At 34.1% G+C, this 72,089-nt stretch overlaps 4 long non-coding RNA genes across 5 annotated transcripts; 2 read left to right on the top strand and 2 right to left on the bottom strand.

The window, feature by feature from the left end:
• Positions 1 to 22,968: 22,968 nt before the first annotated feature.
• Positions 22,969 to 23,648, bottom strand: LOC141677484 (uncharacterized). The gene is made up of 3 exons (XR_012557441.1): positions 23,549 to 23,648; positions 23,244 to 23,369; positions 22,969 to 23,128 (listed from the first exon to the last, which is right to left on the bottom strand). It is a non-coding gene; the product is annotated as an uncharacterized LOC141677484 (long non-coding RNA).
• A 4,964-nt stretch (positions 23,649 to 28,612) lies between these two features.
• Positions 28,613 to 36,713, top strand: LOC141676786 (uncharacterized). Its single transcript, XR_012557139.1, has 3 exons — positions 28,613 to 28,889; positions 35,898 to 36,287; positions 36,377 to 36,713. It is a non-coding gene; the product is annotated as an uncharacterized LOC141676786 (long non-coding RNA).
• A 7,928-nt stretch (positions 36,714 to 44,641) lies between these two features.
• Positions 44,642 to 45,294, bottom strand: LOC141677334 (uncharacterized). Its single transcript, XR_012557384.1, has 3 exons — positions 45,232 to 45,294; positions 44,927 to 45,052; positions 44,642 to 44,811 (listed from the first exon to the last, which is right to left on the bottom strand). It is a non-coding gene; the product is annotated as an uncharacterized LOC141677334 (long non-coding RNA).
• Positions 45,295 to 58,734: 13,440 nt separating this feature from the next.
• LOC141677091 (uncharacterized) lies at positions 58,735 to 60,431 on the top strand. Of its 2 annotated transcripts, none has more exons than XR_012557327.1 (4): positions 58,735 to 58,849; positions 59,470 to 59,561; positions 59,947 to 60,094; positions 60,231 to 60,431. It is a non-coding gene; the product is annotated as an uncharacterized LOC141677091 (long non-coding RNA). The 2 variants fall into 2 exon arrangements; XR_012557328.1 differs by having other exon boundaries at positions 60,193 to 60,431.
• The last annotated feature ends 11,658 nt before the right edge of the window (positions 60,432 to 72,089 follow it).

Genomic DNA, 72,089 nt, shown 5'->3' with positions numbered 1-72,089 from the left:
AATATGGTAATGATCGATCCGGATATTTCACCTCTACCACATAGGGAATGTATATCTTGCAGAAAGATCACCTGCTTCTTTGTGACAACAAATGCTTGTTCATATAACTGAAAACTTACGGTTCTTCCATCGCTTAAAGCATCCTTAGCCCACATCCACAACCGTTTTAAAGATGATGGATAATTTACACCCATCTCTACATGAAGCTCATCCTCCACATCATCAGTTTCTATCACTACATGCTTCTTTGTTTTCTTGGAACCAACTTTCTTCGCACCACGCTTTTTGATATTCTGAAAATAAAAACATGCACGTCAACACAGTAAAAACATAACAAAATATATCAATTACACACACACTATCATCAATCTTTACCTTTGGAGTAGACAAAACTTGGGTACTGCTTGTGTTCCCCACCACGAGATCCCTTGGCCATGCAATAAAAGAACCTATTGCTTGTTTCACAGTTACAATTTCATCTCCTACGGGAAATGAGATCTTAGCATCCTCTTGAATTGCATAAGAAATGGACACTCTTGCATTTTCCTTTGAAAGGCATATTCCGTGAAGAGTCGGCTCACATCCTTCAGCAAGAGGGATTTCATCAACCCGGCCATATGCTACGATGTTGCTTACTGATCCTATTGCCAGTTGACAAACACCGGATAAACCATCCAACTTCAACCCTTTAGGATGATTCTCAATTTCAACAAACTCATTATCAGCGTCAACCATAAAGGCCTCCTCACCATTGAAAAAAACATTATGCTCATTCTCCTCTTCAATATTTTTATATCCAATATTGTCCTTAGAAAAACATTCTACATTCTCCTCATCACCATGATCTGAACCTTCATCCCCAGATTCCACGTTCAGCTTTTTCCTCACAATATCATTCCTATCATTCTCGTTTACGAACTGAGGCACGCCCTTTAAATCTGAGCAGCTTCCTTGTTGGGAAGTAATGATTGGGCTACCCTTTTGACCAATACCTTTAGCCATTTTCAATTCTGCTCTGATCTTTTCAATTTCAGCAGTCCAAAATGCATCTCTCTGTTTTATAATTTTCGGAGTCTCCTCAGCCATAAAGTTTTTAACCCCCTTATGTATCCTCTCCTCAATAGTCCTTGATTTTTTCTGTCTCGGCATATCAAAATAGATAGACTGTTTCACGTGGCTCCCCTGCCCACGTACTCTGCCTCCATGCTCAGGCTTACCGAGTGCCATGGTTAACACATCATTTCTACCATCTTCTACCAATTCCCCTTCTTTAACCTTCTTCTTGAGCAACTCCTAAAAACACCACAATATAGAAGAAGTTATATATCAAATTAGAACTATGATGAATATTCTCGGTTGAAATATAAATAAATAACTTACTATTTTCTCAGCTTTTTCTTTAACATTCTCATTTTTAAAATTACCATCTTTGTCTTTCCTTGCAAGGACCCAAGCATCCGATCGATCTATCGGTTCTTCTGGATGTTTTTTCAACTGCATGTACGACATATTTTATTAATGATTCAAAGATACAAATTCATATTGACCACACAAAGTATATAAAAAGACTAAGTAGATTTAGGCTGTCATCACTAACCCATTCCATTTCTAGGTTGGCATAACCTTTTCGAGACATTAGATGATGATACTCATTCATCCGGCTTCTTTTCACCTGTTCTTCATGAATTTTCTGTAGAAAAAAGCACCAACAAGGTTAAAACATCACGCTAAATACCTATCCAATTATTGAAATTGATAAATAAATAAAAATAATAAAAAGTTTACCTTAAAATCATCTCCGAGACGATCAGCAACAAACATCTCCCAGTGCGACTTTTCTATGAACGTGTAGTCAACCGGAGGAAAAGTGAGCTTTTCTGGTTGATTCCGGTGTGGAAGGATGTACTCTGTCGTGAGCCGGGATTTGAACTCTCTCCACTTTTGACAAGCGGATTCCCATACCAGTTTCCTTGCTGTCGGAGGTACAATAAAGGCCATCTACGTACATAAGAAACAAAAAAATTCAAATATGCAAGTTAACGAATGAACAAAATCTATAGAAAGAAAAGAAAAAAACCAATATCAAAGAGAAAGATAGGCATGTGTGTGTAGACAATTTACTATACCTGCACACAGTCCCAAATTTTATTCTTTGTCTGCTCAGGAACTTGCTTCCAACTATCATGCCAAATGGGGACTTTGGTCCTTGCCAAAACTCCAATGTACGACTGCATCTCTCCAGCTTCATCACCATACGGCTCCCCTTTTGCATTGAAGGTCACAGTAAGCTTTTGATTCATTATCTTTCGTCTCAGAATTCTGTGCATCGTGACACAACCACGTTTCAATAGTTTTAGTCCTTCCGGTATTTCTGGATTTTTCTTAGAATCCACTTGCTTTTTCTTAGAATCCACTTGTTTTTTCTTCTTTGACAACTTCTTCTTTAAATTTTCAGATATCGGATTCTTCTTGACAGATATAGGAGAAGAACAAGAGGGGTTAACTTTGTTCAATGATTGTGTTTTCCTTATAGCCTTCACAACTCTCATCGCTGTTCTGTTTGGAGAAGACTTTGCTTTTTTATGAGAAGCTTGTGTCTTCTTCTTTGGAGGAGCCATAATCTGTGTACCACAAACCATTATAAAGAAGGATTTGCCAAGCTAAGAAATTATATGGGTTTTATGAGAAACAAAATCTAACCAGCAAAAAATCTCTAATAATGTGGGTTTTATGAGAAACAAAATCTAATAACTAACCAAGACATCATCAAAGTGAACCATTTAAATCAGTAGCGAGTAACAACAATTAAAAAAATACCAAAGAAACAAGTCATATGAGAGTTTTATAAAAATCCAACAAGAACTACATAACATACGAGGGTTTCACAAGAATCAAACCAAAATATAAAAGAATCACAGCAGAAGAGCATAAGAATCAAAACAAACAAGTAAAAACATTACAAATCAAGAACAAGCAAGAATTGAACATAACCAATAAAGAACAAGCAAGAGCAAACAAGAACTGAACATAACAAGCTTAATCAAGTAACATGCAACAACAAGCAAGAACTGAACAGATTAAAACATGCAAGTACATTTCTTAGATTTGCTTCGATTAGAAATTGAGAAAAGAAAATGGAAGAGAAATAGGAGGGGAATGAAGTGTTATCGGGTAAGAAAAGAGAAATCACAAAGGGGGGAACAAAAGGGGGGAATGAAAATGAAAAGAATAGCATAAGAATCAAAACAAACAAGTAAAAACATTACAAATCAAGAACAAGCAAGAACTGAACATAACCAATGAAGAACAAGCAAGAGCAAACAAGAACTGAACAGAACAAGCTTAATCAAGTAACATGCAACAACAACCAAGAACTGAACAGATTAAAACATGCAAGTACCTTTCTTAGATTTGCTTCGATTAGAAATTGAGAAAAGAAAATGGAAGAGAAATAAAAGAGGGGAATGAAGTATTATCGGGTAAGAAAAGAGAAATCACAAAGGGGGGAACAAAAGGGGGAATGAAAATGAAAAGAGGGGGAAGTGAAATAATTTTGGGTAATAAACCAACGGCTTGGATTGTTAGTATTTTACCAAACCAACGGTGTATTTTAATTGATTGATGAGTGAATTATTCATAATTTTTAGAAATTAATTGAAAAGAAGAGAATATTAAATATTTTTTAAACAACGGTTACTATTAAATCTATCCTTAATCTAAGATTGGGAAAATTTTGAAGTAACATTTTGATTTTTTTTCTAAATAATTTCGATATTAATTAATTCATAATTTTGAATTTTCTCAGTTGTGTATCTCGTGTCGTGTACCTTATTGTGTCGTCCTTATCATGTCGTGTACTCAAAATCCAAACTCAAATACTAAATTATCGTGTTGAGTTAAAAATTGTCGGGTGTAGCTTATATAAACAGCTTTTTAGATATACTTAATTTATACATGACCTCGTTTACTTACTAATTCATTGCCTTTTTCTAATTTTTGGAAAATTACTTTCGGGCATGATACTCAAGAATCCTGGTGTGTTATGAAATATTCTCCTGGTATGTTGGCAAAATTTAGGGAATATTTCATAACATACCAGGAATCTTGAGTATCATGCCCGAAGGTAATTTTCCAAAAATTAGAAAAAGGCAATGAATTAGTAAGTAAACGAAGTCATGTATAAATTAAGTGTATCTAAAAAGTTGTTTATATAAGCTACACCCGATAATTTTTAACACACCACGATAATTTAGTATTTGTGTTTGGATTTTGAATACACGACATGATAAGGACGACACAATAATTTACAAGTTCTTACAATGGGAAATTGCAAAAACCGTTGTCTTATGTAAGAAAAAATTATTCCACCAAACCCTAAACCCTAAACCCTAAACCCTATAACCCTAGATCAAACAAAAATTAACAAAAATTAAAGGTGAAATATTCAAATTTGTCGACATTAAAATGACTCGTTTCGCTTTTGTAACGGATATAGTGTCTATTTAAAAACTTAACAAATCCCGAATTTTTTATATAGAGTTATCGACTATATAGTTCGAAAGTAACCACTGAATGCACATATAGTATATGATTACAATGTAACAAATTAAAAGAAGACACTTGTAATTTATTTCATAAACAATTAGTGATATTTAAATATATATTTAATAATGTAAGTTTTAACATGTCAATTGTTCCTCTTGTTGCATGTCTTCGAAGCCTACAAAATCATTTATAGTCCTTGTGTTTGTCGAAAAAGTTGATATAATACGACAATGGTGTATTGAAAAAACACTTGTTTGTAGGTGTTACTACAATGATAAATTGTTGAAACCGTTGTCCAAGATTTTAAATAAACTATGCTACAAACCATTGTGTTTACATTTTTTTACAATGCAATATTGTTGAAACGATTGTCCTGAGTTTTAAATAAACCAAGAAACGAAATTCTTTTACTTTAAGAAAATTTCTATTTTTTTCAAAAAAAATATAAGTGGGAACACTGGGGAAAGAGGGGGAAAGTGTAAATAATTTTGACTAGCAATAAAGTAGTTTGACTAGCATTATTATACGTGATCATTGTCTGTCTGAAGTATCTATGTTTTATTATGCCTCTTTTACTGTCTCCTTCATACACCATTTCTTAACCATATATTTGTCTCAGTTCTTTGATGTCTGAAGTAATCCAGGGGAACTTCACTTTGCTGAACTCAGGTAAGTTTCTGCTGAATTCATATCAATTTGGGGATTTGGTGTTTATATCGATTTGGAGAACTTGAAATTAGGGTTCATATCTATTTGGAGAATTTTAATAAGGGTCCATATCGAGTTTAATGGAATATATATGTTTGTGGAATTTGAGCAAAAGAATGGGTTTAAACTTGGTTGAGTAAAAATGGATAGATCTTGGTTGAAAGCAGATAGAAGAACACAAGAATTTAAACTTGGAGTGGATGAATTGTTAAATTTTGCATTTCTGAATGGGTTTAAACAAAATAAAATTAGTTGTCCATGCTTAAGATGCGCTCATAGTAAATCTTGGAATGCTCAGACTGTTAAGGATCATCTTTATCAATATGGTATTGATCAAACCTATACGTGTTGGATATGGCATGGAGAGTCAAATTATGTACAGAGTCATGTAGTTTCTGAACAGGAATCATCCGTTGATCCTACAAACATGAGAATGGGGCAGGATATTATCGATGATGAGGATATTTCGTTAGATTCTTCTGATTTTATGAATCATGTTCAAGGTGAAAATGAACCACTTTATCCTGGATGCGAGAGTTTTACAAAAATGAGAGCTTTAGTCAAGTTGTATAATTTAAAAGCAAAACATGGTATTTCTGATAAATGCTTTTCCGATGTCCTTCTTTTGCTTGCATCAATGCTTCCGGAAGGCAACAGTATGCCTTCATCTTTAAAACTTGTCGGGTAACATCATTAAAGGATATAATGCTTGTGTAGTTTGTGTTGATAAAACAAAAGCTACCAGGTTGGCTACTTACAAAAAGACGGTGGTTATGAGACATCGTAGATGGCTGCCCAGAAACCATCCATATCGAAGGCAAAAATCAGCCTTTGATAACACCATGGAGAAGTTATCAGAACCTATTCCTTTAACTGGAGAGGAGGTGTTAGAAAGGGTACTACCACTAGCGGACCATGTTTATGGTAAGACACAAAACCAACCTCGGTGGAAAAAAGGGGAACCTCGACCAATTTGGAAAAAGATGTCTATATTTTTTCAGCTTGAGTACTGGAAGTTTTTGCCAGTTCGCCATACTCTCGATGTGATGCATATAGAAAAAAATATATGCGAGGCTTTAACCGGTACATTGCTAAATATTCCCGGGAAGACAAAAGATAGAGAATCTGTTCGTATTGATATGGCTGAAATGGGAATAAGAATGGAGCTGAGACCAAAAAATTCTGGAAAAAAAGAGAAGTTACCGATGGCATCTTGGAACTTATTGCATAAAGAAAAAAAGATTGTCTGCTCGTCCTTGATTGGCATGAAGTTACCTGATGGTTTTTGTTCGAACCTTAAGGGTATAGTATCAATGGACACTCTGCGACTTGTTGGAATGAAATCTCACGACTGTCACACAATGTTGCATCACTTGCTCCCCATCGCACTTCGGTCAGTACTTCAAAAACAAGTCAGGTGCACTATTATCAGGTTTTGCCTTTTTTTCAAGGCAATTTGTAGTAAAATCATTGAGGTCGATAAATTAGAAAAAATGCAGTCTCAATTGGTGGAGACCTTATGCCAGCTAGAGAAGCACTTCCCCCCTTCCTTGTTTGATGTAATGATCCATCTCTCAGTTCATCTTGTAAGAGAAGTTGAGCTTTGTGGTCCTATCTTCCTACGTTGGATGTATCCTTTCGAGAGATATATGAAGACGTTCAAGGGATATGTTCGAAACAGGGCTCATCCGGAAGGTTGCATCGCTGAGGCCTATATTGCAGAAGAGGCGGTTGAGTGTTTAGTTAATTTTGAAGAACCAACAGTTGGGTTACCGGGAAGGGATAAGAACAAGGAGAAATACAGACCCTTATCTGGTGCAACAATGATAAAGCCGAGCATCAAGGATTTGCACCAAGCACATCTGTGTCTTCTTCAAAACAGTAATGAATTGACCCCATATTTCAAGTAAGTTTCTTTATTTAGATTTCTGATTTTTCAGTAATAAATACATCTGTTTTTTGTTCCATGATTTTATGATTTTTTTCAACAAAAGCTGAAATTGATTTACTCACAGTGAACATATGGCCTTCTTGGTGGCAAGATATCCATTACATGAAAATGATGAAGAATGGCTTAAGAACAAGCAAAATGAAACATTCCCTAATTGGTTTCAAAAGAAGGTAATAGCTAGACAATAATTTTTTTCTAATTTAAAGAAATCAAGTAAATGTCTAATTGCTTTAGTATTTTATTTTTTGGACAGATTTCGTCAGAATTGCTTGATGTGAAAAGTATGGTATCTAAGGAGGTAATGTGGCTTGCAGAAGGGCCTAACAAGTATGTCCCTACATTCAGTGGCTACAAAGTCAATGGTGTTACCTACAGCACAAAAGATCGTGATGATACGCGACAAGTTCAATGCAGCGGTGTTTGTGTTCATGCTGATACAATGCTCGTGCAGGATAAGGATAAGAACATTGAGCATATTTCACATACATTTTATGGAGTAATCACAAGTATTTGGGAGTTGGACTATAACCATTTTCGAGTCCCTATCTTTCGGTGCAATTGGGTAGATATGAACAAAGGGGTTAAGATAGATGATTTAGGATACACAGTTGTTAATTTACACAAGTTAGGTTTTCTGAACGACCCTTTTGTGTTAGGTAAACATGTCAAGCAAGTTTGTTACATTGACGACCCTCTTGAAAAATTCTGGTCAGTTGTATTAAAATTACCAAACAAGTTCGATGATCAAAGTGACGATGAAAATGAGGGATCCGTAGAAATTGAACTTGAAAATGAGGTAGATGTCACCATGTTCCCAACTGTTGATGAAGTCGAGGAAGAAAATAGAAGTTACATGCGGGAGGAAGAAGAGATGATTCAACTTCCATAATTATATCAACTGATCAGATGTTGCCTATAAGTGCCTATGTTATCCCCTTTGCTTATAATTTGTACTAAATCAAATTTGGTTGGACAGTTTATTGTAAGATTTGTTTTGGCATTGTTCTTGAAGGATTTGGTTTGATTTTTATCCAAGAATTGTTATATGTAATTTGTACCTTTCAGTTAGGTTGAGAAGTTTTTTGTACATCTGGTTTGACAACTTGTTGGAAGCATTTATTTGACAATGTTCTTAAAGCATTTGGTTTGCTTTTTGTCTAAAGATTTATGTTTTAGGCAATTTTTTTAAAACCCTCTGAAAATTAGACAACGGTTTTTCATAAAAGTTGTTGTAACATATTTTCTAATGCAGGTGATTCAGACAACGAGTAAGACACCATTGTCTGAAACTCTTTTACTCAACAGGGGTGATAAACTATTGTCTGTTATGCTTTGTTTCTAACATTGGTTTTTCTGCACTATTGTCTCAAATAAATAACACATTGGTACCGGAAAACCGTTGTCTAAGTTGCACAACAGTCCTTAAAACCCATTGTGTAAAACCATAGAAAGCACACCGGTTTATTGTGACCTAAACAACACTTGTGCCAATAGATGTCACACAATGAGGATAAATACAACCATTGTCTCATTGGAGCACAGGGGCACCATTTAGACAACAATTTCGAATAAGTTGAATCACCATTGTGTGAAACAGAATGATACAAGGCTTTTTGGTCAACTACCAATTAATCGTTGTCTGATTTTTTGAGACAACAGTTTTATTGGCCACCATTGTGTAATAGGTGTTGTCTGATTCAGTTTCTGGTGTAGTGATATCCCGGATATTACAGAAACAGAATCAGGATTTACATTTCTGTTGTGAGGAATTAAACTTGTAATAGCAGTAGCAGCTTCTAATTGCAGTTGTCTTGATCTTCTAATAAGTTGAGCTTCTGGTTTTTCTTCACTTTGAGGAGTGTATAGATTTGGACTATAAACAGGCCTTGGTAAATGATGAAGAAATGAAGAGTCAACAGACATTCTTGGACCTTGAGACCGAGATATCTTAGGTAATTCCTCAATTATAATACCACTTGACATTGTTCTCCTTTTAGTAGGAACAACCATTTGGATAACTTGAACAACTTTCCTATTAGCAACTTTTCTACCACCCTTACCACCTCTTGCTTTACCTCTTCCTCTAAAAGCACTTTGATTTTGTAGTTGACTAAAAACTTCCTCTTGTTGATTGAGCATTACATTTTGTGTCATATCAGGAAATTCCTCAGCTAGGTGAGTAAGAGCTCTTCTTTCAAACATATCTTCCACTCTCTTATCTTTATGATAGAGAGTGATGCTCTCTCCAGATGGAGTTCTAAATGTCTTTTAGATACTATGTGCATCTTCAGGATTATCATTTATCACATCTACTATGTCAGCAATTACAGATCCTGACTGGTGCTTTTCCATCAGGATTTGAGAGTGAGTAATTGTCTTTGTCTTCACAGTTTTAGATCCATCCTTAGAGACTTGAATTGAATGTGTAGTTTGTGTTTGTGTCTGAATACGAACTCTAGATTTAAATACCACAGCATCAGAGGTCTTCTTTTATTATTTATCACCATCATCATCATCAGGATTGGCATTTTTCCTCAAACTGATTCAGGTTGACATTTTGTCTTTGGTACTATCTCCCACTTTTTTGGCATCTAGACTTTGTAGATGAGAGAAAATATCATCGAATTTTGAATTGGTAGCATTTTGACCAGCTTCAAGAGCTGTCAATTTTTCTGTCATTTGCTCCTATTTAGCTTCCATGCCCAACATCCTCTTGATCAAGCCATTGTGCTTGTTTGTACCTTTAGTAGTCATAGAATGGTCAACAAGCTCTTCTCTAAGATCAACATTGTCCTGCTTGAGTGTAGGGACAAAAGAGTGTAGCCCTTTGACTCATATTGTACCGTCTTTGATAGAGTTCTTCATATCAGGATGTGAGACCAAATTAACAGCATGATGAGCTAGTAACTCTGTAGCTTGCAAAGAATTGTCTCACTTGGTAACCTCCATGAATGATTTCAATCACAAGTTCTATGAGTACCAAGAACAGAAGCATGACAAAATGATGACCCAAAAGTAGACAGTTTGGATGCTTCTAATCCAGCTTTTGGAACAGCATCATCAGGATTGTTATCATCAGAAGAATCACCAATCTCATCATCATCATCAGAAAATATCTTAGGAAAATCAGAAGCAGAGTCATGAACTTTGCCTTTGAGCTTTAAATCAGGATTTGACTTAGAAGTCTTAGTTACCTATGATGAACCTGAAAGAACCAAAATCACCCAAATCTCTCTTTTTTAAGTGGTCTCATCAATTCTCACACATATATTACTGTCAAGAGTAATATTTGACTCACTTTTGTCACTTTTAAAGTGGTCTTAGTTCAGGGGATTGCCTCTCAATACTTATGTTTTTCTCTCGATCTTTTCTCACAATATCACTAGAAAGGCACAACTCAGTATGAAAAGAAGAAATAAGAGGTGGCAATAAGGAGTGGTCTATAGTCATATATAGAGAGAGGTATCCCTATTACTAGGTCTATTTATAATCATGCTAGAAGATAAATTATATGTAGAAATAATTATACCTTGAGTGTTAGAAGCCATTGGTGTTACTTTGAGTGGAGGTACCAAGATGGCTCCAGTGTTGTCCTTAGCAGTGACCAGTACATCAGGATTTGTAGTGACTAAATGATGATAACAAGTATTGATCAGCAAATACTGATGGTAAATGTTGATTATGTCACCTTTGTCAAATACTGATATCAAATGATGATCAATAAACTCTGATAATTTATATACTGATATCATCAATTTCATCTAACACTTTTCGCTAAAATCAAGGTTGCAAAGGTTATTTTTGTGCAAGGATTTTTCTAAACTAATGACATGGCATATTGTGGTAGGACAAAAATAGTGAAAACTAAAAATCCGTTAGATGTTAAGGGTTGGAATATAATTGATACTCAATATCCTGATTTTTCATTTGATGCTTGGAATTTTAGTTTGGAAGTTGCGGTAAACTGATTTAATCCGCACCGTTTAATGAATTTAAGTCACATATCATTGCTAGTCATTTTTGTTAATTACAACCTCCTATTTTGGTTATGTACTAAACAGGGGAATTAAATTCTTTCAAGATTGATATCCGTTCTAGATTCCACCAAAAATAAATTGACGTGCATATGTAACTTTTATTTACGGAGTTGAAAAAGTTATGAGAAGTCGGCGTCAAAAAACATGATTCATTTGTTGATCAGAAGTTCAAATTTAATGCGAGAGTGTTGTGGATAATCAACAATTTTCTAGGATATGCCATGTTGTCAGGTTGGACCATAAGGGCAAACTAAGGTGTCCTGTCTACCATTACGAGACTTCATCAAATGTTTTGCAATATAGAAAAAAAATCTGTTATATGAACCATATTAAGTTTTTGGATCCTATGTACAAGTGAACGCTGGATACAAAATTATTTAAGGCAAAATTGAAGTGGATTTGACTCCCACTATTTTAACAGGATATGATATTGCGAAGTTGTTGGCTGGGTATGTCAATCACTTTAGGGTAAGAAGAAAACGGGTAGAGCTGCTTGCCCTTTCAAAAAGAAGTCAGTTTTTTTCGAGTTGCCATGTTGAAAACACAATCCACTTCGGCATTAACCTTGACGAACTACACATTGAGAAAACCTTTTGTGATAACATATTAGGTACTTTACTTAATATTGGTGATAAATTGAAAGAGAATTTAAATGCTCGTAAAGATCTTAGAAAAATCGGTATTAGAAAACCATTGCATCTTATTTTATCTGATGATAAACATCACCTTGAAATATGCGCAATAATATTTGACTTAACAAATAAGGAGAAGGTTACTTTTTTCTATATTTGAAGTAATACTAAATTATCGTATGGTTGCGCGTTATTGGGGAATATAGCATTTCTTCAAAAAACCAGTGAGATGAATATCTAATCTACTACAAACACAATTTAATATATATATATATATATATGTATGTATGTATATTATAATTAGGAATTTTCTCTTAAATATATCATATAATGAACTCTCTTTTGCAGTTAATAAAATTTTGATTTATTCAATACATAGATATAAACTCATAGATTATGATAATCTACCCTAATAGATTTGGGAATCACTAACTTTATTTCTTCCATTTTTTCTGAGCTTGATATGTCGTCATTATAATCTGGAATTCTACAGCTCGAATTCTTTTCGATTTATGGAATATGTTCGCTTGTGAACTAATCACAAGGAGATCGAGGTTAGATGTTCTATGTACCAAATATATTACAGGATTCAATACGCATGGGATACCATGATACGCGTTCACCTTTATTTATTTAAGATTTTGATTTTTGTGACACATTTGAGGTACTTTTTTGTCATTCTGGTTTGACTGTTGGGTATTGTGCTTGCGTCAGATCAAGGAAACTTCCCGTAAAAGCAAGGTTTACAGTAACACAACATCTCATTGTGGTATTTAAAGGCACATGCAAGTAATGTCTATAATTAATATCATAGCATAAGGATAGATATAATAGAAATTAGGATTATTTAATATATTTAAATTCATTTTCATAGACACTACAAGGATTTTGCGTTCACACAACTGTTTTTTTGTTGTGTGACCTTAAATTTTTCCATAGAGTTCAGTTTTTCTTCAAAACGATTTAGCATATTTCCCATACGATAGAGTTGCTATATTACATCGGTGTTGCTCATAAGAACTGGTGGTGTTCCACTAACTAATAGAGTTTCATGAATATTATAGCATCCATCCTCAAGTTCATGTTGCTGATATCGTCCATCTTTATGTTGATATTGTTTGTAGCGTCCATTTCCATGTTGATCTTGTGTGTAGCGTTCATCTTCATGTTGATCTTGATCAAAGTGTCCATTTTCATGTTGCTTGAAGCGTCCATCTTCATGTTACTTGAAGCGTCAATCTTCATGTTGTTTGAAGCATCCGTCATAATATTGCTTGCAACGTCCATCTTAATATTGCTTGAAGGAACCATCTTCATGTTGCCGGAAGAGTTTATCTTCAACAGAGTTGTAGCCGTTACTGTGAGATCTTCCACCATTGTTAGACATTTTTTCTTCGTAAGATTTGATTTGGTTCAGACCTTCCTTCTAGCACCAATTTGTTAACGGAGGAATTTGGTTAACGAAGATTTGAAGTTCGCGGTCGATATCAAGATCTGTAGCGGTGGTTGGTGATCAGGAAAATCACCAGAGTGCGTTGATTTATGCTTAAAAATGGATGAGATTGCTAGGATTTATGTTTGACTTCACAGAGTTCTCAAACATGTCCCATCATAATGTTCCTACGTACCTTATGGTGAGGACCACCCGATGAATGCAGAGACAGGGCTCCCAAACACTACTAAAAATAGTAGATACGACATCGGTGCTTAGACATCGGTATGTAATGCACCCGATGTTAAATGCATGTTTAACATCAGTTTTAAAAAAAGCGATGTTAAAAGCCTGTTTAACATCAGTTTTATATAGTAGCCGTTGTCTTTGTTCAATTTTAAAATAATAACAAATTAATGTTTTTCAATTTAATATCGGTTATTTATGTTAACCGTTCTCTATAACCATTTCTCAAAAAATAACTAAATAAATGTTTCAGTTCCCCCGCTGAGTACCCAAATTTTCTTCCTTAACAAAATAGTTAAAAAATTATTTATCCCTTCCCCCTTTACTCACACACCCATCCGTCTCTATCTCCATCTTTATCTCTCTCCCTCTCTCCCCCAAACCTCTACTATATCTACATCTTTATCTCTCTCCCTCTCTTCCCCAAACCTCTACTCACACATCAGGGCCCTCTCTCTCAAACTCGCGGCTCTCTCTTTGCTCTCTCTCCCTCTCTCAGACCACGATTGCAATTCTCTCTCAAGCCTCCGCTCTGATCTCAAAAACCCGGATTCTCTCTCTTAAATATCGAACATCATCTCCTTCAGCTCTCTCTCTCCCCCCTCTCTCTTTCTGTCTCTCTCTGTCTCCTTTTTTACCGCTCTTTTCTTCTAAAGCCCAATTTAAACCTAATACGAAATCACTGAATCGAGATCTGTCTCTCTCTTTCTCCACTCTACCTTTGTATTCTCTATTACCATCTCTTTCTCCTCTCTCTTCCGTCCCCCAATCTAGATCTTGGTGGAAGCTTTGATTTATGTAAAATGGATTGGTAAAGGTTAGATTATGGCCATGGTGAAAGCGATTAACGATGGTTTGAAGAAAGGGAAGGAGTTTTCCTTATAAATCGGACTAAAAATGGTGGTCTTATTTAATGTAGTAGCTTAAAATCGAGCCGAAAAAGCAAATGTTTGGTTTGATTATGTATGTAAGTTTAAATTTGTTTCAAAATTTTATATTTTGATTTTAATGAAGCTTTTTGTTTATAGGTCTGAAGCTTTGGAGCTTGAAACCAACCTTCAATCTTTATCATGTCTCTCTCTTTTAGCTTTATTTACATCCATTGTCTATTTATATAGATCTTTCGGTATATATTTATATTTGTATATTCAGTTTTGTTTATTCTAGTATGTTCTGCTATTAAGTTTAGGTGTTAAAACACAAAGAAGGATACAAAGGCATGGATCTTCTTCTAGTTCTGTTGGTTCCTTTAGATTTACAGTTATATTGTGAAGTGGTATTATTGATCTGCTCAGCTTTGAATTAACAGGTATCGTTGCCCAAATCATGTTAATCCTGCTAAATTCGTAGCTGATCTTATATCCGTAGACTATAGTTCTGCTGAAAGTGTCTACTCTTCCCAGAAAAGGATAGATAGCCTAGTGGAAGCATTCTCGCAACAAATGTCGTTGATGTTATATGCTACTCCGATTACTATTTTAGACACCTCTAAAAAGAATGTGGGTGCAATGAAAAAAACTGATGTTCAAAAGAAAAGCAGCTGGTGGCGGCAGTTTTGGTTGCTCCTGAGACGTGCATGGATGCAGGTACCACCTCTTGCCAACCCTTAAATGTTCTTCGTTAACATACAGTGGATATATCAATGTAAAATGTTTATAGCTTTAGAATTTGAAATCTTAGTGAATGCCATTTTTAAAATCAAAATACAGTATGAAAAATGTTTTGTTTTTCACATTATTTCCAAGTTGATATTTTGCCACTCACTCTTTCTTCTTGTTGCTGGCTGCAAAATCGACTGTTAGAGGACAAGACCGAAGATATACACCATATTGTTGAACAAAGTGACCTAGAATTTGACAATACAGAGATCAATTCTGTAGGTGAGCAACTTACTTTTGTTCGAATAATCAACTTATCCTATGTGCTTGATAGCTTCCTCTATCGTTTTAACTTTTAAAAGTGATACAGAGGAAGATGAACAACATGCTGGGAAAATCCAAGGCAGCGTGAAAGATATAGATGAATCAATGAGGTAAAGGTCGTGCAAAAGTTTCTTTCGATATTTACGTTTTTATGTTAATTATTAAATCTAGAATATAGATGAATGATGAAGGTACTGAAGTACTTTTCCCTTCAAAGTAGATGAGTGCGTTAAACATATTTTACGAAATATATAGATTTTACTCGTAAATTTATATTAGGAAATCAAGCATGACTAGTAGAACCAGATGGAGAAAACAATTTAACAACCTAAACATCGTCAAGAAGTTCAACCAGACATCATGGTAATAACACTCACATTTACCGATATACTCGATATTCAATCAACACTGCCAAGTAATTTGTTGTTAATTTTGATTATTTATTTTTCTTGTTCTTGATGATTTATGTATGTACTTTTGCATTTAGTTGTGTGTATATTGTTAAAATGATGATTGTGTTGATGGGTTTTGTGAATTGTTGTGTGGATTATTACTTTTGTTGTTTGGTAGCTTATAGCTTTACTTTTTGGTTTGGAATCTTGTGTATCTACTGTTTATCATTATGCATATACTGTGCTGCAAAAATGAATATATAATATTGACTTGTATATTTTTGTTTAGTTTTTTTTGATAATTTGCATTTATTAGTTTGTAACTTGATCTTGTAAGAATTCAGTTGGTGGGTGAGGTTTGTGATTCAAAAATGTTGGTCTGTTGATAGTTGATGTAAGCTTTATAGATATTGCAGGATGTTATGGTGTGTGTCTCGGTATGTTTTATGTTATTATGTATTGTTTTGTTGCCAATCTAGTATGTTCTTGTTGGTGTAGGAATGTTTACTGATTTTTTAGATTTCTATATGCAAGCTACTGCTTTTAATATGAATTTTTATTGATCATTTCTTAGATAATTGGTGACTTATTTTTAGTCTTTTATTTTTTACTGTACTGATATAACAGCGAAGTGTCTTAGACTTTTAGGCATTTTCATATAATACAGTGGTGAGTTCTTTCAAATAACTTGACTTGATGCTTGAGTAATTATCAACTAATGTCAGGGTTATATTTCATATGCTACTTTTCCTTTCATTAGCGATTACAGGAAGTGGCATCAGATGCTGCAGATGGAGACCCTTTACCTCCAGCATAAAAGAAACACTGGTGAGTGCCTCCAGCGAAAAAACATCGAGGATCTATTATTGGTTTTGCTATTGCTTTGAGTCTTGCTAGTGTCGGTCTGCTACTTGGATGGACTTTAGGCAGGTTCTTTCCTACTATTTTGCTATTGCTTTGAGTCTTGCTAGTGTCGGTCTGCTACTTGGATGGACTTTAGGCAGGTTCTTTCCTACTATGTGAACTAGTTCTGTTTATTTCCTCCTGCACATGTCCAGTTAGCATTATGGTATGGCATTTTAAAACCAGAGTACAATACTAATCTCCATTTGTTTATAGATTTGGTACATGGATATACGCCTATACCTATCTTGTTTAGTGTTTATAATAGGATGTAAAAATTTATATATAGGAAGAATATTTTATGAGCCAGTTACCTTTAAAGATTTTATACAAAGGCTAAATTAAGGGTCGGCTTGGGGTTTTATTAAAACATTAAACTTATGATTTAAAGTTGAAAAGTGACTTATAAGTGATATGACTTTAAGTCAATCTTTCTGGAGGGAACCTTCCATGTCGGGATGGGAGTCCAACTGTCAAATTGATAAAGTTTGTGATGTTTACGATGAAGCAGTTAATTACCTATTCTACATGATATTATTTACATTTTCAAGTATATAGTCCAATTAATCATTGGTTTTAATTGATTATCAGATTATCCATAATGCAAAAGGCACATATCTTTATGATATCTAAGCACTTCTCGGGTGTTCATTAGCCAAAACATAATTAAAATTAAAAGATAAGAATGGGTGGTAGTAGATAGTTTTGGTATAACACCTAATTTATTTTTCTACATATACTTTATAATTAGTTAATGCGTCCCTACTGGGGTCAGACGGTCTGCTACAAACATTTATTATATGGGATGTCGATGAGCTGCAGCTTTTTACGATTCAAGGTTAGTGGTAGTGATTCTCCGCAACACCAGAAATATACTCTAAATTATTAAACATAGATAAAGATAACTTGTTCTAAATTAGAACAAAGATAGTTGTCTTCCAATTTTTTGGACATAATCATGTCATTTCCTAATGATGTTTTTTAACATGTCAAGTAGGGGTTTTATCGGAATCACATAATAGAAGTGATCAGATTTTTTGAAACTCATCACAAGGTAACTCTGTAATCTAGATCTAAAATTACAACCCGGTGAACCCCTTAAGACGGTCTGTAGAGGTAGCAGCCCTCAATGTAGAGGTTGATGATTTTAAACTACACGTTATGTGGCTTGCATCCTCCTATTCATAGTTTTTATTATTGTGGTAATAACATGCAGTGAATATTATAATTGGTGGCGAAGGGCTTACCCTACAACAGGATCATCTGCCTTGTACCTGTTCCTCTACTCCATTTTCTACTTTTTCACAAAGTGGGAGATCGTAAAGCTAGTTTTCGGCATGATGTATTTTTGTTATATGTCAATCGCGTCGTTTACCTTCTTTGTCTTTGACTGGGACGATTGACTTTTATGCTTGGCTTCTATGATTTCCTTTGACATATTTGTTCCAAGTCAAATATGTTTATATTATTGGATGTAATAACTATTGAATTTGGGTTTTATTGTTTGTGGTTGGGATATTTTTTTAGACTTGGAATGTGTCCGAATTGACCATTTGTTAGAATATTGAACGTTAAGAAATTTGGTATTAATGTAGCTTTATGTTTATATTGCATTGTTTGGTATTTTTTTGGTTATAAATGTAATTGGTTCATGTGGATGTGAACAGTATCAGGATGGCATGTAATATACTAAACATTAACATCACATTGGTAAATATAAACTAATGTAAAAAATATAAGTAAGACATCAGGTAAAATAATATTAAATGAAAAAAAACTAAATAATGTGATGTGAAATAGTCATTTGACCTCAGTTCTCAAAGAAACTCAATGTAAAGAAGGCAAATAACGTCGAAAGTTTATAAAAGTTGATGTCTTAAATTTTAAAATAGTAGAGTACACATCGGTTTAAGAAAATAACCGGTGTTAAATAAAATGATTTCATATTGGATACAGAAACAAAACCGATGTATAATCCTACATTTCATATGGGACGTCTAAATGAACCGATGTCTAATCCCACATATCACATCGGGCAAATAAATGAACCGATATTGATTCTCTGTTTTGACATCGGTTTTTTCAGATGAAATTTAATAAATGGCTTCTAGAGCTTGTAAAGTTTCATATTTTAATGGATAAATACCTCATAATATACTCTTATTCAATTAGAAATAGTGTAATATAAGCTGAAATTTGTTGTAAAGACATCATAATTATTCTTAAAACCGATGTATAGCACTATAATAGACATCGGTTGTTAACCAATGCCAAAGGGTGATGACATTTAACATCGCACGCGAAGATATCGGTTCAGATTATTTTTAACATTGATTCTGAACCGATACCTGATGTCATATTTCTAGTAGAGAAAGCACATACTAATTGTTTACGACAGTTACCCTACAAGGAACACTCGCTAGACTACAAAATAAAGCCTTCAATATGTTTTTCAGGATGACAGGCTCCCGGAGGGCCCTTTTCATTCTTCGGGAGTGCCCTGGAAAGAATTGGAGTCCTCTGGAGGCCTCCTATATGCCTACGGCGTGTCTTAGTCATAGAAATCTCCTCCAGGGATCCTTTTATTCTCTTGTATTATTCTTATACTTCGTTTACTTCACAGTTTAGTTGTACGAGCAATCTCCTTGCTAATTCTTCCTAAGCATTTTACTTGCATTGTGGAGTGGCCACCCCATACGGCCACAGCGCACAAGGCGCGCCCAAGAGAAGTCCGAAGGTATTTCTTTGGAGCCCGGATCATTCTTTGTTCATTGATTGCTTCACTCTTTCTCCCTTAGCTTAAAATCATCCTTTATAGACTCCTTATCAATACTTGTTCTTCATCGTCATCTTCTCCTATAGTGACCATCATGGCATCATCATCGTAACGACCTTTGCGTACTTCCTTTTCTATGGTTGTTGTGATCTCCCATTGTGATGGTCGTCGTAAGACTTCATATAAAACTTCACCAATATTCGTTATAACTCTTCATCGCTAATAGTCGCCGTAAGCGACTCCCATATAGCGTGAGCCCTGTAGGGTGCGCCCTAGGCTCGAGAGACGCGTTTTTCGGAGCTCGTCTGTCTTCTTCCTCGGTGGTGATTCAACCCATTTCCTTAAAGATCCGATAAAATACCCTTGACGATTTTATGGTATAACATCTTGTAATTGTTTCAATAAAAAGCAATCAATTGTCTATCCATCTGAATCAATTTTAGTAGTTATAACCTGTCAAATAATTAGAGTATGCAAGGATATCCAACATTGTACCAACATCACTTTTATCATATATTGGCATACCATTTCAACATCTAAAGGTTCATCAAACATTCAAAACCAAAAATCATAAGAACATTTACCGTTCCCTATTTCGTTGTAAATTGAGTGCATATCAATGAGTTCAAAGTTCTTTGATAAACAAATTCAATATTCTTGCAATGAACAATAATATATACTTCCAATTTCTTATAATATTTTCACAGTGATTCATTTTAATGTTATGAACAGAGAGTGATATAAAAGAGTATAGATCACATAAATATATAGATGAAGTGTGCACAAAATAATCATAAAAAATAAGGACCCAAAACCTAACAAATAATGGGTAAAAGAAAAGACTCGAGGACCATACCAATAAATAATAAGACCCCTAATTCTCATACATATAATCATATCATACAATACAACTTATATATTAACATGTGGATCCTGAAATAAAGAAAATTACCCCTGTAATCTAGTATTAGCTTAAACGTGTGTTGTGCACCGGATTGCTTATTAGTTTTATCAAATACATTACCATAACTTTGAAACTTACATTTTTAAACAAATTAAGAGTAGTTTTCTATAATAATTTTCATTTTTTCTCATAATCCATTGGTGTATGATTAGTGTATTATTTGTTCATTATGTGCATATATTATCAAATAAATTACCATAACTTTGAAACTTACATTTTTAAACAAATTAAGAGTAGTTTTTTATAATAATTTTCATTTTTTCTCATAATCCATTGGTGTATGATTAGTGTATTATTTTTTCATTATGTACATATATTTTTCTACTATTTTAAATTTTTAATATATATTTTTAATTATATTGTTGAGAAAGTGTGTTTATTATAATATATTTTTATTATAATATATTTATTATTAGATTATGTGTTCTTATCTATTTATTATTGGGTGTTCGTATCATAATCGAAGTATTTTTAGTTTACTTCTACTTATCACATTTCCAACAAATACCAAATAATCATGACTGTTAATTTTATTTTTAATCTAACGGTTTGTATGCTTTATATGATAGTACGGACAACCAAATATCCTCCTTATACTAATTATGTATATGATATAATTTCAAATGCATCTCATAGTAGGGGCACATCGATCGATGGTTAAGATTTCAGCATTCGGGGCAAACACTTTAGCCACTACTCGGGATTTGGCCTGTCAATGGATCGAGTTTGGATCAGATCGACCTAAATCAATATCCATATCCATTTATTTTTTTGGATTCGGATTCGGATCGAATCGGTCCCGGATTTTTTATAGGGGTCGATTAGTATCACAAATTTCAGATCGCTCCATTTATGTTTAGTTATGTTTTAACATAACTTATTACAAATGTTATTATAAAATGAAAATATATCATTGAATTTTAGAGTATTTGATTCTAAAAATGGAAAAAAATTTGATGTATCGAAATGAAACTATTATTTGAATTGAGATTTGGGGGGTGGGATTGATATACGGTTTTGTAAAGTTAAAAGAATTAGAGTATAATATAGAAATGGAATGGACTGTAGAGACTATATCGATTGAAGTACAGACAATCGACCTTGACTAAAAATAAGAATTCTAAATTGGAAATTGTAAAAAAAAATATTATCATATATATATATATACATAAACATATATTTACATACATATAGTTGCATACATAAATATACACACACACCCATTAATATAAGAACTATATAGGATTTTTCTTATCGGGTCCGATCCGGTATCAAAATTTTAATGGTTCGGTTCATATCCGCTAAAATGGTCTCAGATCAGATTTTCACTCCATTGACGGGCCTACTCGGGATTTGAGTATTCATAGCAAGCATGTCACGCCTTCACTAACTAATATTAGAATTGGTTTTTAACTTTGGTTTATTTAATAATTTAATTTGATTTCAAATAAATATGCTTAGTAATCATGTCATCCCGTTTGTTTTTGTTATCGTAAACGGTCAAAACTAAGAAAAGTTGGGTAACTGGTGCAAAAAGATAGGACAATTAAACATATGTTCACAAAATATAATTGAGAAAGGATTTTAAATAGCTGCCAAATTAAAGTGGTACAATATATTTTTAAAGCTTAGTGATGTGTGTAACTCTTTTTGTTCTTCAACTAAAACTGTCATAATAAATGTGACTTAGGATTGTATTTAATTAACGCATTAATAAAATTATTTAATTTTTAACAATAAATTTAATTTATATTGTTAAAATACCTTTAAATTCAACGATATTGAAATAAAGATTTAAAAATAATATTTTGTAATGCAATCAATTATGAGTTTAAGATAATCATAAAATAGGTGTGATATTCTTTTTAAATTATAAAAAAAATCATTAAAATGTACAAACTGGTATGAAAAGTTCATGAGGTTTTATTATTTAATAACATGTGGATTTTGGTAAATTTATTATTTATTTTAAATCATTGATACACGACTATATATTCCTCCATTTTTTGAATTATTTTTCAAAAACTCTAGTTTAAATCATAGAAGTGTGCGAGTTTTTTATCAACTATTTTAAAAATAAAATTAACAATAATTTTTATTACCTCTAAATGTATATTTACAAATTGAGATGAGATTGTGACATTTGGCTGACTATGTCTTCATTGTGTAGCCATCTAAATTACTTCCGTTATGCATTCTTTTTCCACTTATATGAAAATGGCATAGCAGCAATCCTAGGATTGCTATTACTTTTTTAAATAAGGACCCGCTTAAGATATAAAAAAAAATTGCAATCCAAACATATTTTAGCTTTATTATGATAGTAACTAATATGTAACAAGTGCTCATATATGATGAGAATATAAAACAATTACAAATAATAATCTTTATTACAATCAAGAAGCAATTTATTTGGTTAAAGTAACTGTTAAGGATAACTTGTTGGTCCTAGCTGAAACCTTTAACCATATTAACATAACAAGAAATATATGTCCTTCTCATTCTTCCTTGTAGGATCATGGACCTCACATTCTTCAAAGAATGTTTCAGCCAACAATTCTTTCAACCATGCAGGTTTCTTTTCCATATCTGCCATAGCTCTTCTTGTTGATGCAGCAACCTTTAACCATGAAACATGTTTGAAGTCCTATTAGCTTTCCGAGATTCCTTTCCCGTGGTAAGGTGTAAGACATAACTCAATTAAACTATATCTATATAACTGGTAAATGACTCACGGTTTGGTTTTAGTAACCCCAGAAGAGGAGTTCTTCAGTTGCCTCTTTCCTAGAACAACCTCCTTTATTACCGAGCTGAAAGAATGCTGCTAATTTGATGTATCATGACCAATCCTTTAATCATTCCTATTCATAATATACATCAAAAAAAAAACAGAAATCTGGGATTAAAAACACAAGAATTCGTAAAAATAGGAGCGGCCAATAAGGGCCTGTTTTTCATAATGTATTTGAGCAAAGCTTTTTGTTAAAAATTATAACCTGTAAGTGATTTATATCATCAGTTTTATAAATTAGATACATACCTTTTAGCACCGGAATAATATAATCGTCTTCTCATCCCATCTCCCCTTCTTCTTGGCCGCTCAATTGTTCTGCCATATATATTAAAAAACTAGACTTCTCAACTTGGTATCGGGGGCTGCTGATATATGTGGAGGTGAAAAGAAGTTTCTTTTGGTTAAGGAATGGAAAAGAAGTTTTTTTTTTATTTTTGTAATAGGGAATATATATTTTCATGATTATGAAATATTTTTTTCACAACAATTTTCAAGTTATTTATTAATTAATTAGTACCTTTGTGTATTCATTAATTAGTATTATTTTTATTTCATTTTAGAAAATGGTATAGGGTAGTTTAAAGTGCATGAATTTATTAAGAAAAAAATAAGGTAACATCTTTGTTAAATCAATTTTTATCTTTTCAATTTTTGGTTTGAAATTGATTAAATTTATTTTTTTGTGAAAATGTACTTACTTACTTACTGATAGAGGCCTAGCCACGGCCAAAAATTTTATTAACCATGTATACCGCTTATATGTAAATACTAGCATGTAACCCTTGTGATACATTGATTGCTTTTAACACTTAAATAAAATTTAATAATATATTTTATCTTAAAATTATTAATATATTAATATAAATTTTTAATATTTGAAAAATAAATTGAAGAACATAATAAGTTAGAATAATATATATTTCATGATATTTTGAGACTTGATTGAAAATAAATAATATAATATATAATATGTTATTCACGAAACTCAAACATTAATATAGATTTAAGATAGTTGAAAAAATAATTCAAGAACATAATAAATTATAACTATATATTTTGTATGATAATTTGAGATTGACTAAAATTGAACAATATAATATGTAATATGTTGTTCACGCGACTCGAACCTTAATATAAACTTTTCTTTGTTGAAAAATTAATTGAAAAATATAATAAGTTATAACAATAAATGTTTTATGATAATTTGTGACTTGACTGAAAATAATAATATAATATATGATACATTGTCCACCGGACTCTAACCTTGAACCTCTAGAATTTGTTAAAAATAAACAATATAATAGTTAAAATATAATATGTTATTGACAAGATTCAAACTCCTAACATATGAAGTTTAAATGTTAATATAATATCCAACCGTTGTTATTTTCCATACCAATCAAATGTAATGAACAACCGACTGTTATGCATTAGAAAACTAGGGTGTATTAACTACTGTATTTAATATTAGGATTCGTGAGCTTCGAAACTTGATTTCACTGCTCTTGTATCTCGTGACTCAATCTGCCTTAACAAGATGCCTACGTACCTTGCTGATTGCCAAGGATCAAGTCAAAAAACGTAGTTCTGATTTATGGGGTGAGGCCCCTTATATAGATGTTGGGAGTCCTTACATTGGACTAGGGTTAGGAGACTTGGTGGACAAGTCTCAGAATTAGAATGGATTTTGGAGTCCCGGGAAGTAGGAATTTGACTCCTTATTCTATGAGACCTCTTGAAGGCTAATCCACAAGGTTTCATACCTATATTAGGACTTTTCCCAATAGCTGATTTTACGGTTATTTACCAATTACGAAAATAATAAATATTTAGGTTTATTGGGCCTTCTTTGTTCTATCAGGCCTGATCAATATGTTATCCTTCTTTGGCTTGATCAATGTGTTAAACTTCTTGGTTTGAATGTCATATGCATGGCCTTCTTTAATGGGCCTTGCAGCCCCAGATGAAATTAATGCAATATTAATGACATAATTAAGGTTTATTTTATCCCCTATCATTTGCCCCCCAACTTCTGGGAAAACCGTATAAGATTTTGCAGAAGTTCGGTTCATATGTTCCCTTATAGTGTATCGATTTTGCGTAAAGTGTGAAGCGACCTATAAATTTAAAATGATTTTCCTTGTACGTGGCTTCAAGGTTGTCTTGAAAACCCTTTTATTTTTATTACCTCATTCCTAGTTCTTAGAAGTTTTCTGATATTTTTCCTTAATTTACAGAAATTTTTTCTTAATTTCTGGAATTTTTCCTTAATTTCTTGTGTTTTTCGTTAATTTCTGAAATTTTACCTTAATTCCTAGAATTTGTCCCTAATTTTCAGCCTATTTCGACCAAGTTTATTTCTTAATCAACCAGGATTCCCGAACGATTTCGACCAAGATTTTGGTCGACTTTAGCTTACATTTTCCCCTCTGATCGATGAGAATTTTGACCAGGATTCCTGATCGATTTCGACCAGGATCCTGATCAAATTAATTTGGATTTTGCCAGTGCTCTAAGGAAAATCGAGCAGGATTTCTAATCGATTCGATCGGGACTCTGATTGACTTATACTTATGTTTGACACTAAGGTCTATTTGAAATTCGATCAGGATTACTCTTTCCATCGATGAGGATTCTGATCGACATAAGTGAATTACTACCCCTCTAATCGAATGAAAATTCGATCATAATTGTTTCTTTTTCGATCAGGACTATGATCGACTTAAGTGATTTTTTACCCCTCTAATCAAATAAAAATTCGACCAGGTTCCTTTCACCATTGATTAGGACTCTGATCGATTTAAACACTTTTTTACCACTCGAATCGAATAAAATTTTGACCACGGTGCCCCTTTTTAGCCAAAATTCTGGTCGAAATCTGACCTTTCAGATTCTTTTTCACCTTCTAGATGGTCCCAGAAACATTTTTTCTAGTAGGCTTTACTTGATTGAGCCTTGCCTTCATGGGCTTTTAGTCGATTCATTTTTCGAAAATTTGGCTATATAAGTTTGGTGAGAAATGAGATTTCTCATTTCACCTCTCACTCTCCAAATCTCTCAAATTTCTCTCTAGTTTCTTTCTAAAGAAGGTGATTTCCGTCGTTTATCTACCACCGTAGCTCCACCACCTTCAACTTTTTTCTGGGTTTCAGGCCTCCTTCCCAAGAATATCAATGGCTGATTGCGACCTTCCTAGGTTGCCCAAGATGAATACTTCAAAAAGAGGTACCGCCATTCAGATACCTTCTCCTTATACTTCTCTTATAGACATGATAAACACCAGAGGTGATGAATATCCCTCTTTGTCTGATTTAGATTCTTACAACCATGGTAATACTTTTCAGGAGCAAGATGATAGGATATAAGCCTTTAACACCATGTACAAACTCCCCCCTAACCTTAGGATTACTCCGGCCGCCCCTGGGGATAGGGCCTGGATTTAAAAGGGGGATACAATCTTTATTTATTGAGGACCCTTAATCGCAGTTCTTAGGTTCCCCTTCCATGAATTCATTCCGCGTCTGTTTGCAGATATGCAAATAAACCCATGCTAGCTCCAGTCCTAACGCATGGAGGAATATTATTTGTTTTTGGGTATTATGTCTTATGAATAAATTTCCTCTTTTAGTCACCGTTTTTAGGAAAAAAATTTAGTTCTATAATATTGCTTTAACTCAACCGGATTGGGATTTACTACGTCAAAGGCCCAAAATTTTCCATATTTTTTATGATAACTCCATTGTCGAGAATAACCCAAAATGGAGAGACGAATTTGTTAGGCTGACCAGGGCCGAAAGCGATTGGCCCACTCTTTTCTGTAGGCTCTTTTGCAAAGTAGTTTATGGTAGCCCTTCTAGCATTAGGTTAACTAATGAGGAGGTCAGACTAGTACAAAACCTGCCATATACGTCTCCCAATTTGCATCTAATGTAAGCTGAAAAGACGTATAAAATAATTTTTTGCGCCTGTCTTGACATGCACAGACGCATATAGTACAAGAATATAATTTTATGCGTATGTTATATTTAAACAGATGTATAAGAATTTTTTAAACGTATGTTAGTGAGTCATATACGTCTCTTCTTTAGAAATAGATGCATGAGGATTAATAAATATGTTGGTTTATTGAAACAGGCGTATAAAGTTCATTAAAAAAGGATAAAATATATGTCTAAACATTATCATACAAAATGTATGTATAAAAAATTATTACACAAAACACATGATTCTCTCCCCGCATACACCTCTGACCTCACAAAACCTTACCGTCGATTTCTACTTTCGGAAAAAACTATCCATTTCTCATGAAAACCGATACCGAAGTCGTGTTTTGCGGCATCGATTACACAAATTCCATGGTTTACTTCACTTTAAGAACTCGATCTCTTCACATACTCAAAACCCTAGAAATCGCCTGTGCTAAAACGTAGATCAATTGTTGATTTATAACTGTTTGGTGATGGATTCATGTTGTAGATAAAAAGCCCTTTAGTTGAAGTCCGTAAATATTAAAGATTTATGGGATTTCCGAACTCAGTGAGTCTGACGACTCTACTTAAACGAGTCTTAGGTTTTTTTTTGTTTTTTTCTTAGTACTTGGTTCTTTTTTATTGATACAGATTTGCCATTTGTGTTTCATATATGTCTTCTAGTGTTAAGTTTCCTACAATGACATATGTGTACTTGAACACAGATGCTGGTACAAGGTCTTCTGTCGATTACTCTGTGATTTAGATAGTGTTTTGGGTGTTTGCTTATATACTCTACGACTATCTCTTCCCCTGGTTTTGATATTAAAATTGTCGTCTAGACTTAATTGTAGAGTGATTAGTCTGTGATTTAGATGCTGGTTTTGATGTGTACTAGGAACACATTTGCTGGTTTTGCTTATAGTGTCAAAATTCTGTGTTAAAATGCTTATGTAGGCATTTAAATTGTATTCTTGTGTTTTATATATATATGTGCATTAATATTGTCACTTGCTATATTTTGTTAATCTTTACTTGGTGTCATTTGGTTTTTTCAAGTAAGATTAATTGTATTGGTCTGTAATATGGGTTGTACAGATATTAAAACTCACACACAACACAGAAACATGCTACTAAGCTAGTTCCTATGGTTCTTTATTTAGTCACTTCTGTCACTATATTTTGTTTATCAATTTGGTCAGCAAATGCTTTGTGACATACACATACTAGGTCCAATTGTATTTTCTCTTTGTTTAATTCTTATGTCTCAGAAGGCTTTCCAACATATACCAATATTTTTGGTATTGTCATACTTGATGTGAATGTTGTATTTCAGGTCTTAATAACATTATGTGAACTGCTGGGGGAGTAGTTAAAGACACAGAGAAAGACTCCTTCAGGGAGCCAACGACCATTTAACACCCTGTCCATGGATGATCTTATCACTTTTCTAGATGGACCTTACTCAGAGGGGAACGAATGCTCCATTTGTGTTGTCATTCACAATATTGATGGGCCTGGATTGCTGGACGCTGACAGTAAACAGTATCATGCAAGAATTGCTGCTTGTTCTCATGTTCATATGGTGGCTTCCATTGATAACGTGAATGCACCGCTTTGTAAGTGTTATCCAATCGCTGCAATTTATATATGTGTGCAATAATCTGTCTTTAAGCTCATTTTATTAGTATAGTTCAGTCTTCTTAAAAATTAACAATATAACTATATGGCAGGGGGTAGTGTGTGTCTTGCCTGAATATACTTATTTTGATGGATTGAGGTTAATCAAGTTTGTCTATTATGATGAAACCTAGACAAGGAAAATATAACCTCCTTCTTTTTACTTTCCTGCAAAATATATTATCTTGAGTGACACAAGTCTCAGAAAAGCGTGATGGTTCATATCTAGAGTGTCACAATATGCTTCATATGTATGCTCACACTTTTTGGAACTGTATGTAATAAATATAATCAATTATATATTATATAATATCAAGTTCAGTTCTGATGGCGCTTGTTACTTTGTGGTAGTGTGGTCTCGGCGCTCATACTTGTTACATGTTTGTTGAATTTAAACGTAAAGTTCTGGCCAGTGATGGACAAGGGTTGTCTCGAGGATAAAGAAGTTGAGTCTTATAGTTTCAACCTCCAAACACTAATTTATGTTTTATATATGGTTTCTTCTAATATCAATTTTTATGTGTTTGTATAAATATCTTTTCAAGAAATCTAATAAAGTAAAAGTTTTGAATTATCCGTAATTGTGGATGATTATAAAGAAAACAATCTGATATATATATAGATATAGGTGTTTAATGTAAAACTGAGGAAACAAAGTACACGTGAAAGCTGTGTTTATTAATAATCCATACAATACAATATATAGAAAATTACAGATAAGAGAAAGGCTAAAAACTAGGATCACACACAGTAATCCACTCCTACAATGACTCTAACCAACATCGTGCATGCACCTACAACTTCTCTTCTAACTGATGATCTAAACAGATATGCAAGACTTATTCAAACGTGGAGTATACCACTCAGCTGAATAAAAACAATCAAATAAAACAATGCAAATAAATCAAATAAATATTTCATATTATCCAACAATCACCCCCTCAATATGAAACTTATTTATTTAACTCTTTAACTCCCAGCAGCATCCTCATCTTTTCAAACTTAACCGTGGTGAGTCCCTTTGTCATGATATCTGCACGCTGCAACTCAGAGTTGATATGCCTGATGACTATCTCCTTCCTTTCCACACATTCACGAATAAAATGATACCGTACATCGATGTGTTTGCTCCTGCCATGAAACACTGGGTTTTTTGCTAAATCTATAGCAGACCTATTATCAATATATAATGTAATTGGACCTATTTCTTCCCCTGTGATCTTACTCACCAAATTCTTTAACCAAATCGCCTGACAGGCAGCTGCGGTGGCAGCCATGAACTCTGCCTCGCAAGATGATAATGCAACACACCTTTGTTTCTGAGAGACCCAGGTTATGAGACTATTATTCAAATAAAAAACCATTCCCCCTGTGCTTTTTCTGTCGTCTGTTTGCCCAGCTAAGTCACTGTCTGATTATCCCACGAGCATGTTGTTTGTATTGTGCCTGGAGTACACTAAACCAAAATCTAGAGTTCCTTTAACATACCTGAGGATCCGCTTCACAGCATGTTTGTGCATAATAGTGGGCTTCTCCATAAAACGACTTACTATACCCACTGCGTAGGCAATGTCCGGGCGAGTGTGAACAAGATAACGCAACCCCCCGACCATACTTTTGTACTCCGTTGGATCCACCAGCATGCCACCTTCGTCTTTAGTAATGTGTTCCTTTGGGTCCATAGGATATTTAGTGGGATTACATTCTCCCATTCCTGCCTTCTCCAACACCTTGCGAGCATATCCTGTTTGTTTGAGCTCAATAAAATCATCCCCTTGATTCACTTCTATTCCCAAGTAGTACGTCAGCTTTCCCAGGTTGTTCATCTCGAACTGATCACTCATCTGTTGCTTAAACTCTTCAATGACAGCAATGCTGGTGCCTGTAATCAGTAGGTCGTCTACATATACTCCAATGATGAGTGTATCACTGCCTTTATTTTTAGTATATACCGCATACTCATGTGGGCACTTAGAAAAACCCATGATCTCAAGACTCTTGTTGAGCTTCGCATACCAGGCTCGTGGAGCCTGTCTTAAACCATAGAGTGCTTTTATCAGCTTGTAAACCAAACGTTCTTGTCCCTCCTTGACAAATCCCTGTGGTTGAGTAACATAGACTTCTTCCTCTATCTCGCCATTCAGGAACGCTGTTTTAACATCTAAGTGATGTACCTCCCAACCATACTTTGCTGCCAAAGCCAACAGCAGCCTAACAGTCTCGAGTCTGGTGACAGGAGCGAATATTTCATCGAAATCCACTCCTCGTTCCTGAACGTATCCCTTCGCTACAAGCCTTGCCTTGTATTTTATTATTTTACCATGTGCATCTCGCTTGATCTTGTAGACCCACTTCATCCCAATCACCTTACGATCTGCAGGTAACTCCATTAGTTTCCAGGTATTATTTTGCTCGATGGAATTCATTTCTTGCTGCATTGCTTCCCTCCAGTTCTTCTCCTTGACAGCTTGCTCATAGTTTCTTGGCTCATCCACTCCCATTAATAACAACTCGTCATCTAATTCGATTTCTTCAGTGTTGTTATATATGTCAACAATCGAGGCAAAATGTTTTGGTTCACTGCTAACTTCTATTTCCGAGCTTTGAGTTTTTGATAGTGATGAGCCTCGTGTGCTTGACTGTGATTGAGGTGTACCCATCTCAGCTTCCGAATTAGAACTCAAATGCTGAGATGAACCTTGCGTGCTTGACTGTGATTCTGGTGTACCCATCACAGTTTTCGAATCAGAGCTCAACTGCTGAGAACCGTCATTGTATCGTTCATTATTTGTGAAGCTGTCCACAACAGTGAATGTATGCTCACGACTACAGGTTAGAATACCTTGCTGAGCTTTGTTCCAGTTCCAAGTTTTTCCCTCCTCGAAAATTACATCTCTGCTTACCAGGATACGATCCGTTTCTGGATCATATAAACGATAGGCTTTGGTTCCAGGCTCAGTTCCCAGATGCACCACCTCCTTGCTTCTATCTTCTAATTTCTTTGTGTAGAATCCTGGCACCTTCATGTGACCCAAGCACCCAAATATTTTTACATGTCCAATGTTCGGTTTCTCACCTTTCCATGCCTTGTAAGGTGTTTGTCCGTTCATGGAGCGTGTGGGAAGCCTGTTACGAAGATAGACAGAATGCCTCACAGCTTCTCCCCATAACGTCATCGGCAGCTCCATTTGTTTTAGTAGACTACGAGCCATAGCAACTACAGTGCGGTTTCTACGCTCTACTACTCCGTTCTGCTGAGGGGAGTATGGAGCCGTATATTGCCTTGTGATTCCATTTTCTGCACAAAAGGCCTCGAAATCTTTAGAACAGAATTCCCCTCCACGATCAGTTCTAAGAGTTTTAACCCGCTTCTCTGTTCCGTTCTCCACTCTAGCTTTAAAACTTTTAAACATTGCTAATGCCTCGTCCTTTCCCTTTAACATGTAAACCCACATCCAACGACTATAATCATCTACAAGAAGCAGAAAATACTTATTTCCTCCCTTAGTTGCTGGTGAAATTGGACCACAGAGGTCTCCATGTACTAGCTCCAGTCCTTGCTTTGCGTGAAAATTTGATTGAAAAGGAAATGGCTTCCTTGCCTGTTTTGCCATTAGACAGTCCGTGCAAACACCTTTTGGCTGAGAAAACTTAGGCATACCATGCACCATTTGCATCGAGTGCATCAGCATCAAAGCTTGAAAATTAACGTGGCCTAAACGTGAATGCCATAACCAAGACACTTCTTCACAGCTTGTTTTCAAACATGTACCTTTTGCAGTCTCAATAATGATTTTATACAGTCTGTTAGGAGACCTCTTCACTTTCATAAGTAATTTTCTTTGTGTATCATACACCCATAAGTATTCACCATTTAGGACCACCTTATTCCCAACTTCAGAAAGTTGCCCAAGACTGATTATGTTATTTCGAAGCATGGGAATAAAATATACCTCATCGAGTATACGCTCCTCACCATTTTTGCACGAGAGAATAACAGATCCCTTTCCTTTAATATCCACCGTCGATCCATCCCCGAACCATACTTGACCTGTCACATTTTCGTTTAGCTCCTTAAACTTGGATCTTTGTCCGGTCATATGGTTGTTTGCTCCATTATCCAGATACCATAAATTCGACTCCACTTGTTCACTACTTTGTTTGAGCTTTGGTACCACCTTCCTTTCATTTACCAACATCAGGTCTTCTTTCGTTTCTCTGTGTTCAGTCAGCAATAAAGCAGGCCCATCGTCTTCAACTTGATTCATATTCATTTCATGTTGTTGATCTCGTTCCTTTCGGGGTTTTTTACACTCAGCTGCGTAATGACCGTAAGCACTACAATTATAGCATCGTAGCCTGCTTTTGTCACGTCCAACACGACCACTGTTTCTTCCTCGGAATCTCTGGCTGGGGGAACCGTCAATATCACCTTTGTTGTTGCGTTTAATCCACTCGTCCCTTGTCAGTAACAACTTTCCATCAGCTCCTTCCCGTTTGGACCACTCCTCTTCTGTGAGTAAGAGTTGTCCTCCCCCATCTTCTGTTTGTCCTTTCACACGTTCCTCGTGAGCCTTCAAGGAACCCACAGCTTCCTCAACTGACATGGTGTCTAAATTACCGAACTGTTCGATGGTAGAGACAATGTGGAGAAATTTTGATGGTACAGCACGAAGCAGTTTTTTCACCACATAGCTCTCCTTCATCTCCTCTCCCAGAGCACGTATCTTAGTTACCATTCCGTTCAGCTTTAAATAGAACTCATCTAGCTGATCACTATCCTTCATACTCAAGGATTCAAACTCACTCCTTAGTGTCTGGATCCTGGCTTTTTTCACGCGCTCTGCTCCCTGACACATAGTCTCAATAGCCTCCCAGGCTTCTTTGGCTGTTTCTTTATCAGCCACAGATAACAGAATATCTTCATGTATCCCCTGGTATATGGTAGCCAGGGCGATCTTGTCTTGTCTGTCATCAACTGCAGCTTCCTTTTCTTTGTTCTCGATTGCATTCCACACCCCCTGAGCCTTCATAAACACTTTCATCTTAAGTGCCCATGCTGTGTAGTTACTCCTGGCCAACATCGGATAATTCAACCCTATTGCTCCTTCCTTCAGCTTGCTAGTCTCCGTAGTTGTTATTTTTGGCATATACTTGGGCATACAATAATCCTAAGCTCTAATACCAAATAAAGAAAACAATCTGATATATATATAGATATAGGTGTTTAATGTAAAACTGAGGAAACAAAGTACACGTGAAAGCTGTGTTTATTAATAATCCATACAATACAATATATAGAAAACTACAGATAAGAGAAAGGCTAAAAACTAGGATCACACACAGTAATCCACTCCTACAATGACTCTAACCAACATCGTGCAAGCACCTACAACTTCTCTTCTAACTGATGATCTAAACAGATATGCAAGACTTATTCAAACGTGGAGTATACCACTCAGCTGAATAAAAACAATCAAATAAAACAATGCAAATAAATCAAATAAATGTTTCATATTATCCAACAGATTATGCTTCTCTGTGTTTAAAGAGGAGTAATTGCGGTTGGAATATACAACATGACTCGAAGAAAGATACAAAAATTTTGGTAGCTCTGTATTTCAACTTGTTTATAATGTCAATCCCTAACGAGCAAAGCCATTATTCTAAGCTGTGATAATATGTTAATATCCATTATGTTGTTGTTGAAGAATTTAACACCTATGAGTCATAGTTAAACAATGCAGCCTACACTGTTATCCAGTAATTAGATTATGCAGTGACTATGAAATCAAATTCTCGAAACGTTTAATTTAATTGCTTAGTAAATCTTGTCCAGTAAGTTTACCACTTACCCCTGATCAACATGTCTGTTTTTTTTTTTGCTAGAAAAAAGATTGTAATAAACCAAGAAATTAAGATACAGAATAAAAGGGCTATAATACAGTCAAATAATAAAAGGCAGAGCCTTTTCAAAAAAAGCCAACTTCTCTTTAGTGACCCTTTTTTGAAACTAATGCAAAAGTAATAATACTAAACTGCTCAAATGTTAATCAGCACTTTACAAAAGTAATAATACTAAACTAGTATCTTTAGTGACCCTTTTTTGAAACTAATGCAAGAAAACAACTTCTCTTTGAATATTTGCTTCATTTTATTTGCCACTCGCCTAGCAGTAGAGTACCCATCAAGGTTGTGCATTCTATGGTTCTTGCAATATATGTTTTACATTTCTTGTTCATTCTTGCAAAGATTGCAGACCAAATCAGTGGTCATGCCGAAGTTCTGCATTCGACTTTTATTAAGCAACCTGTTCCTTAGAGCTAACCACATATTAAAAGAGCACTTAGAGATTGAATATGAATTCCATACCAAGTGAGCCCAAGGTTGCAAATGATTCTAGAACCTAAAGAGTTCCAAATAGTGCTAAGAGAGATATTTTTTCATGTAGACCTTCCCAGGTAATAAAAATCATTTATTTATTTAAACCTCAAATTCAATAATCCTACCATCATTCTCTTATACAATTTGTTCAGGTAAGCATCATTTAAAACCTTAAAATTGCAACATACACATTATGTAGTGATGATTAGAAGTTGGTATGCTAGAACATTCTTGTATATATATATTTATTAATCGCCAAATTCAATTTTGGTGGACATGTTTACTTAAACTTCATGGCAGTACTTTCCCACAATTGGATTATGGAGTATGCTAAAAGTTTAATTTATCATGTACTGTTATATCAATTATCTACGTGCTTTCCTAATTTTTAAATAAGTGTAGAATGAATATAAATGAGGTAGTGGGTGGGATTTTAACTTGGAGAATGTGAAAGCTCAAGCTTCCTTGGTATAATAATTTTTTATCTTCTGCTTGTTTTCTTATATGTGTTATGTACATATATATATATATGTATATATATATAATGTTTTACGTTTTATTAGATCCCTGATGAGGACACTATACATGACAAAGGAGGAGAAAGCTGAGGTGCCCATCGTGGGGCCAAAAAGCAAAAGCAAGACAAACAACTTCAATGTTAAAATCTTCTCTTAACTATATGTTTTCGCTGCAGAATCAGTATGTTGATACTCTATTGTTGTTGCCTTGGTGGCATATTAGAAATCATGATTTTGAATCATTTTTCCTGAAAATGCTATGCTCCACGGGAACCATCATGTATGTTGTTCTAATATATTATCTAATTTTGCTATATTATGATGTTCCCATATTATGACAAATACAAAATAAGTATTTATATGTTAGGTTTTGGTAATGATCTTCAGAATGCGTCACCTAGCTTTGACTATAAAAGGAGCAGGAAGTTATCCAAGGTATACTAAATTACTATATACAATTATTATTTATGATGTAGATATTGATCTTGTTCCTTAATATGCCTTTTTTATTACTTTCTTATTAGTCTTTCAAGCAAATAAATGCTAGTTATCTGATCAAAAATCCTTCGATACGGCCTTCTGCAAAAAAATTGGTAAAGCAAAGTAGCAATCTTTTTCAAACAAGATCTTTTAGCACAAAATGTCTTGGAGGGGCTGAGGTGATCGTGTTCAACAACAACAAGGATGAGGTGATCATATTCAACAGCAGTAGAACTTATTTTTATGAAATTACCTAGTAAAGAAGTACATGTCTGATAGGATATATACTATAGATTTTACTAGTTTGTGGCAAAATAATGTTTGAATAAGTTAATGTTAGTTTTATTAATTGAGATTAAAATTCTTCTTCGCCAAGTTTGTAATTTTATTATTTGGGATTAAACTGTATAAGAATTTGCATTAGGTGAGCATAAATGTATGCATGTATGGTCACGTGCTAGCTGAAAATACAATATATATATATATATTTTAAAAACTTTTTACGGCTGTTCTACGACAACATCCATAAAAGGAATATTATACATCTGTTCTTTGACTTTATACGTCTGTTATGGGCAGATGCAAGAAAACCTTTGGCGTCTGGTAAAAGACCCGGGCGTAAAAGTTCATACTTTGTGCAGCTGTTTATGTTTTATGCGTCTCCAAAACAGACACAATAAAACTATACGTGACTGTTCTCTAATAGCCATATATATTCTCTAGCTGATACGTCTCCTCCATACGCGTCTGTTGAGGGCAGACACAAATAACCTTTTTCAACGGACGAGAATGGTTGTTTTTGTACTAGTGATCGTTATCAAGCCCTCATTGCCGATAATGGCCAAACAGACTCCTGGACCCCTTTTAGAGGAGTTTTCCCTGAAAAAAGTTAGTCTCTCTCGGGCCAATGATAAGGGTAACTTTATCTGCATTTTTTTTATTTCTTTCTCTTTATTGAAACTCAATTATTTTCAAATTTTAATGTTTTTCTCCCTTCTTATTTCAGATTGTGAGGCTATTAACAACATTAATAGGCCTAAGGATGGAGAATCAGGCTGCCAAAAAGGGCCAAGCTGAACAGGGACCCCAGGAGCAAACTAGATGGGCCTTCTTTTTTCAAGCCCCTTGTTCCGGTAGTGGAACTGGGAGATGATGTGGATCCCCCTCTGAAAGCACACTCCTTCAGGCCCCATTGGGGCTTTAGGAGAATTGATACGGTGGTTGGATCCACCAAGCACGCCAAGGATTGGTCTTATCATTCCATCACTCCCCACGATTTTACTGATATCGTGACATTGAGTGATATAGAGACCACTGAACTTTTGGGTTCACAAGCCCAAGCAACGGTAATACTTCTGTCTTTTCTTTTAACTTCAACTTCTTTTTTTCTTTTATAAATCTTTGTTAAATCTCATTTCTTTGTGCAGAGCAACACCTACTTCCTGGTGGCCCTTCATCAGGCTAGGTCGTGGAAGGAGAACTCTGATTCCTTCAAGAAGGAAATGAAGAAGTGGAAAGAGAGGGCCGAGGTCTTGCAGAAGAAGTTGAAGTCCAAGACGGATGAGCTGTCCAAGGCCCATGCTGAGTTGGTTAGGCTCCGGAGTGATAAAAAAACCATCATTGATGACTACATGGATTTTGAGAAATTCAAGAATCTCATGGATATTCATGATGAGGGTCTTTATCCTCTTCAGTTTACCCAAGGGTGTGATACGACGGTGAAGGAATTCCGTATCTACACATAATATTCTCCCATACGAACTGAGCGACCTGCTTAGTCGTAATCTTTGCTAGGGGTTTGGCATCAATCCACTTGGTAAAATAATCAATCTCTACGATCTAAAATTTCTTTGAACGGTAACCGGCGGGAAAGGCCCGAGAATATCCATTCTCCACATAGCAAAAGAAATGGGAGAATTAATGGAAGTCAGCATCTCCAGAGGCTGTCATACAACTGGTGCATGTTTCTGACAACGATCACACTTTTTCACATATTCTTTGGCATCAGCCATCTTTAATGGCCAATAAAATCCTAAACGGGTTATCTTATGTACCAGCGCTCTGCCCCCCAAGTGTTGCCACATATACCTTCATGTACTTCCTCGAGAGTCAAATGTGCCTCATCAGGTCTGAGACATTTTAAGTAAGGAACCATATAGGATATTTTAAGTAAGGAACCACATAGGATCTTTTATACAGAATCCCATTGATCAAGGAATATCTCAGTGCACTACACCATATCATGCCTGTAACAACATTTTTTTTGGCGTTACAAGCAAAAATGTTACCTAAACTCACTAAAGTTTGATCTGAGGTAACATTTTTTATTTGTGTTACAGTAGGGAATACTAAATGTTACCATATGTGACGCTCTCAATCTCGGGGTTAGGAAATGAGGACCCACACACCTTAATTCTAATAATTAAATATGCATAAACCCCGATTAAATACTAAATGGATCAAACATGATAAAGTATGGGACAAGATTACAACTACCAATCATAAAATATAACTTACAACCCCAATATATTATTAAATAGACAATATCGATTCCGGCTGGTAACGGACAGATAACCCATTGTATCTTTACAGATTTCCTTCTAGGCGCGTGCTCACTCAAAAATACCACTACCTGCTCTGGCAACCGGAAGCCCTCAACACGGTAGGGACCACTGGGTACGCTCTTACGAGCAGTACGCCTAAGCCTGGCCATCTTCTTGCTTAACTGCCATAGTTATATTAAAACAGAACATATGAGTATGAAACTCCGCAAGTAACTATAAAGCAGTTCTACGATATCAAATTCACAATATACTTTACCAAACTCAGGGCATTCTACTTTATTTTTTCTAGGTGGCCGATTTCCAGTTTTAGGGTCAAGGAAAGGTTATGAAGGAACAATATGGAGCTTTTAAGGAATAAGGCTCAACGTAGCATGAAAGCCGACATTTATCACAAATCATTAAAGGATCAAAATAGATCTTTCAGGAAGAGGAAAACAACAGTATTTCATTATATGGAATCAATCATATGATCAACAGATTAAAAATCAGGGTTCTCAAGCTTTAAGCTTCACATTAACATAATCAACTCTTTTCAAAATAATATAAACCATTTTCATTTTCAAGAATCAATTTACTGAACAGAAAGTTTCAGTTTCCTTTTAAATAATCAATTAGAACCTTTGATTGGATCACTTTATCTTTCCATTTTATTATAATACGGGTGATCAGCCCGTACCGACCTCCATCCGGTCTTTAAGGTACCAATCAGCATAATTTTAGCCTTAAGTTGGACTAGCCCCGCTAGCCTCTTACCATGACTGGACTAGTCCCACTAGCCTCTTACGTCCCAATCCAATCCATCAGGAATTCGTTTGGAAAACCTTGAGTTGAAAAAAAAAACAAATATATTTTCTAAAATCCATTTTATCATTACCAAGAATATGAAATCATTCAGACTCTTTCAAGTCGAAAATCATTCTTAAGTCAAATTTTAAGAAAACAGAGTTCATGGAGTGATTAAAAGATAAGCAAGGAACAATTCTTAAGGATTCTGTAACAAGGATAACAAGGTACTTAAGTTAGAAGGATCAATATTTGTTTAGGGATCAATAGGGTGATTAGAAAATAAGGTATCATTAAATAGGGTTCGCAAGGATAATTATAGGGTTCAATACAGTTCATGGCTTAATAAATAACTTGAACAGAAAGGACAGGCTACCAAAGGGTTGAATCAGTAAGCTTATCAATAACAGTTTATCAAGATCAAACACAGGGTATCTCAAGTCATTAACAGGGGTTCATTAAGTAACAATTCTATACTCTACATGGTATGAACAATAACCTCTCTATAACCATTTTCAAAAGTAAGGAGAGTTACTTGCCTGAATTTATTTTCCTGAAGGTTGAACTACTTCCACCTAGTATACCCTTTCCTTTTCTAGCCTGAATGCCCTCATGCTCCGAATCTACAATAAAAACCAAAATATTAATCAGTTCTCAACTCTCGTTCCCGGAATGATCACTCAATACGATAACTCGATTATATTCTTTACCCGAGTATATGAATATAACTTATACACATAAGCACATAGCACATCACACGACATATAACTTTACTCTTAACCTTTTACACCTTTATAGACTCGATCACCGTCTTATAAACATCTCTATCTCATTCGAAGTCAAATCATACTTTATATTAGTACACATAGCTCTTTTTACTAGAAATTCTTATACTAATAAACAAACGGCAAAACTTGCAGTATCGATCCTAAAGTCATCTTTAAACCGGCATGACAACCATAGATAATACAAATAAATCTTCTCATTTCTTTATACTTTAATTCTTATACTTTAATATCACATGCAATCCTTAATTAATCTCTATGATCAAAACAAACATCTAAATTAGAATTGACCCCTTTTAAGTACTATAGATCATTCGGCCTTAACCACAGTCACAATCAAACCAAAACATGCATTAACAATTCCTCTTTTAAATCAACATGCAATCTCATTACTTTCTAGTTAAACCTTAATTATATCAAAATCAAGTCATAAAATCAATTCTCCTTTTTATTAGCACAAGGTCGGACCAAAACCTTCACCATGCATTCCCAAATTTTGCATCCAATCAAATATACAAGTCCAATTATCATAGAATCATTGTTATCAATTAACATACTTAAATCACAAAAGAACATAACCCTTTTTGGTACATGCATGCAAACATTAAGTAATTTTATCATCCAAACTTTCTAATTAATCACTAATTTACAAGAATGAACATCAACAAGTCATGATCATTACTAAAAATCATTTTTGATCTTCTAAAAACCAAAATCCCATTCGGGTTTTTCAAAAAAAACAACACATGCAAATGATTTTCTTAATCCTTAAATCAAAAATCATCCTAATATCAACCCATAATCAAAATCAAATCAACAACTTCTAAAAACCAAGATCATTCGGGTTTTCAAAATCAACACATGCAATAATCAAAAGAACAAGTTTGATGTAGTAGAGTTCATTGGTTACATCATTACTCACCACCGGTTCACCGGAGTTCATCACCGGTGGCGGTGGCCTCACGGTGGTGCCCTCATTTGAGGGTATCCTACCATAAAACCTCCGATTATTTCTAAAATTACAAAAACAAACACATACAAGACATGATCACCAAAAGTTCACTTCATCTTGATCTTATAAAGCAACAATGCGGCATAGCCGAACCTACACACACACACACAACCCACATGCAAGTATCAAACTATGCATACAATAGGATTAAAGCTCATATATGGAACAAGAATGAATTTCCATGGAAGAATCCATACAAATCAAGTGTAGAAGAGTGATATACCAAGTGGAATAGAGAGAGAGAAGAGATAGCTTCGAGAGTGAGAGAGATGAGAGAAAAAAAGAGAATGAGAGTGTCGCCGGGTGGAAAAGAGAGGAAGGAGGAGGAAAGGAGTTTATATAAGATTAGAGGGCAGGGGCATTTTAGTAATTAACTAATTCCCTCCTTTGTTTGATTAACCCATTTCTTTTTACTTAATTAAGATAAAAATCAAATATAAAATATATCTTTCTCAGAAAGTCCAAAATTATTACAATTGACAATTTTAATACGTAGATCTCGAAATTAGCTTTTCAACCATTACTCATAATAAATTTTTGAGCGAACGGTTGATTTTAAATGATATTCGCAGGTTTGTGCTAATAATAACATTTTTCCACATAAAAATCAATTTAAAATGCAATGTCTACCAAATAAATCCATTCATTATTTTTTAAAAGTCCCTAGGACTATTATGAAGATAACAAAATAAATCCAATGTTTTTATCTTACTCAGATAATTTTATAAAAATGCGCGAAGGTTAAATAAACCTTTATCTAAATCAAATAATTTCTTTTAAATTCATAAAAATGTCACAGAGCACATAGTCATGCACCCAGACAAGCAATCACACATATATGATCACATAACGACTCAGGTCGGATCATAGAATTTATCCTTCTTTAATTCTTTACCCATTTTTACGTGTACCGGGTCAAGTTCATCCTGACAGCCCGACGATCAGCGTTTCGATTACACTTCTCATTATCACTATCGACCGACACGTCACTTAGGACGAAATACTTTATTTAAACATTTATTTCACTGAATCACACACAATTCCCATTTTATATTCTTTATATCCTTATTAGGATGGGTTCCGTTCTACCTGACGGCCCTACACCACAGCTTAACTCCTAAGCTGACTCTTTAAATTGGAACGTTTTACTTATGCTCCTATATTCTAATATACAACAAAGACAATTAATCAACACTTAATCACATAATTATAATCACATCACATAAACATACTTTATTGACTTAATTACATCGAAAAATTCTCAGTCGTCACACCATAGACATGATAAAATTGCTTTTGTAACATAAAAAATAGCGTTAGCTTTCATACTATAGTTATTATTATCATATAACTAAATATATTGGCAGTATTTTAGTCATTGGCCAAATTTTAACCAAAATTTGGGCGGCCGAGAATATAAAATTTGACCCGCTTTTTATCCAAAGTAAAATAAAATACACTCACTTAAAATTACTAAACATGGTCGATCACACTCAAACACTAATCTTGGCACTCATCTTCAACATCTCCCGATGAGTTTAAAATTAGTGCTCTCAGATGGTCAGAGCTTGGAGCTTGGGGTCCTTAGTCGGGTCAGAACCTGGAGCTTAGAACTTGGAGATTAAGGTTTATGTTTGTATAGGTTGGGCGGGTCTAAGCCCTCAATCTTCAACCATGTCAATCACACCGGAAAATTTCAACACTCCGCCGGCGATTCACCTCCGTCAAATTTTAGCTTCCTTCTCTTCTTCAAATTCTAGTATAATATAGAAATGGAATGGAATATAGAGACTATATCGATTGAAGTACAGACAATAGACCTTGCCTAAAGATAAGAATTCTAAATTGGAAATTGTAAAAACAATATTATTATATATATATACATACATAAACATATATTTACATACATATATTTGCATACATATATATATACACGCACACCCATTAATATAAGAACAAGATCGGATTTTTCTTATCGGGTCCGATCCCTTATCTAAATTTTAATGGTTCAGTTCATATCGGCTAAAATGGTCTCGAATCAGATTTTCACGTTATTGACGGGCCAACTCGAGATTTGAGTATTCATAGCAAGCATGTCACGGCATCACTAACTAATATTAGGATCGGTTTTTAATTTTAGTTTATTTAATAATTTAATTTGATCTCAAATAAATATGCTTAGTAATCATGTCACCCCATTTGTTTTTGTTATCGTAAAGTGTCAAAACTAACAAAAGTTGGGTAAGGGGTACAAAAAGATAGGCCAATTAAACATAGTTTCACAAAATATAATTGAGAAAGGATTTTAAATAGCGGCCAAATTAAAGTGGTACAATATGTTTTTAACGCTTGTTTTTGTTCTTTGACTAAAATTGTCATAATAAATGTGACTTAGGATTGTGTTTAATTAACACATTAATAAATTTTTTTAATTTTTAAAGATAATCATAAAATAGTTGTGATATTCTTTTTAAATTATAAAAAAAATCATTAAAATGTACCTACTGGTATGAAAAGTTCATGTGGTTTTATTATTTAATAACATGTGGATTTTGGTAAATTTCTTGTTTATTTTAAATCAATGATACACGACTATATATTCCTCCATTTTTTGAATTATTTTTCGAAAACTCTAGTTTAAATCATAGAAGTTTGCTAGATTTTTTATCAACTATGTTAAAAATAAAATTAACAATAAATTTTATTACCTATCAATGTATATTTACAAATTGAGATGAGATTGTGGTCATTTGGCTGACCATGTCTTCATTGTCTAGCCATCTAAATTACTTCAGTTATTCATTCTTTTTCCATTTATGAAAATGGCATACCACCAATCCTAGGATTGCCATTACTTTTTTAGATAAGGAAGTGCTTAAGATATATAAAAAAAATTACAATCCAAACATTGTTTAGCTTATTATGATAGTACCTTGTTTAGCTTATTATGATAGTACCTAATATGTAACAACTGCTCATATATTATGAGAATATAAAACAATTACAAATTATAATCTTTATTACAATCAAAAAGCAATTTATTTGGTTAAAGTAACTGTTAAGGATAACAACTTACCAAATAAATTATGTTTCAGATTCATACAAGAGAAGGATTTCATGGAACATGTGGATCCTCTTGTTGAATATAATTTAATTCTTGGTCCTAGCTGAAACCTTTAACCATATTAACATAACAAGAAATATATGTCCTTCTCATTCTTCCTTGTAGGATCATGGACCTCACATGCTTTAAAGAATGTTTCAGCCAACAATTCTTTTAACCATGCAGGTTTCTTTTCCATATCTGCCATAGCTCTTCTTGTTGATGCAGCAACCTTTAACCATGAAACATGTTTGAAGTCCTATTAGCTTTCGGAGATTCCTTTCCCATGGTAAGGTGTAAGACATAACTCAATTAATATATATCTATATAACTGGTAAATGACTCACGGTTTGGTTTTAGTAACCCCAGAAGAGGAGTTCTTCAGTTGCCTCTTTCCTAGAACAACCTCCTTTATTACCGAGCTGAAAGAATGCTGCTAATTTGATGTATCATGACCAATCCTTTAATCATTCCTATTCATAATATACAACAAAAAAAACAGAAATCTGGGATTAAAAACACAAGAATTCTCAAAAAGAGGAGCGGCCAATAAGGGCCTGTTTTTCATAATGTATTTGAGCAAAGCTTTTTTTGTTAAAAATTATAACCTGTAAGTGATTTATATCATCAGTTTTATAAATTAGGTACATACCTTTTAGCACAGGAATGATATAATCGTCTTCTGATCCGATCTCCCCTTCTTCTTGGCCGCTCAATTGTTCTGTAATTTATATTAAAAAACTAGACTTCTCAACTTGGTATTTTGGGGTGCTGATATATGTTTCTAATTTAGGATTTGGATGAGATTGTGAAGGTGAAACTGTGTTTATATACCATAAAGACAACCTAGTACGGAATGAGTTTCTTTTGGTTAAGGAATGGAAAAGAAGTTTCCAGAGTATGGCTAGAAATTTCCTATTAAACTTAATGATTTTTTTATTTTTGTAATGGGGAATATATATTTTCATAATTATGAAATATTTTTTTTCACAACAATTTTGAAGTTTTTTATTAATTATTTAGTACCTTTGTGTATTCATTAAGTAGTATTATTTTTATTTCATTTTAGAAAATGGTATAGGGTAGTTTAAAGTGCATGAAATTTATTAAGAAAAAAATGAGGTAACATCTTTGTTAAATCAATTTTTATCTTTTCAATTTTTGGTTTGAAATTTATTAAATTTATTTTTTGTGAAAATGTACTTACTTACCTATATTACGAGATAGAGGGCGAGCCACGTCCAAAATTTTATTAACAATTATACGGCTTATATATAAATACTAGCAGTTAACCCTTGTGATGCATTGATTGCTTTTAACACTTAAATAAAATTTAATAATATATTTTATCTTAAAATTATTAATATATTAATATAAATTTTTAATAGTTGAAAAAAAAATTGAACATAATAAGTTAAAATAATATATATTTCATGATAATTTGAGACTTGATTGAAAATAAATAATATATTATATAATATGTTATTCACGAAACTCGAACATTAATATAGATTTAAGATAGTTGAAAAAATAATTGAAGAGATAATAAATTATAACTATATATGTTTTATGATAATTTGAGATTTGACTAAAATTAAACAATATAATATGTAATATGTTGTTCACGCAACTTGAACCTTAATATAAACTTTCCATTGTTGAAAAATCAATTGAAAAACATAATAAGTTATAAGAATAAATGTTTTATGATAATTTGTGACTGGACTGAAAATAATAATAATGTTTCACCGGACTCGAACCTTGAACCTCTAGAATTTGTTAAAAAAAAATAATATAATAGTTTAAATATAATATGCTGTTGACAAGATTCAAACTCCTAACGTATGAAGTTTAAATGTTAATATAATATTATTTATAATTATATCCAACGGTTCAAATCTATCTGTCTTTACATCCGACCATTAATATTTTTCGTACCAAACAAATGTAATGAACAACCGACTGTTATGGATAGAAAACTAGTGTGTATTAACTGCTGTATTTAATATTAGGATTCGTGAGCTTCGAAACTTGATTTCACTGCTCTTGTGTCTCGTGACTCGATCTGTCTTAACAAGATGCCTACGTACCTTGCCGATTGCCAAGGATCAAGTCAAGAAACGTAGTTCTGATTTGTGGGGTTAGGCCTTTTATATAGATGTTGGGATTCCTTACATTGGACTAGGGTTAGGAGATTTGGTGGAAAAATCTCAGAATTAGAATGAACTTTGGAGTCCCGATAAATAGGAATTTGACTCCTTATTTTATGAGACCTCTTGAAGGCTAATCCACAAGGTTTCATACCTATATTAGGACTTTTCCCAATAGCTGATTTTATGATTATTTACCAATTACGAAAATAATAAATATTTAGGGTTATTGCCCTTTCTTTGTTCCATCAGGCCTCATCAATATGTTTTCCTTCTTCGGCTTGATCAAAGTGTTAAACTTCTTGGTTTGAATGTCATACGCATGGCCTTCTTTAATGGGCCTTGCAGCCCAAGATGTAATTAATGCAATATTAATGACATAATTAAGGTTTATTTTATCCCCTATCATTTTCCCCCCCAACTTTTGGGAAAACCGTATAAGATTTTGCAGAAGTTCGGTTCATTTGTTCCCTTATAGTGTATCGATTTTGCGTAAAGTATGAAGCGACCTACAAATTTACAATAATTTTCCTTGTACGTGGCTTCAGGGTTGTCTTGAAACCCTCCAATTAATTTTATTACCTCATTCCTAGTTCTTAGGAATTTTCTGATATTTTTCCTTAATTTACAGGAATTTTTACTTAATTTCTGGAATTTTTCCTTAATTTCTTGTGTTTTTCATTAATTTCTGGAATTTTACCTTCATTTCTTTAATTTGTCCCTAATTTTCAGCCCATTTCGACCAAGATTCTTCCTTAATCGACCAGGATTCCCGATCGATTTCGACCAGGATTCTAGTCGACTTTAGCTTACATTTTCCCCTCTGATCAATGAGAACTTCTAACGTATGAAGTTTAAATGTTAATATAATATTATTTATAATTACATCCAACGGTTCACATCTATCTGTCTTTACATCCGACCGTTGTTATTTTTTGTACCAAACAAATGTAATGAACAACCGACTGTTATGGATAGAAAACTAGGGTGTATTAACTGCTGTATTTAATATTAGGATTCGTGAGCTTCGAAACTTGATTTCACTGCTCTTGTGTCTCGTGACTCGATCTGCCTTAAAAAGATGCCTACCCTCCAATTATTTTTATTACCCCATTCCTAGTTCTTAGGAGTTTTCTGATATTTTTCCTTAATTTACAGGAATTTTTCCTTAATTTCTGGAATTTTTCCTTAATTTCTTATATTTTTTGTTAATTTCTGGAATTTTACCTTAATTTCTTAAATTTGTCCCTAATTTTCAGACTATTTCGACCAAGATTCTTCCTTAATCGACCAGGATTCCCGATCGATTTTGATCAGGATTCTAGTCGACTTTAGCTTATATTTTACCCTCTGATCGATGAGTATTTTGACTAGGATTCCTGATCTATTTCGACCAGGATCCCGATCAAACTAACTTGGATTTTTCCAGTGCTCTAAGGAAAATCGAGCAGGATTTCTGATCGATTCGATCAGGACTCTGATTGACTTATACTTATGTTTGACACTGAGGTCCATCTGAAATTTGATCAGGATTACTCTTTCCATCTATCAGGACTCTGATCGACATAAGTGAATTACTACCCCTCTAATCGAATGAAAATTCGATCATAATTATTTCTTTTTCGATCAGGACTCTAATCGACTTAAGTGATTTTTTACCCCTCTAATCGAATAAAAATTCGACCAGGGTTCTCTGCACCATGGATCAGGACTCTAATCGATTTAAACACTTTTTTACCACTGTAATTGAATGAAATTTTGACCACGGTGCCCCTTTTTAGCCAAAATTTTGGTCGAAATATGACCTGTCAGATTCTTTTTCACCTTCTAGATTATCCCAGAAACATCTTTTCTAGTAGGCTTTACTTGATTTGGCCTTGCATTCATGGGCTTTTAGTCGATTCATTTTCCGAAAATTTGGCTATACACTACTAGAATTCTGTCAATAGACATCGGTCCTTAGACATCAGTTGCTCAGAAGACCGATATTAAAGTTCTTTTAGATATCAGTTATTTTAAAACCGATGTTACTCCTTATATTAGACATCGGTCGAGAAGATAACCGTTGTCTATAGTTATTTTTCAAAACTCAGAAACGTTAGTTTGACATCGGTTTTTAAAATAACCAATGTCTTTATTTTATAGACATCGGTTGTATTTTACAACTGTTGTCGATGATTAACTTAAAAAAATTAAAAAAACACGCGGAAACTTTCCCCCCTTTATTCCCCAAATATTCCCCCCCTTAACCAAAAAAAAACCGTTCCCCCTAATTCTTTTTCCAGTCTCTCTCTCTCTCACTCTCTCTGTTCTTTCCCTCTATCACTCTCACTCTCTCTCATGACTAAATTATATTCCCCTTTCTCTCTCGCTCATACATCTGACTCCCGTCTCTCTCTCTCTCATTCTCTTCTTTCTCTTCCGTCTCACTCTCCTCTCTCTCTCTCTCCATATCCGTAATTAAACTATAATTATCTCATATTCTAACTAAATTAGGGTTCCAATTAAACCCCAAATTCAAGAACACCTTCAATTAATCAAATTCCAGTCACGAGGAACCCTAATTTCTCTACCGACTTTTTAATTTATTGTTGATTTGGTTTTTGTTATATATATGGTTTCTGTTATATATCATTTTACTTGTAAAATTTGAGTCGAGCTATTGTTGATTGGCAGCCCGATCATTTTCTAGAACCTTAACTAACTATTTTGTTTTCTCGTATTCAGCTTCTTTAGAATCCGGAAAAATAAATTCACCATAAGGCAATACGGAAGCCTTGGTATGCTTCAGTTTCCATGTGCTGATTTGGGAATCTCTGTGTGTGTTTATATGTGTATGTGTGTGTCTGTTTTGATTCAGTAAATTAGCTATCGCGCTTCAATCATGCATTATTAATTAAGTAGTAGATGTATTTATCAATTAATGAGGCCGAGTTGTGTTTTTGTTGTTTTTTGATCTTCATCCAAAGATCTGTATGTATATGTGTGTGTTTTTGTGCTTGCTTAATCTGCGTATTTCATGTTTTTGTGTATGTATTCATTATTGGCTTGCAAGCTTTATTTATAGATGAACATTTATGATTTATGTTGTATGTATCCTACTTATGTGACCAAATCACAACTATTTTTCCTTTAATGTAATTGTGCTACGATATATGATTTTTGAGGGCTTTCACATAAATGCCTGTATATAATGTTACTCAGACTTGGCTAGAAGTGTCCGAAATGGACACGTTTCCAGGTATCGGACTTGGCAACATTTTGAAAAATATACATGTTTTTAGCCTAAAATAAGTGCCCATGTTCGAGTGTCCATGTCCAAGTGTCGAGTGTCCGATACGGATACTCGAAGGTAAAATGAAGGGTCCAAGTAACATAGCCTGTATATCATTATTTTTTAGATCAAGAAAACTGCTCCAAGCACCACTTTATTGTAGTAATGTACGATTGCACAAACTGCAGCACAAGTGCATACTAATGTTATTGAATGTTAAGTATTTAAGAATACCCAACTACTTGCATTTGTGTAGTTAAAAAACCTGTTTTTGTTATTTCCTTTTGCACTGTCTGCTTTCTACTTAAGTATTTGAGAAGTGAATGTTGGAGTTTTTATTAAAACAGAATAACCAAGAAACATATGAGCCTTTTATTGAGGATCAAGTGCCATTTGATGAATATTGTCAATCCATGGAAAGTGATGGCACCTGGGCTGGACATACGGAGTTACAAGCTGCTTCTCTTGTTACTCATAGTAACATATGTATACACCAAGTATTTCACTTTTCCCATCTTTATGTTTTGTTCCCTAGTTCAGTAATCTACTACAATTACTTACACTCAATTGAAATTTTCTCATATCCATTTGAATTCAAAAATCTTGTAGCATAATTATCTGAATAACCTATTCATGTTTATTGTTTTGCGCTTATAATTTTATCCCCTTTATTTTTGCAAAAAATGTCACCTCGTTGGTATATACAGAATTTTGATAACTGTGATGCTAAGATGATCCATTTGTAAGCATATGCTATAATTTTTATATAGTTGGTAGTTAAATATGTCATTACAATGAAACGAACAGATGTGATAAATTTAATATATAGTCTTTTATGCATTATAATGTGTATGAACAGATAGCTAGTTAATATATTCAAAGTCATGGCCTGGTTTAAAGTAGATTATGTTTCTTTGTGTTTGCATTTGGGTCTTATAAGATTTAAGCTCTGCACTTGCTTATTAGAAAAATAGACATGTATGCACAACATATTGTCCATCCTTTTCAGCTGGCATTGAGATTCAATTTCTGTTGCTGCTGGGTTTCAAACCATTATATGTATTAATCTCTCTTAATTTTATGGCATTATCATACTAACTTCTTATGTATGAACATAATATGCTTATTAGTTGCAGGTCATATCATGACGAGGAGCACTATAACAGTGTGTAAGTAAAGGAAGACACATGTGCTGGAGCTGCCAGGCCTGTGATAATCAAGGTTTTATATCTGTCACTATTCTATGATTTTGTATATTTCCTACAAATTTCTAGGCATCCTCTATTCTGACTGTGAGGTCAGGGGTTCAGAACTTATATCGCCTATTAGTTAAACATAATAATTTTAAATATTTAACAAGTAGCTGTAGATTTTGATCTTGTCCAACTTTTAATTGGTTATTGGTAATAAAATCCTAAATATGTTTAATCTGTTCAAGGCTGATGCTAACATTTCGACGGTATCTCATCAAGCTAAAGTCTCTGTCACCAACAAGTCTAAAGGAATAGCTGATAAAAATATAGCCCGGAAAATGCTAAAAAAGGTCTTATACCATACTTAATCCTAGTTGTAGAGGAGAATTTATGTTCGCATTTCTTAACTGTTGTAGTTTAATTAATACAGAATATTTTGGTCATCTTTTTTGCTGTGTAGATGATCCCCTCAAGAAACAAGGCTTGTCCCTGCGGTTCTAAGAAGAAATACAAGTCTTGTTGCAGAGTAGTTGTTGGGAGATCCTCTCCTAGGTTTATGTGGGGTTTGTTCTTGCCCAGAAGCTGGGCTATATTGGTGTTAGCGCAGGACTGTGTCGACTACAGTTGTAGTCCCACTGATAGAATGTATGTGCAGCAAAATACACTAGAAAAATGAATTGATCAAGTAATTAGCTGAATAATCTGATGGAAGCAGTTAATGTATATATATTTACTTATCTGAAATTCATGAGCGCCTATGTTTGTAAAAGTACAAAGTGTTTGGTTTGGCCAAGTAAGCTTTCAGATATTTTACTTTTTTGCAGTTTCTGCATATGGTTAGATTCAATTATTTGGTACTATCTTGAACATGTGTTTTCTTTGTAGATTTTTCAAGGATTCGAGTGAAGAAGAAAGAAAGCATGCTGAAAAATTTATGGAGTATTAGGTACTTGTATTGTGTTTGCTTCTTTGTCTTATTGATCTTGCCCACGTGTTTAATTATTTTACTTAATTGGTTAGGTAAATTAGGTAGTAAAAACTTTGGTATTCTTCCTTGTTTAGTTGCTAGTTCAAGCTTAAAGTGACGATTCATTATAGACATGTAATAATATATGCTATAAAAAATTAATTTACCATTAAAGTGACGACCCATTATAAAATAGATATGATCCAATAATATAGATAATAACAATAGTAGTGATTAAAGCAAATCATGTTCAACAGATCTAGTAAACGTCCTGGATGATCGTTTTTTGTGTTTGTTCTTTCAGATGTGTATGATGTTTAAACAACTTGATTTTAATCTTCTTTTAACACTTTACATTTATCAGTGCACTGGCTCCCAAGCATCCCATGGCTCTTTGACTCGGTCTATAATACTAAAGCTTCAACCTCCCTCTGTAAAATCAAAGATAACACCTGTCCCACTGACTTTTGGTCTATTCTTATGAAATTTGCATTAGCTGGTACATTGCTAACTATGTAGTCAGTAGTAGGTGGTTTATGAGAAGAAGGGCCAATATATAATATTTTGGAATGAGTTTGGAAAATCAATAAAACTTGGAATAATTGAGGATGCAGCAAACAGAAACAGCCTGGCAAAACTCCTTAGATTTGAAAGGTATTTGTATTGTAATTTGTATGAATCCACAATGCAGTTTCTCTCTAGGTTGTGTCTAATTTTCAAATTTATTGCATTTTGCAGCGCAAAGTCGAACGGAAAACTAACTTCACTTGATCAATATACCTTATGCAATACCTAATGGATTATGAAGACAAGAACCGCCAGAATATTTCCAACGAGCTGATAGTGCCAAGAAGGATGACATACATTAAGGATGAGTTGGACTATATATCTTAATGTATATTTTTTTTTCTTTTCCCTAGTTTAAAGAGGGTACCACAAAAAGTTGCAGTCTGTGCTAATTGGCTGTGAGGTATGAAGAGGATTTATTTTTACAGTTATGAGATGACTTTGATTCAATTCGTGTTTTAATTTTTTGGTTGTTGTAGAACTGATGTTAAAAACCACAAATATACATCAGTTTACACATATGAGAGCAATATCTAAAAATCACAAAGACATCAGTAAAAACAGGGCAATAACATTGATTCAAACATAAACACCCGATGTCTATTTGTCATATTAATATTGGTTATTTAGAAAACAATCGATGTCTATTGTCAACATTGACATCAGGTACTTAGAATACAATCGATGTCTATTGTTCAAATTAACATCGGTTCTTTATAAATGACCGATGTCTAATAGGTATGAGATATCGGTTTTTTATTTTTAATCGATGTTAATTTATAAATATTGCTTGTGTGTTATAGTTTTAAATAGGCCTAATCGTCCTAATATTACATTTCTGAACTTTACACTACACAATTAAATAACAAAAATGTGAATTAGACATCAGAAATTTTCCAAAAACGAAGTGTAATATTACTTAGACATCGGTTTTTCACCGATGTCTTTGAGAAATTATCTTTAACATCAGTCGCGAAGACAACATACATTTTTTATATAGGCATCGGTTTTTAACCGATGTCTAAGGTCTTTTTTCTAGTAGTGATATAAGTGTGGTGAGAAGTGAGAATTCTTATTTCACCTCTCACTCTCCAAATCTCTCAAATTTCTCTCTAGTTTCGTTCTAAAGAAGGTGATTTTCGGCGTTTATCTGCCACCGTAGCTCCACCACCTTCAACTTTTTTCTGGGTTTCAGGCCTCCTTCCCAAGAATATCAATGGAGGATTGCGACCTTCCTAGGTTGGCCAAGATGAATACTTCAAAAAGAGGTACCACCATTCAGATACATTCCCCTTATACTTCTCTTATAGACATGATGAACACTAGAGGTGATGAATATCCCACTTTGTCTGATTTAGATTCTTACAACCATGGTAATACTTTTCAGGAGCTAGATGATAGGATAGAAGCCTTTAACACCATGTACAAACTCCCCCCTAACCTTAGGATTACTCCGGCCACCCCTGGGGATAGGACCTGTAATTAAGAGGGGGATAAAATCTTTATTTATCGAGGAGCCTTAACCGCAGGTCTTAGGTTCCCCTTCCACGAATTCATTCCGCGTCTGTTTGCAGATATGCAAATAAACTTATGCCAGCTCCCTTATAACGCATGGAGGAATATTATTTATTTTTTGGTATTATGTCTTAGGAATAAATTTCCTCTTTCAGTCACCATTTTTAGAAAAAAAAATTCAGTTCTATAATAGTGCTTTGACACAACCGGATTGGGATTTAGTACGTCAAAGGCCCAAAATTCCCCATATTTTTTATGATAACTCCATTGTCGAGAATAACCCAAAATGGAGAGACGAATTTGTTAGGCTGACCAGGGCCGGAGGCGATTGGGCCACTCTTTTCTGTAGGCTCTTTTGCAAAGTAGTTGATGGTGGCCCTTCTAGCATTAGGTTAACTGATGAGGAGGATGTCGTTATCAAGCCCTCACTGCGGATAATGGCCAAACAGACTCCAGGACCTCTTTTGAAGGAGTTTTTCCTGAAGAAAGTTAGTCTCTCTAGGGCCAGTGATAAGGGTAACTTTATCTGCATTTTTTTAATTCTTTCTCTTTATTGAAACTCAATTATTTTTATATTTTAATGATTTTTTCCCTTTTTATTTCAGCTTGTGAGGATATTAACAACATTAATAGGCCTAAGGATGGAGAATCAGGCCGCCAAAAAAGGGCCAAGCTGAACAGGGACCCCATGAGCAAACCTGATGGGCCTTCTTTTTTCTAGCCCCTTGTTCCGGTAGTGGAACTGGGAGATGATGTGGATCCCCCTCTGAAAGCACACTCCTTCAGGCCCAATTGGGGCTTTAGGAGAAGTGATACGGTGGTTGGATCCACCAAGCACGCCAAGGATTGGTCTTATCATTCCATCACCCCTCACAATTTTACTGATATCATGACGGGGAGTGATATAGACCATTAAAGTTCTGGGTTCACAAGCCCAAGCAACAGTAATACTTCTGTCTTATCTTTTAACTTCAACTTCTTTTTTTCTTTTATAAATCTTTGTTAAATCTCATTTCTTTGTGCAGAGCAAAACCTACTTCCAGGTGGCCCTTCATCAGGCTAGGTCGTGGAAGGAGAACTCGGATTCCTTCGAAAAGGAAATGAAGAAGTGGAAGGAGAGGGTTGAGGTCTTGGAGAAGAAGTTGAATACCAAGGCGGAGGAGCTGTCCAAGGCCCATGCTAAGCTGGTTAAGCTCTGTAGTGATAAGGAAACCATCATTGATGACTACATGGATTCTGAGAAATTCAAGAATCTCATGGATATTCATGATGAGGGTCTTTATCCTCTTCAGTTTACCCAAGGGTGTGATGCGGCAGTGCAGGATGTGTCTGAGAAGCATCCTGGCTTGATTGAGCCCAAGGACTTTATAAGTCCTGAACAGCCAGAGCCTGAAGATAGCCTGGATTCTCTCTTTAAATCTCCCAAGAACGATGATCGCATCCTGGACCCCAGCACTACCTCTCCTCCAGTCTCTCCTGCAAAGTATGTCGAGCCTTCTGCTAATGCTGAGAAGGGAGATACTGAGGAGCAGGGAAAGGATGGATCCAACATGGAGGATTAGTCCTTTTGGTCTTTTCAGACTTGATGTTTATTGTTTTTATTATGACTTAATGTACTCTGAACTTATTTCCCTTCGAGGACTATTTATGTTATCTTAAATTATTTGTTTGCTTTTATTATTTTCTAAATACTTGTACTATTTTATGGGAGTTCGATAGTTTATTTGCATTTTCGTAGCTTTCCCTTTCATTTCTTTGTACTTGTACTCAAAATAGGTAAGCAAACTGAACCATTCATAAGATAAACCAAACAGTTCTAGGATAAGTTTATGGAAACTTTATAAATTGTAAACTCTTGGGATCCATCCCTTACATAATTCTTCGTAGATTTATAATTTGAAATAATAGTCTTATAAAACAAACACATGACATCCTACGCAAGCAAAGCTTCAAGGTTCTTTTTAACCTTGTTATTACTATAGTAAGTATAAGCTATAGGTAGTAAGCTTTCAAATTTTGAGCATGCCAAGTACGTGGTATTTCATCTCCATCCTTGGTCTCGAACTTGTAAGTTCCTCTTCCTTGAACGCTTTTATTGTTATATGGCCCTTCCCAATTCGGGGTGAGCTTTCCTTTCTACCCTACTCCAGAAGCTTCCACTTTTCTTAGAACCAAATCTCCTTGCTTGAAGAATCTTTCTTTCACCATTAGGTTTTAATAAAAGGAGTTTTTTTATATTCTACGATCTTTGTGTGCACCGCATCTCTTACTTCATCTACTAGATCCAGGGCTAACCTTTTCCCCTCCTCATTTTCCTCAGCATTGTATGCTTGAATTCTAGGAGACGAGTGTGATATTTCAAGAGGAACTCCTGCTTCTGCCCCATATGCCAGCATGAATTGTGTTGCTCCCGTAGTAACCCTACACGTGTTTTTATAAGCCCAGAGTATTGGCAGTACTTCATCCACCTAATTATTTCTGGATTTTTCAATCCACTTCTTTGACCCATCTAGAATGATACGATTTGCAAGCTCTGCTTGCCCATTGGCTTGAGGGTGAACAACAGAGGTGAATCTCAAGTCAATTTTGTTCTTTTCACAATACTTTCTGAACTCTTCATCATTGAACTGTGTTTCGTTGTCGATTACCAAGATTCAAGGAATTCCGTATCTACACATAATATTCTCCCATACAAACTGAGCGACCTGCTTAGTCGTAATCTTTGCTAGGGGTTTGGCTTCAATCCACTTGGTAAAATAATCAATCTCTAATATCCAGAACTTTCTTTGAGCGGTAGCCATGGGGAAGGGCCCGAGAATATCCATTCCTCATATAGCAAAAGAAATGGGAGAATTAATGGAAGTCAGCATCTCCGGAGGCTGTCATACAATTGGTGCATGTTTCTGACAACGATCACACTTTTTCATATATTCTTTGGTATCAGCCATCATTTCTGGCCAATAAAATCCTAAACGGGTTATCTTATGTGTCAGCGCTCTGCCCCCCAAGTGTTGCCATATATACCTTCATGTACTTCCTCGAGAGCCAAATGTGGCTCATCAGGTCTGAGACATCTTAAGTAAGGAAGCACATAGGATATTTTATACAGAATCCCATCGATCAAGGAATATCTCAGTGCACTACACCATATCTTGCATGTATCAACACTTTTTTTGGCGTTACAAGCAAAAATGTTACCTAAACTCATTAAAATTTGATCTGAGGTAACATTTTATATTTGTGTTACAGTAGGGAATACTAAATGTTACCATAGACATGATAAAATTGCTTTTGTAACATAAAAAATAGCGTTAGCATTGATACTATAATTAGTGTTATCATATAACTAAATTTTTTTGCAGTATTTTAGTCATTGGCCAAATTTTAACCAAAACTTGGGCGGCCCAGAATATAAAATTTGACCCTCTTTTCTTTTCGAAGTAAAATAAAATACACTCACTTAAAATTACTAAACATGGTCGATCACACTCAAACACTAATCTTGGCACTCATCTTCAACATCTCCCGATGGGTTTAAAATTAGGGTTCTCAGATGGTCATAGTTTGGAGCTTGGAGATTAGGGTTTATTAATAAGGGTCCTTAGTCGGGTCAGAACCTGAAGCTTAAAGCTTGGAGATTAAGGTTTATGTTTGTAGAGATTGGGTGGGTCTGAACCCTAAATCTTCAACCATGTCAATCACACCGGAAAATCTCAACACTCCGCCAGCGATTCTTCTCCGTCAAATTCTAGCTTCCTTCTCTTCTTCAGCGACAACAAGTCTCTTCTTCACATTCAATCACACAAGCACACACACACTCCCACTCATAACTCTGTATAATTTATTTTCAATTTCAGGAGTCAATTGAGCCTCGAAACTCGAGCCAATTGATAATCTCCACATCCGAATTAGTCGAATTTCTCAACACTTTACTTGATTCAGTTGAGGAAGATCCTGTAAATGTACAAATTGAGAACACTACTTTCCAAGTACATTCTGAAATATATACATACATCTGGTCTACTTCAATCGATGGGGTTTTTACTCTGTGAATTCACTATAGTCTATATATCGCGATTTTCGTAGAATAAAAATATTCAGGTTTCAAGCATATTATAATTACTATAGTCTATATATAAACCACTGTGAAAATATACCGCCAAACTCAATTCACTCTTCCACTTCCTCCGGTAAGGTTTCTTATTCAAATATGTATAAACATGTATCTAATTGCCAACATTTATTATTCATTTCAATTTCAATATGTTAGAAATGTTGTGAAATGTACTGTTTTCTCTATTATGCATACACACTTGTATCTCATACTGGTATGATTAAGATTTAATTTGTATACGTGTGTAATGTTGTTATGATTGATTTAAAATTTGTGTTGATGAAAAATTGGTGTGAATTTTCGTTGATACGAAATGTTGTCCAGATGGAGCAGAGCTATGACTCTGATTTGTAAGTCAGCTGCGTCACGCCGTGATGTCGAGAAACTGAGGTGTGGAGGTTTGAGTATTTTTAATTGTTGGGGTTTTGCCAAAGTGGCTGATGCGGTTCCTGATTTCGGAACTGATGAGGGCTCTGCTGGTAGAGCGCAGGTTTGGTTCTGTTTTACTGCTTGTTTTGAGTTTATTTATAGTTGTGGTTTTTTGATTATATATAGATGGTTGTACTATTAAATTAAATTTTAGTAAAAGAAGCTAGTATTATAATAGAAGTTTGGGTAATAAGGGATATATAAGTCAAATTTACGGAGTAATGAGCTTGTTGAATATTATGTCGGGGTAGTGTGTAAGGTAAACCTAAGTTATGCATTTTGTCCATCTCGGAAATAGAGTATGGGAGTGGTGAAATGTATGCAATGCTTGTTCATGTTTCTTGGAATAAAATGAGATAAATTCTTTTGGTGAAGAAATGAGAAGCTCATTCGGATAGATAGTTATGCAATGCTATAGAGGTGTCCAGTTGTTTCATTCGAAATATGACCTGTGGTGTGATTGCAATATACTTCAAAGGTAAACCTGAATAAGATTTTTTGGTCCAAGCCCTGTTCATTAGCTTTGCGTGCTGATTCTCCAAAAAGATTTGAAGAACGAAAATATACGGGTTTCAAGCATATTATGATGACTGTAGTCTATATATAAACCATTGTGAAACTAATGTGAATGGAAATGCAACATCTGTTTTTACAGATGCTTATTTTAGTAATCTTCATCAGGTTATTCGTCAAACTAATGAAGAACTTCGCACAATAAAGCCTGTTCCAATAGAAGGATTCGATGTGGGTGCAATTCTCTCTATTGCAAGGAGGTATATATTTGATACCAAACACAAAGTTTTAGATGATAATTATGCTAATCAAGTCGAAAAGGAGAACCCTAGGGTTTCTTATTTATGTAAGCTCTTTTTTTTTAATCTTCATTCTTGAATTTATTATATTTTTTTTATTTTATGTTGTTTGATGTATGTTTGTGCTCCATTTTGTGATTTTGTATTCTTTTTTTGTCTCTGTACATGTTACATCCTGTACATGTTTATATAATATGGAAATTATCTATAACCTTAGGTTGCTCAAGCTCTAGCTTTGCTAGAATTCGTATTTTTGTTGTCAAATGATCATGCTACTATATAAAGATTCTATATTAATTCCTTTGTTGTGATAAATTAATTTATACATCTCCGATTATTTAAACAGGTTTGTCGAGATCCGAAATGGGGAAGGTGCTATGAGAGCTACAGTGTGAATCCCAGAAAATTATGCAAGAAATGACTGAACTTGTTCGTGGTTTACAAGGCCAAATTCCTGCAAATCACAAACTTGGTGTACCTTTCTTTGCTGGAAAGTAAGTAATAAAGAACTACAAAACATTGGTATTGCTTAGTGCAACTCCTGAGTTCTAATTAAATTCTTAACTTGATATATAACAATTAAAAAAAAAAGAGATAAGGTTATGGTTTGTGCAAAACACTTCGTTGAAGATGGAAGCACACATAAAGGAATCAATGAAAACAACACAGTGGTAGATTGGCATGACCTGCTCATAATTCATATGCCTGGCTACTACTCTACGATCATTAAAGGTGTCTCCACAGTCATGGTTTCTTATTCCAGCTTAAATGGAATTAAAATGCATGCTAATCATGATCTACTCACTACTTTTCTCAAGGGCACCCTCAGGTTCAGAGTAAGTATTTCTGTACATAGGCTCCACTTCATACTATTACATGACTAGTGCTAATTTTCGAGTAACTGGTGCAGGGTTTTATTATATCATATTGTAAGGGTGTTGATAAGATTGATTACCCAGTCCACCATAACTACACTGATGAACTTCGGCGATCAGTTCAAGCGGGAGTTGACATGGTGAGCCATTAGCTTTGTCAAACTACATTGTTACTGTTTACTCGTACTGTGAAGATCCGTGTAAAGCTAGTAGCTATTTTATCTTATTAAATTTATATACAGATTTTTGTATCTAACCTGAAATGTTTATTCAGATCATGATTCCCATAAACTATACAGAATTTATAGCTTGTGTGAAATGCTTGTGTTTGGTACTTGGAAAAATGTATAACTTGAGTAATCAGGTGTAACAAGAGTATACTGGATTTTAATTGGGACTTGGTGGATTTATAATCAATTTGTGAGACTTTTGATTGATGAGATTAGTAAATGTAGGACTTAGGGACCCTCAAGTTTTTAGTGTTCCAAGTGTAACCGATTGATATATTTATGTTAGTACAAATTTAAAAAAGTGTTGTAATAAATACGAGAGTTTTTAAAAAAACTGTTATAATAAGATATAAAAATGTTATCAAAAGATTGAATTGAGTGTTATAATAGTAAATATTGTGTTACAAAAGAGTCTATTCCGACATATTTTTGCTATTACTAAAGGGTAAGGTGTGTTGCAATAGAACTGTGGTTACATCTTCAATTTGTTACCATAGAAATAGAAAATGTAACTATGGATACTCTATTGTAATAGGTTGAGAGGTGTTAACAAACTTTCAAAAAGTGTAACCCTAGATACCTATTATAGCACGCGCAAATCCTACACCCCAAATTTTCAAAAAATATAACCATCGCCCATTTTTTTGCATTAGGTAACACATTTTTGTCATTTAACACTTTTTTTTGTGTTACTACATGTCAAATATCGGGTAGTGGTGCTCACACACCTAACTTTCGTGCTTCAGTCATATCATTTGGCACCCAACCAGTTTGAATATGGATTTTAATTGGATCTATGCATGATGTCCCCAGCCCTATAGGGGCTACAAACTTAACATCTATTATTCCCAAACAATCCAAACCAGAATTACACAAGGGGGTTTGAACGGAATTCTGGCTTCTTTTTGGTTTTAAGAAAAGTTCTTCTATAAATAGATAACTGTGTTTGATCTAGCAATGGTGCGAAATGAAAGTAGTGTAGAAATCAAAATACGAAGTATTCAAATACAAGTACTTAAAAACTGTCTGGTGGATTTAACTTTTCCACCAGAGATATATATTATGTAGAGAACTCTGTGTTACAAAATTGTACACAGCTGCTTACAAATTGAACAACAAGAACAAAAAAATTATTTACAGATTTTGACTTATCTATTTCTCTAGAAAAGTGCTTACTTACTTAGTATTCATTCAACTTGCTACTCTTGATTTATATATCACCAACTTACATGATTAAAAGGCAAGTAAATAAGACAAAACATTTCAAGTCTAATTTTATGCTCCTTTATTTTCAATCCAGCATCTTTGAATATGTTCTGTTTAGCATGGAAATGGAAATGCTTATTTGTTCCCTAAACCCTGCAAATAGGCTGCAACATTCCATTTGCATACATCCTAACGCATGTGACTGTCAAGTCGCTATCAATTGCACTTTTGAATTTAAACATCCATTGAAGCTTCACTCAATCATCCGTTAAAACTGTGGTTGATTATCTATTGAAACTTTGGCTTATCATCTGTTGAGACTATGTAAATCATCCGTTGAAGTTTTAGTTGATTATCCGTTGAAACTTAATGAAACATCCGTTGATATTGTATTTTTGGCAGTTAACTCCATTTCATTTATGCAAGATTACAAGACATATAATATTTACAATTAACCATCCTATCTTGCATATCAATCTAGTAGTTAACATGACCTATACATTCTATAGCATCTGTTTCATTAAGCCATTTTGATATGCATGAATGTGCTACTAAACTTATTGTTACATAAACTACTCTTTCAACGGATGTTGAAATGATCATCCGTTGAAAGCTACAAATACACTTAATTAAAATCTACTTAGTGTTCTGTTCAAGTTATCATCAAGTACACAATATATTCCTAACAATCACCCCCAATTAATGTCCACTAGAATTGTAACCATAAATTAAGAGAAACTTGATGATAACAAAACACTCTATGAATACATAATGAATTAAAGTAGATAAAATGTACAAGTGCTACAGTGTATTGAAAATTCTCAAAAAGAAAGATTTGTAGAGAGTCTTACAGTTTATTTTCATGGTGCTCCTCTAGACTGAGCAAATATAAATTATTTCCTTGATTGCCTTGATTTCTTTCCCAGCTTCACATTATTTTCAATTTGATTTTGGAGTTGTCTGTCAAAATTCTGATTCATCCTCATTTGTCTGTAAAATTCTGATTTTGGAGTTGTCTGTTTCATTGCTTGCAATCTTTAGTTGATTTTCCAATCTGAAGAATCTTCTGATGTATTTCTCATCTTTGAACTTCATTATCCAGAATGGGCTCAAATGCACCCTATTCCTAGTGAACACTACTAGAAAAAGTAGAATAGACATCGGCTCAAAACCGATGTCTATGAACAAAAAAATCCGATGTCTTCGTGGGTGATGTTAAAAACCCCCCATTTAACATCGGCTTTATACTGATGTTAAATAAGATATATAACATCAGTTTTTAAAGATGTTAAATTTTCAATGCATATCTAATCTTCATATATTATCATAATATGATATTTTTATCAATTTAAACATATGTGAGATAAGCAAAATATTTCCATTTACCCATTAAACTGATGTTAATAATACCAGTAACAACGATTTTCAACATAAACCGATATAAACATAACTTTTGACATCGATTCTTTATTTCAAATCGATATCTATTGGTGACAAACCGATGTCTATAAAGCTTAATAACATCGGTTTTCTGTTTAAGATTTTTTTTGTTGTAGTATTTAACATCGGTTTTATTCGATATTACTGATATCAATGTTCCACTAAAACTGATGTATTAAGTTTTCAGAGATATTAGTTTTTTATTAATGTACATTTAATAAATATAGATGCCAAAAATTTGCCAAACCAATAAATTGTCCAAATCAACTACTATTTATATCATTTGTCTTTATATCTAACAACCAATATCCAAACATCAAGTACAATATTTTCATCTAATCCCAACATCAAATACTACACATATTCATCCATCTATTCTAATTATTAATTATGCACTAGCTACAACATCCAACAACATGCAATCCTTCCGGTTACAAGCCTCAAAACTGTTTCAATGAGTGCTACTACTTCTGAACCTGAAAAGTTAAGGTCCCCTAATTCTGCACTGGGAATGATCTGGTCGCTTAGCCTTTTAATTCACATGTACAATTATCAAGCGTGTTTACATGCTTAGAAATTTTAGAATTCATATTCTATATGAATTAAGTTAAGTATCACCACTAAACTGTTCAATTTAGATACATAGACACATAAAAAGTAAAGGAAAGCAAGACATAGCATAAAACTTACTTTCAGGAATGGAAAAAGAACGACCTTCAATTTGTTCCTCACATAATGGTCATTGACTTGAAAATAGTTTTGGGCATCAGAGAAATACCTACTTATCTGTTTGCAATTAAAAAATATATTAATTATATACGCAACAATCATATCTCTGCATCCCGGAATGACTTGCCTCATAGAAAAAGTAGAACCAGGGAAACATGATTAACCATTACTAATTTGGCCTGATAATTAATAAATTAAAATTAATGCCTCCAATCCTGGCACAATACTTACATTACTTTGCACATACTCTGAACTTGATCCTAACATCTTCTCTCATAAGGCCTGAGCTAGCACCAAAGAATGTATTCCCAAACGGAATTTTCTGAGCATGGACCAGTTGTTATGCTTGAAATCGCATACAATTTTTGTTATGTCATAGATCTGATCTGATATAACTAAATGGCTCCATGCATCCTCTAGTACACCTTTATAATCATAGCTATCATCAGTTATTTTTAATGTCTTTGGTTTACTAAGAAAGACTGAAATTTAAGGATTCGGCTTTTTTGGGGGGTGGGGGAAGGAAAAACAGCCCTGGCTCTACCAAAACTCTTTACATGTTAGAAAAAAAGGGGAGGAAACAAAAAAATACATAAAAATATACTATACCTACCTGGACTACTACAACAAAAGATTGAGAACCATCCATCATTACAGCAACAGCTTGTCCTGTAAATTCTTCTGCATCTATTTGCAGCTCACCCAAAAATATCTCACTGGGGTTTTGAGTAGCTTGCAATCCTGATTGAGACATTTCAAAAACTCCAAGCTATTTAAAGTAAGAGAACTAGTTAAAGGATATTAAATACCTACATTATCAGAAATAATTATTTTATCAGAAATAATTCTTTTGACAACTTTATGTAAAAAATGCAGAAACAAGGGCACAAAAAAGTGCTTCTATCTTAGCACGTTCAATATATGCAAACTTCTTCAGCCATTGGCCTCGCAATTATATTTTATTTGGTGTTGTGGCTCTCAAGGGCATACTTTAAGTGTTCAGATCGGCTAATGTATTGGGTCCAGCATTTAGCCAAGAAAGGGAAGCTAGTTATGAAATACTTTTGTAGGATGGTTAAAGATTGATATGCAAATGTTAATTATCAATGAAATAAATATTAAAGATTGATATGCAAATGTTAATTATCAATGAAATAAATATTAGAAGACCGTACGCTGCTCACTGCTGCTAACAAAGTATATTAGATGTATATTATTAACAAAGAGACTGTGAAGTATCTTATTACATGTATAAATATATTAGTGACCTATGATATGCAACACTATTCAGATTCGTTATCACAAACTTGGGCAATACCTCACTAGAGATACGGAAGTACAAAGTGGCAGCTTCTTTACACTTCTTTACACTGGTCCCTTGTCTTCAGCATTTATGCCGACCAGAAGCCACACCGTGTAGCATTACGCATGCCAGATGACCCGATTCTCTGGGATGCATCCAAAAGTATAAAAAAGTAATGTAAATTTAGCAACAGTGTCAAGGCGGATAGAAACATCTTTGCCAAACTGAAGCATCTTTTTTCCTTCTATCTTAAGTGCATCTGAACTTAAAAAACCATATCTTATATAGTATTAAGCTCAGTAATTATGAAATTTTTTCATAATATTAGTGTACAAAAGATAGAACATGTACTTGTTATCTAGGGAAATAGCACAAATAATGCTGAGTTTGGCATTGCCTCCAAGTGATTCCCTTAGTATATGTGTTGAGCTTCCTCAACAACACTATCGAAGCCAAAGGATTTATCAATAACCTGTGTAGCAAAGAATAGTATCACCTACTGAAACTTTGTATAGGATAAATTAGTCGCAGTTATAACAGAAACCACTAGAATCATAGTAAGCAAAAATCCGGATCAAATTTTGGTTCAAGGAAATACCGGAATGTCGTTATCAATGGTATATTGTTGACAACCTTAGGGTTCAAAGGAATAGTGTTTCTGGAGTAGAAACCTCACCTCTGTATCCTCCCTAGAGAGCCACCAAATGTTTTAGACACCTCTGTATCATATTTTTAAGAGCTTAAGGGCATTTTGACTAAAATTTAAAGAGCAGATAACATAAAGAATAACAAACGCAATTTCTCTATCCTGGCACTGGTGTCTTGTAATTCTACAATGTCCTAAAGTGCCTGTTTTATATGGATTAATTATTCGGAATACACCAGATTTCTATTACTGCATTGACATTGCAACACTAGGCCACAAGAGAAGGCCACTGTTTTAGATGTTTAGTGAATTTGACGGTAATTCTATATAGCATGAGTTTACCCATTGGCAAGTACTAGATATTAACTCGGTAACAAAGATTGACTTACATCTATGCCAACTACTCTCGTTACTCCATACATATGACCACTACAAGAAACAAGGCTAAATTCGACCGAAAAAAATCAGTCGAATTTAGCTTAATTCGACCGCGCGCGGTCGAATTTACCTAAATTCGACCGATTTTGAATCGGTTGTAATAGAGGGAGTCGAATTTAGAAGTTCGGTCGTATTTAACTAAATTCGACCGTCGGATTACGACCGAAAAATTACAACCGTTTAAATTCGACTGTAAAAATTCGACCGAAGATGGTCAAATTTGATTCCAGCAGAATTTTACGTCAACTTTTCAAATTTTCGCTTGAAATTTGAAAATACCGCCAATTTTTTTTTATAATTTGAAATTCCCGCCAAAAATACTAAATTCAACCGTAACCGGTCACTTTTGAAATTCAACCGCTTTGAGTAAAAAAATAAATTCAACTATTTTTAATCAAAAAGTAACTTTGACTGTTTTTGGTCGAATATTAAACTCGACCGGTGTTTCTAAATTCGATTGTATTTATCCAACAAATGTCATTTAAACTCAACCAACGTTAGTCGAATTAAGAGCCAAAAAAAACATAATAGTGCTTATGACCAGCACTAATGATAGGCCATATTTATATACCTGTACACCCAAACGCAATTCACAGACTAACAAAGATATATGCTAACAAATCTAGTTAGCTTAACAAAAGTTACATTCCCTAAACGCTTAACAAAATAGCTAGTTAGCTTAGCTTTACAAAGGAGTTAGAAATTTCAGTGCTGACAGTTATATCCGGGTTATATCCAGTACCGAATAATAGTAGAAAGTTCAAATAAACCATTAGTTACATACCCGGAAATGTTTAAGAAAAGAGCTAGCTTTACAAAAGGGAAACTGAAGGTTCTAAATCCATCAGTCCATAAAAAGCTAAGCGTGTTCACTAGACCAAATAAAAAGACCTAGAGCAACGGATAGTTGTGTGCGTCAAGATCTTCATCTTCATATTCGCCTCCAACTCCGTCTTCATTGTCGCCTCCAACTGCATCTTTATTTCCATTATTGGAGGTGTTGTGCACCACCAATGCCTTCCCTAGCAGGGTCTCCTGCATCGGTACATAAACAAGTATACCAATATTTTGTTAATATAATAAAACCTATATAATTACCTTACAAAACAAAGCATACAGGCAACTAAATAAGCTGAATAAATATACTGATACTTATCAGAAAACATATATAGTCACCTGCATGCATGAAACTTGTAAAGTTTTAAGCATATATTATAAAATGCAAGTGTTTATAAACTAAACATGAAGGCAGGTATTGGTAACATGCTAGCAATTAATATAAATATATAACATAGAGCAGACTGCAAAATCGCACGTGAACAAAATAAAAAGTCAGTTTATATTTGTACATGAACTAGGCCACAGAGCATACAAACATAATTAAAAAACTTACTCCTCGTGGTAGGCCTTCATATTACAATGCATTGCAATTAATTAATCATTTTAACTGAACCTTAGAACCGATAACATAAATTCGTTATATTTTGAAATATAATTGTGTCTGTCACCTTGAGTCTCAATACTACAATTCAACATAATATTACCAAAAGAAGTGAATCAATACTTCATTTCAAATCAATATCAACCAAGACTGATCAAAACTGTAACTTCACAAACAATTTGACCCGTGACTAAGACTGGTCCAATTGTTGTTATTGAAGATAATGACAACCAGAGATTTGACACCATAAAACTGATCTTCATTCCTGGATCAGATTTGCATGTCATATGATTATTTAGTTTATAACTTGTTATTATCATATAATTATTATCAGTAGATAATAATGATAATCTGCTTCACAGGTTTTTTGGCTTAACATTCTTCAAAAAAAAACTTCATCTTAAATAAATATATGGCTTTCTAGATCAAGTAATTTAAGTAAACAAAATATGTTACCTGTACAATGATCTTATCATTGTCCTTCAAGATCCCTTTTAGCGCAACACTTGCTGTCCGCACATAATTTTTGTGCTTTGATCGCTGACTCGGGTCTGGAAAAGCAGCAGTGGCCAGGTTACTCACTTTCTCGTCCAGAACAGATCGCATCACCTCCATGGGTAAAGAACGAACCATTTGTTTCACTTCTTCTAAGATCGTTGGCATCATAGAATAGATTTCTTCGGGAGCAACGTCAAATGATTCGTCAGAGTCTTTCATTTTTCTTTTTTTTAATAGCTTCATTGCATCTTGTGCTCCCATCAACTCCGCCAAGGTATCTTGGGGAAACAAGTTAACCCTCCCCTTAGTCGGGGGTCTCGCTCCAGCTAGCACAATCAGATTATTCTTCCGCTGAATTGCCCTTTGTGTACGTGGGGATGCCCCTTCATCAGCAGCTTCCAACTCATCTGCCAATTCAACTCGCACCTTTTTCAGTTTTCCCTATAATATATGAAAGGAAAATCACAAATAAAGCACTTCTCTATTAATTGACCCTAAAAACAAGCATTCAATTATAAATCAGTTTACTTAAAAATAAAATACAAACCTGTAGCTCTATCACAGCTGGTTCAGTAGGGTCGTACACGGTATTTATAAATTCCTCATCACTGATTGGCATCTCACCTTTAGCAATTCTGACTTCATCTATTTCCTGTCAGATGGAAAATAAATATAATAAATATTTTAATTATAAGTTGGTAATATTTTTAGTAAATTATAACTTATAAGTTATAGTTATTTATTAGAAAGTAGATAATTAAATGTAATAATTTTAAAAAATAAATAAAGAATTAAAAAAATGAAATTAGTGATGGGGTAAGGAGGTAGTAAGATGGAGATAATTAGTGATTTATTTTATTTTAGTAATTTGTTTATTAATTTCACCAGGCTGTAAGATTTAAGTAAAATCTGAATCAGTCAAAACATATTAAATTAAACACCTTTACTTCAGAACAGTTGTAGTGAAGCGTTATGTGTTTTATATTTGCATTAATGCTAAGTAATTAGTCTTGTTCTGGGAGGGCATCAGCATAGATAGCAAAACATGAGAGATTAAAACCAAAATAAGAACTTATAATACAAAATCAAGGACATATCCACTCATACTTGCAAAAGATAAAAAAAACTACCTATTCTATTTACAAGATAGAATAATACCTGTCGTCTTTGTTCATATGGTTTTGCACCAGTACGAGAGGTAAATTCCATCTTTTCTCGGGCATTCTTGCCAGCATCCGACAATTTTTTAAATTCAGGTGTGCCCCAATACGCGCATATCGAATTCCATGCCCGCTGAGAGAAGTAATGAGGCTTGAATGCTTCACCTTTTATGTCGAGTTCTTCTTCAGTATATCCGCATTCAAATAAGACATTCAACTTCTTGAGCAGTCGGGCCCTCTCAGTACCAAGATAGGACTTAAAATTCCTATTCAGATGTGCTCTCACAGCTCCGTCCCCATCTTCTTCGAGAATCCCCTTCGGATAAATGTAGTACTCCTGTCAAAATAAATTGCTTAGATTTAAAATAAAAAAGCTTAGTAAAGTGTTTCAAATTAAAAAACATTCAGTCTCATATTAATTATTAGTAGCTAGAAACATGATAATATAAGACTAGTTAAACATTAGTAGTGGCTATATTTATTGCATGAATTGTGACAGTAGACTCAACAAAGTTAACTCAGGGTTGTCTTGCATTTTTAGTCCCACCAGCCACCACAGTTGTACTAGAGCAGTCGGTGTGATTTTAAAGTACTCAAATGAGTGTGATTATAAACTACGTTTAGGAGATTAACATGTGATACGCTAAAATGTACACTTACAATTTATATAGTCCTTAAAGAGAAAAAAACAAAACACAAACCGTGCATCATGTGAGTAAAAACCGTGAGAACTCTGGGAGCTACTTACAAACTCTTATCTGAATGTTTTATTTCAGTTAAAAACAACACTAATGTCCACTAATTCTTATCTACACTTAACACAAACAAATCATAAAACCAGAAAACACACTTTTAGCCGCACAACGGGTCACACTTTTATTGAAAGATTGATTTACAATATCGAAGCGATAATTAGTGAATAAAATATATGATTTATAACCAATATATGTGATTTTAACCAAAATCATACACTTTGGTTTAAGCTACCTAATTTATATATTACTTGAAATGAAACAAGATATAAAAGTCCAAAAGTAAGTTCAAAAAAACAAGAAAGAAAGTAAACTCTAAACAAGAAAGAAAGAAAATGAAAAAGAAAGAAAACTCTAAACTCTAAACTCTAAAGGATGTTAAGAAAACAAGAATGAAACAAGAAAGTTGATCGAGGAGAATGAAATTAAGCATTACATCTGTTGAGAATAAATTAGAAGTAAAAACTCTAAACCCCAAGTAGTAGTTTACAAAGGCTGAAAGAAAAATAAAATTAAAATACTTACTTTAAAACAGTTGATACATCTGTTGTACCAAGCATTACGTGCAGCTCCCTTTGTAGAGATTGTATGTTCATCCCATTTCAGGCGAGCAAGGCGTGCCAATGTTTTCTTGGGTGTATTCCCCATAAAACTGTAAAAACATAATGAAAGTTTAGCAAGTTGATGTTAAAAACAAGCACTTTAAACAGATATAATGCTTATTAAAAATAAGAACTTTAAAACAATTTATGGTTGTCAATCCAAATGTCAGCAAATTTCTTAATGTCAGCAAAAAGGCCAGGTCTTATCATCTCGATGGAGAACCCAACTCGGAAAAACCGAGCCACAGAACAAACCAGAACCAGAGATTTTTATTTAATCTAGAGGGGCCAATAAATGTAATCTGTAGCTAAACAATCTTTATTTACATCAATCTATATAATACTTGTAGCATCATCAGGTGTGTGCTTAGGTGTACATTCCTAACTAAGTTGGATTGCCTTGTCTAGTACAAACAATGCTCAATGTATAGAGGTGTTTATCAACACCGCACCCTTCCATTGTGGCATTCACTTCCCAATTTTCATACTATTAGTTCAGTTACTGGTCTGATTTTAGTTTTAACAAAATAGTCTGAAATTTAGCTGACTGTTACTATATCATTAAACAACACACTAAAGTCTTATATGCTAAAACAGACTGAAGTATGAAAATCACTATTGCATGACTGACAATAATTAGAAAATTATATTGTGGTCTGCTTCCTGCCCACCACTGAGGTATTTAATGTTTCAAAGATAGATTTAGCTAGTACCTAACTGAGATATTAGCACATGCTTTAACCAATCTATACAAGTATTAAAAAAACTCAAGGCATTTTCTGTTAGCAATATTTGATAACAATGATATTAATATAATATAGTTCAACATAATTCCTCCCAGTTCAATTTAGATCATTTATGAACAGTATCTACATCTAGCATTCAAGTACTTCTGAGCTATAAACAGGGATACAAATTGCAATATGCTACACAAAAGTACTACCACATAAATAGTCATTATATTATGAAGTTTACTGCAAGGACAATGTTCAAACTCCTGCTATAACCAAGCTACAATTTTAGAAATGAAAATTTCATAAATCTTTTCTAATTACCATTTTGGCGTTTTTGTAATATTGACTTTTTCAAAACTTCCTGTTAAAAGAAAATACATGGAGAATTCATACTTGTATTCTAAAGAAATAAATTATTGTTTAAATGTTTATATA

This window comes from Apium graveolens, chromosome 8 (genome assembly GCF_009905375.1).
Source record: "Apium graveolens cultivar Ventura chromosome 8, ASM990537v1, whole genome shotgun sequence".
Lineage (NCBI taxonomy): Eukaryota > Viridiplantae > Streptophyta > Magnoliopsida > Apiales > Apiaceae > Apium > Apium graveolens.
This window is presented reverse-complemented; position numbering and strand designations above follow the sequence as displayed.